Source organism: Protomyctophum bolini (assembly GCF_963924005.1).
Source record: "Protomyctophum bolini genome assembly, chromosome: 3".
Classification (NCBI taxonomy): Eukaryota; Metazoa; Chordata; class Actinopteri; order Myctophiformes; family Myctophidae; genus Protomyctophum; species Protomyctophum bolini.
In genome coordinates, this window is record NC_137864.1 from 9459794 (window position 1) to 9523220 (window position 63427).

The 63427-nt window shown below is 41.0% G+C and overlaps 4 protein-coding genes across 10 annotated transcripts; all 4 read right to left on the bottom strand.

Moving 5' to 3' along the window:
* Positions 1-10733: 10733 nt before the first annotated feature.
* Positions 10734-26043, bottom strand: aftpha (aftiphilin a). 3 transcript variants are annotated; one of them, XM_080760170.1, is made up of 9 exons: positions 25900-26043; positions 22085-23901; positions 20734-20897; positions 19059-19188; positions 17839-17895; positions 17405-17527; positions 16536-16599; positions 14140-14263; positions 10734-12644 (listed from the first exon to the last, which is right to left on the bottom strand). In XM_080760170.1, the coding sequence occupies exons 2-9, from the start codon at positions 23861-23863 to the stop codon at positions 12497-12499; spliced, it is 2589 nt and encodes an 862-aa protein (XP_080616296.1). In that variant the 5' UTR covers positions 23864-23901; positions 25900-26043; the 3' UTR covers positions 10734-12496. The 3 variants fall into 3 exon arrangements, with proteins under 3 accessions (XP_080616296.1, XP_080616295.1, XP_080616294.1); XM_080760169.1 differs by having other exon boundaries at positions 16536-16596; positions 20731-20897; XM_080760168.1 differs by having other exon boundaries at positions 20731-20897.
* A 1610-nt stretch (positions 26044-27653) lies between these two features.
* Positions 27654-31307, bottom strand: LOC308313205 (galectin-related protein-like). Its single transcript, XM_080760188.1, has 6 exons — positions 31205-31307; positions 30732-30770; positions 30185-30316; positions 29907-29995; positions 28850-29033; positions 27654-28256 (listed from the first exon to the last, which is right to left on the bottom strand). Exons 2-6 carry the CDS (start codon positions 30762-30764, stop codon positions 28113-28115), a joined length of 582 nt encoding a protein of 193 aa, XP_080616314.1. The 5' UTR covers positions 30765-30770; positions 31205-31307; the 3' UTR covers positions 27654-28112.
* Positions 31308-34340: 3033 nt separating this feature from the next.
* On the bottom strand, positions 34341-48811 carry LOC308313198 (UTP--glucose-1-phosphate uridylyltransferase-like). Of its 4 annotated transcripts, XM_080760179.1 has the most exons (11): positions 48743-48793; positions 47558-47619; positions 45672-45787; positions 44465-44572; positions 38542-38727; positions 37964-38097; positions 37091-37388; positions 36794-36991; positions 36181-36423; positions 35549-35653; positions 34341-35169 (listed from the first exon to the last, which is right to left on the bottom strand). In XM_080760179.1, the coding sequence occupies exons 3-11, from the start codon at positions 45768-45770 to the stop codon at positions 35062-35064; spliced, it is 1479 nt and encodes a 492-aa protein (XP_080616305.1). In that variant the 5' UTR covers positions 45771-45787; positions 47558-47619; positions 48743-48793; the 3' UTR covers positions 34341-35061. The 4 variants fall into 4 exon arrangements, with proteins under 4 accessions (XP_080616305.1, XP_080616306.1, XP_080616304.1 ...); XM_080760180.1 differs by lacking the exon at positions 47558-47619 and having other exon boundaries at positions 48743-48811; XM_080760178.1 differs by lacking the exon at positions 48743-48793 and having other exon boundaries at positions 47558-47730.
* A 655-nt stretch (positions 48812-49466) lies between these two features.
* Positions 49467-60531, bottom strand: LOC308313203 (malate dehydrogenase, cytoplasmic-like). 2 transcript variants are annotated; one of them, XM_080760185.1, is made up of 9 exons: positions 60460-60531; positions 56922-57020; positions 56420-56516; positions 54857-55032; positions 53315-53437; positions 52430-52606; positions 51847-51960; positions 51083-51172; positions 49467-49934 (listed from the first exon to the last, which is right to left on the bottom strand). In XM_080760185.1, exons 1-9 carry the CDS (start codon positions 60514-60516, stop codon positions 49812-49814), a joined length of 1056 nt encoding a protein of 351 aa, XP_080616311.1. In that variant the 5' UTR covers positions 60517-60531; the 3' UTR covers positions 49467-49811. The 2 variants fall into 2 exon arrangements, with proteins under 2 accessions (XP_080616311.1, XP_080616312.1); XM_080760186.1 differs by lacking the exon at positions 60460-60531 and adding an exon at positions 57505-57627.
* Positions 60532-63427: the final 2896 nt, after the last annotated feature.

Genomic DNA, 63427 nt, shown 5'->3' on the forward strand with positions numbered 1-63427 from the left:
CGTGCCGTCTGGGACTGCCCCCCCCTCTCTCGCTCTCTCACTATACTACGCACGCAGCCACGCACTGTTCTTTTGGGCATGGAGGCACAGCGCTGAGCGCACTGATATAACAGAAAGCAGCGCAAAATGTTTACAAGTTTATCGAGATGAAAGTTCCTACTCCCCACTAGTCCCCACACAGTGACAGCACTCCATGTTTACGGCACGCACAGACAGACAGAATATTCTGTAGGCTATAATACTATTACACTGCACTGCAGTGTTTGTGTTTTCTTAAGCAATTGATTAATGTACTCGTCCTCATTTCGATCAGGGCTTCAGTCTCCACTCTCCTCATTCGACCACGTCTATCCACGGTAACGGGACATCTTTGCGCTGCGTAAAATATGCCTTCTCCGTCTCCAACTGTGTTCAGCTCCTCACCCGCCACATATGTTTGCTTCATTTCCTGTATTTGCTGCGGATTGCATTCACACCTGCACCGAATCGTAGTCAAGCGCGATTGGAAGCGAAGCGAAACCCCCGTTTTTGCTCGGAGTAAAATGCGGTTCTTTGTTGCGTATTAGGATTCGAAAGAGCCTTCACACCTGCCAAACGAAGCGCACTTTCTGAAAATGCGCAGCAGGATTCGTTTTAATCGCAGCAAAGCTCTCTGGTGAGAATGCGACCTAAGGCCCACGACACCTTGACTTTAAATATCAAAGACAGGCCTCTGCAGACACAGTGACTGCAGATAGTGACAGTTGACTTATTTAGCATGCCCTTAGCACAGTGACCAAATGTATAAGTCGGACATTTTAACATGGCTTATATATGAATATGATGAAATATAGATACCACACCTGCATGCTTTTGGGCGGCCAATAAGGGCAGGGGTAAAACAGAGAGAATTGTTCCGGATCCTTAACATCAACTAGCACAGAAAAGCTGTGTTGTAGTAACCAGCACTTAGCTCAGTGTGATGAGTGTCTGTGTTTGTGATCCACAGGTCCAGGGTTCAAATCCCACATTATTCATGTGTCTCTGTGATGCTTTGCTTTGCACACTGACTTTCAGAAGGACAACTTTAAAGCAGCACAGAAATTCCCAATGATTGTGTGCCTCAGTGGACCAACGGATAAGTCAAATGATATCCGTAGTATACCTAGTAGAAGTGTGCCGGTTCGAACCCCGACATACTCAAATCTTTACTGACACTTTGCATTCCACACTAACATCAACTAGCACAGAAAAGCTGTGTTGTAGTAACCAGCAGTTAGCTCAGTGTGATGAGTGGCTGTACTTAGTTGTGATCCACAGGTCCACGGTTCAAATCCCACATTATTCATGTGTCTCTGTGATGCTTTGCTTTGCACACTGACTTTCTTGAATAAAAAATAAAAACTCAAAAGCACCAGGAGACATCTGCTGAATGCCCCAAGGTGCCTTGGCTCAATGGTGTGGAGCGCTTGACCCAGTTGCCAGCTTCAGACAGTTGGCCGGTTCAAGTCCCATGTCATGACATCAAGGTGCTGGGAAGGACCATCGGGAGACGGTGCTCTCTCCCCCTGTTTCCTGAAGAGTAACGGTTGGGGGTTATGCCGTACGATATAGGCTATAGCCCACGGTCCAAAATGATGAGAAACGAGGATAATTTTTTTTTCAAAATTTCAAAAAACATGGGCTATAACCCATCGTTTTTTTTTCTTTTATTCCGCAATTTCCGCAAATTGCGCAAATTGCGGAAATGGAAATTGCGGAAATTGAAAAATTAAGGAAATTGCGGAAATGGTAATTGCGGAAATTGCGGAAATGGTAATTGCGGAAATTGCGAAATTGCGGAAATGGAAATTGCGGAAATGGAAATTGCAGAAATTGCGGAAATTGCGGAAATTTTAATTGCGGGAATTGCGGCTATAGCCTATATCGTACGGCATAACCCCCAACCGTTACTTTTCAGGAAACAGGGGGAGAGAGCACCGTCTCCCGATGGTCCTTCCCAGCACCTTGATGTCATGACATGGGACTTGAACCGGCCAACTGTCTGAAGCTGGCAACTGGGTCAAGCGCTCCACACCATTGAGCCAAGGCACCTTGGGGCATTCAGCAGATGTCTCCTGGTGCTTTTGAGTTTTTATTTTTTATTCAAGAAAGTCAGTGTGCAAAGCAAAGCATCACAGAGACACATGAATAATGTGGGATTTGAACCGTGGACCTGTGGATCACAACTAAGTACAGCCACTCATCACACTGAGCTAACTGCTGGTTACTACAACACAGCTTTTCTGTGCTAGTTGATGTTAGTGTGGAATGCAAAGTGTCAGTAAAGATTTGAGTATGTCGGGGTTCGAACCGGCACACTTCTACTAGGTATACTACGGATATCATTTGACTTATCCGTTGGTCCACTGAGGCACACAATCATTGGGAATTTCTGTGCTGCTTTAAAGTTGTCCTTCTGAAAGTCAGTGTGCAAAGCAAAGAATCACAGAGACACATGAATAATGTGGGATTTGAACCCTGGACCTGTGGATCACAAACACAGACACTCATCACACTGAGCTAAGTGCTGGTTACTACAACTTAGCTTTTCTGTGCTAGTTGATGTTAAGGATCCGGAACAATTCTCTCTGTTTTACCCCTGCCCTTATTGGCCGCCCAAAAGCATGCAGGTGTGGTATCTATATTTCATGATATTCATATATAAGCCATGTTAAAATGTCCCACTTATACATTTGGTCACTGTGCTAAGGGCATGCTAAATAAGTCAACTGTCACTATCTGCAGTCACTGTGTCTGCAGAGGCCTGTCTTTGATATTTAAAGTCAAGGTGTCGTGGGCCTTAGTCAAGTAGCTTGGCCTGGCCAGGTGTGATAGGGAACTTAGCATTCTATTGTATCCAGGAGAGACCTTTGCTTACCAAGTGGCAATATGTTGATGAATACCGGTATGTAAAGTTTCAGTCTCCACCTCCGTATATCTGTGTCTATGCAAAAACACTGTATATATGTCCTGTAAAATGCAAGGTTTAGGGAGTCTTAAACTGGCCGCGGCAGCGGTTCAGTACGAGGGAGTCCCTGAGCTCCAGGCTCAGGGACAATGGCGAAGCTCTCTGTCTTGGTCTCGGTTGCAATAAAATGATCGACTCTACACTACACTACACACTTCGTCCGGTGCTTTTGACTACAGCCTACAGCCTGCCGTATTGCTTAGCCGTTTCTGTCTCAAATAGATAGAATTATAGTCAGTGTAAAGGGAGAAATTACACGACACAGGCTCCCATTGGCCCGTGAGTTCCAACCTCTCGGCCAACGGGAGATTGCCCCTGTGTTTCGATCGCGTTGCCACGTCTGCTCGTATCAAGCCTGGCTTCGTCCACTGAAAACGTTTTTATTTCGGGAACATTTTTCAGATTTTATTTGACTTGATTATGTTGTTCTTATTTGCTTGTTGTACTGTCCTGTTTTAATTATGATTGATTTTATTGTGTCACTGTACAGCACTTTGTAACATTGTTAAGAAAGGTGCTTTATAAATAAAATTTACTTACTTACTTACACAAGGCAGGTCGCTGGTTTCCGTGGCAAAACATGGCAACGACCCAGTGCGTCTCACAATGTTGTGATTTCTCTGCATGCATGCAATTAAAATGAATGACCACTAGGTGTCGTCAATGCACAGCGTCTGATCAATAGTTGAAATGTCAATTTTGATTGATTGATTGATTGAAATATTTATTAACAGTTTGCAGAATTACAGTAGGCCTACATTTCAAGCACAAACTCAATACAAAGACTGTTAACTGTGAGTGGACGACCCAATTAAGCCTTACACTTACAAATGCCGTACGGTAGGGGCTATAGCCCATGTTCAAAAATGATGAAAAATGAGGATAACATTTTTTTCAAAAATTCAAAAAACGATGGGCTATAACCCATGTTTTTTTAAATTTTGAATTTTCTTCAAATCCTCAAAAATGATGAAAAACGGCGTGCTATAGTATGCCGTACGGTAGGAGCTATAGCCCATGTTCAAAAATGATGAAAAATGAGGATAACATTTTTTTCAAAAATTCAAAAAACGATGGGCTATAACCCATGTTTTTTGAAATTTTGAATTTTCTTCAAATCCTCAAAAATGATGAAAAACGGCGTGCTATAGTATGCCGTACGGTAGGGGCTATACCCCATGTTCAAAAATGATGAAAAATGAGGATAACATTTTTTTCAAAAATTTAAAAAACAATGGGCTATAACCCATGTTTTTTGAAATTTTGAATTTTCTTCAAATCCTCAAAAATGATGAAGAACGGCGTGCTATAGTATGCCGTACGGTAGGGGCTATAGCCCATGTTCAAAAATGATGAAAAATGAGGATAACATTTTTTTCAAAAATTCAAAAAACGATGGGCTATAAGCCATGTTTTTTGAAATTTTGAATTTTCTTCAAATCCTCAAAAATGATGAAAAACGGCGTGCTATAGTATGCCGTACGGTAGGGGCTATAGCCCATGTTAAAAAATGATGAAAAATGAGGATAACATTTTTTTCAAAAATTAAAAAACAATGGGCTATAACCCATGTTTTTTGAAATTTTGAATTTTCTTCAAATCCTCAAAATTGATGAAAAACGGCGTGCTATAGTATGCCGTACGGTAGGGGCTATAGCCCATGTTCAAAAATGATGAAAAATGAGGATAACATTTTTTTCAAAAATTCAAAAAACGATGGGCTATAGCCCATGTTTTTTGAAATTTAGAATTTTCTTCAAATCCTCAAAAATGATGAAAAACGGCGTGCTATAGTATGCCGTACGGTAGGGGCTATAGCCCATGTTCAAAAATGATGAAAAATGAGGATAACATTTTTTTCAAAAAATCAAAAAACGATGGGCTATAACCCATGTTTTTTGAAATTTTGAATTTTCTTCAAATCCTCAAAAATGATGAAAAACGGCGTGCTATAGTATGCCGTACGGTAGGAGCTATAGCCCATGTTCAGAAATGATGAAAAATGAGGATAACATTTTTTTCAAAAATTCAAAAAACGATGGGCTATAACCCATGTTTTTTGAAATTTTGAAATTTCTTCAAATCCTCAAAAATGATGAAAAACGGCGTGCTATAGTATGCCGTACGGTAGGGGCTATAGCCCATGTTCAAAAATGATGAAAAATGAGGATAACATTTTTTTCAAAAATTCAAAAAACGATGGGCTATAACCCATGTTTTTTGAAATTTTGAATTTTCTTCAAATCCTCAAAAATGATGAAAAACGGCGTGCTATAGTATGCCGTACGGTAGGGGCTATAGCCCATGTTCAAAAATGATGAAAAATGAGGATAACATTTTTTTCAAAAATTCAAAAAACAATGGGCTATAACCCATGTTTTTTGAAATTTTGAATTTTCTTCAAATCCTCAAAAATGATGAAAAACGGCGTGCTATAGTATGCCGTACGGTAGGGGCTATAGCCCATGTTCAAAAATGATGAAAAATGAGGATAACATTTTTTTCAAAAATTCAAAAAACGATGGGCTATAACCCATGTTTTTTGAAATTTTGAATTTTCTTCAAATCCTCAAAAATGATGAAAAACGGCGTGCTATAGTATGCCGTACGGTAGGGGCTATAGCCCATGTTCAAAAATGATGAAAAATGAGGATAACATTTTTTTCAAAAATTCAAAAAACGATGGGCTATAACCCATGTTTTTTGAAATTTTGAATTTTCTTCAAATCCTCAAAAATGATGAAAAACGGCGTGCTATAGTATGCCGTACAGTAGGGGCTATAGCCCATGTTCAAAAATGATGAAAAATGAGGATAACATGTTTTTCAAAAATTCAAAAAACGATGGGCTATAACCCATGTTTTTTGAAATTTTGAATTTTCTTCAAATCCTCAAAAATGATGAAAAACGGCGTGCTACAGTATGCCGTACGGTAGGGGCTATAGCCCATGTTCAAAAATGATGAAAAATGAGGATAACATTTTTTTCAAAAATTCAAAAAACGATGGGCTATAACCCATGTTTTTTGAAATTTTGAATTTTCTTCAAATCCTCAAAAATGATGAAAAACGGCGTGCTATAGTATGCCGTACAGTAGGAGCTATAGCCCATGTTCAGAAATGATGAAAAATGAGGATAACATTTTTTTCAAAAATTCAAAAAACGATGGGCTATAACCCATGTTTTTTGAAATTTTGAAATTTCTTCAAATCCTCAAAAATGATGAAAAACGGCGTGCTATAGTATGCCGTACGGTAGGGGCTATAGCCCATGTTCAAAAATGATGAAAAATGAGGATAACATTTTTTTCAAAAATTCAAAAAACGATGGGCTATAACCCATGTTTTTTGAAATTTTGAATTTTCTTCAAATCCTCAAAAATGATGAAAAACGGCGTGCTATAGTATGCCGTACGGTAGGGGCTATAGCCCATGTTCAAAAATGATGAAAAATGAGGATAACATTTTTTTCAAAAATTCAAAAAACGATGGGCTATAACCCATGTTTTTTGAAATTTTGAATTTTCTTCAAATCCTCAAAAATGATGAAAAACGGCGTGCTATAGTATGCCGTACGGTAGGGGCTATAGCCCATGTTCAAAAATGATGAAAAATGAGGATAACATTTTTTTCAAAAATTCAAAAAACGATGGGCTATAACCCATGTTTTTTGAAATTTTGAATTTTCTTCAAATCCTCAAAAATGATGAAAAACGGCGTGCTATAGTATGCCGTACGGTAGGGGCTATAGCCCATGTTCAAAAATGATGAAAAATGAGGATAACATTTTTTTCAAAAATTCAAAAAACGATGGGCTATAACCCATGTTTTTTGAAATTTTGAATTTTCTTCAAATCCTCAAAAATGATGAAAAACGGCGTGCTATAGTATGCCGTACGGTAGGGGCTATTGCCCATGTTCAAAAATGATGAAAAATGAGGATAACATTTTTTTCAAAAATTCAAAAAACGATGGGCTATAACCCATGTTTTTTGAAATTTTGAATTTTCTTCAAATCCTCAAAAATGATGAAAAACGGCGTGCTATAGTATGCCGTACGGTAGGGGCTATAGCCCATGTTCAAAAATGATGAAAAATGAGGATAACATTTTTTTCAAAAATTCAAAAAACGATGGGCTATAACCCATGTTTTTTGAAATTTTGAATTTTCTTCAAATCCTCAAAAATGATGAAAAACGGCGTGCTATAGTATGCCGTACGGTAGGGGCTATAGCCCATGTTCAAAAATGATGAAAAATGAGGATAACATTTTTTTCAAAAATTCAAAAAACGATGGGCTATAACCCATGTTTTTTGAAATTTTGAATTTTCTTCAAATCCTCAAAAATGATGAAAAACGGCGTGCTATAGTATGCCGTACGGTAGGGGCTATAGCCCATGTTCAAAAATGATGAAAAATGAGGATAACATTTTTTTCAAAAATTCAAAAAACGATGGGCTATAACCCATGTTTTTTGAAATTTTGAATTCTTCAAATCCTCAAAAATGATGAAAAACGGCGTGCTATAGTATGCCGTACGGTAGGGGCTATAGCCCATGTTCAAAAATGATGAAAAATGAGGATAACATTTTTTTCAAAAAAAAATTGAAATTTGAATTTTCTTCAAATCCTCAAAAATGATGAAAAACGGCGTGCTATAGTATGCCGTACGGTAGGGGCTATAGCCCATGTTCAAAAATGATGAAAAATGAGGATAACATTTTTTTCAAAAAATCAAAAAACGATGGGCTATAACCCATGTTTTTTGAAATTTTGAATTTTCTTCAAATCCTCAAAAATGATGATAAACGGCGTGCTATAGTATGCCGTACGGTAGGGGCTATAGCCCATGCTCAAAAATGATGAAAAATGAGGATAACATTTTTTTCAAAAAATCAAAAAACGATGGGCTATAACCCATGTTTTTTGAAATTTTGAATTTTCTTCAAATCCTCAAAAATGATGAAAAACGGCGTGCTATAGTATGCCGTACGGTAGGGGCTATAGCCCATGTTCAAAGACGATGAAAAATGAGGATAACATTTTTTTCAAAAATTCAAAAAACGATGGGCTATAACCCATGTTTTTTGAAATTTTGAATTTTCTTCAAATCCTCAAAAATGATGAAAAACGGCGTGCTATAGTATGCCGTACGGTAGGGGCTATAGCCCATGTTTAAAAATGATGAAAAATGAGGATAACATTTTTTTCAAAAATTCAAAAAAACGATGGGCTATAACCCATGTTTTTTGAAATTTTGAATTTTCTTCAAATCCTCAAAAATGATGAAAAACGGCGTGCTATAGTATGCCGTACGGTAGGGGCTATAGCCCATGTTCAAAAATGATGAAAAATGAGGATAACATTTTTTTCAAAAAATCAAAAAAAAACGATGGGCTATAACCCATGTTTTTTGAAATTTTGAATTTTCTTCAAATCCTCAAAAATGATGAAAAACGGCGTGCTATAGTATGCCGTACGGTAGGAGCTATAGCCCATGTTCAAAAATGATGAAAAATGAGGATATTTGTTTTTTCAAAAATTCAAAAAACGATGGGCTATAACCCATGTTTTTTGAAATTTTGAATTTTCTTCAAATCCTCAAAAATGATGAAAAACGGCGTGCTATAGTATGCCGTACGGTAGGGGCTATAGCCCATGTTCAAAAATGATGAAAAATGAGGATAACATTTTTTTCAAAAATTCAAAAAACAATGGGCTATAACCCATGTTTTTTGAAATTTTGAATTTTCTTCAAATCCTCAAAAATGATGAAAAACGGCGTGCTATAGTATGCCGTACGGTAGGGGCTATAGCCCATGTTCAAAAATGATGAAAAATGAGGATAACATTTTTTTCAAAAATTCAAAAAACGATGGGCTATAACCCATGTTTTTTGAAATTTTGAATTTTCTTCAAATCCTCAAAAATGATGAAAAACGGCGTGCTATAGTATGCCGTACGGTAGGGGCTATAGCCCATGTTCAAAAATGATGAAAAATGAGGATAACATTTTTTTCAAAAATTCAAAAAACGATGGGCTATAACCCATGTTTTTTGAAATTTTGAATTTTCTTCAAATCCTCAAAAATGATGAAAAACGGCGTGCTATAGTATGCCGTACGGTAGGAGCTATAGCCCATGTTCAAAAATGATGAAAAATGAGGATAACATTTTTTCAAAAATTCAAAAAACGATGGGCTATAACCCATGTTTTTTGAAATTTTGAATTTTCTTCAAATACTCAAAATTGATGAAAAACGGCGTGCTATAGTATGCCGTACGGTAGGGGCTATAGCCCATGTTCAAAAATGATGAAAAATGAGGATAACATTTTTTTCAAAAATTCAAAAAACGATGGGCTATAACCCATGTTTTTTGAAATTTTGAATTTTCTTCAAATCCTCAAAAATGATGAAAAACGGCGTGCTATAGTATGGCATGAATTGAACAAAGGTCATTGTTCAATTCATCAAAACATTTAGAGACAAACAAATAGACACTTATATGTAGTTAAAGCAACAGAGTTAAGCAACAGAAACAAACAACAATGGATTCTACAGTGTAAAGACACCAATTTAATTATAAATGTCAATAAAGTTGAATATCTAATAATATCAATTTAAAATGTATTATCCAATACAAATTTCCTTACCATTTTTAATGTTTTAGTTTTGTATTGCTATTTTTATTTGCTAATTGTAGATTGACCTACTTTTTGTTTCTGGCATTCCGCTGCTTGTTATTTTTTATTTTATTTTCATGTGAAGTACTTTGAGTTGCATTTTATGTATGACATGTGCTATATAAATAAAGTTTAATATGTGAAGTACTTTAGTTGTCAAGGATGCAGACAGAGTTGAACCCAGGAGCAAAGTCACAACAAACTAGAGTATAATAATAAAGTATTTAATAAAGAATTACGAGATATCTTACACAGGGGAATGCAGGTAGGAATCAGGCATGAATCAGAATGACATCAAAGTCAACACATGAACAGGCAGGACATCTGTGACACAGGTTATGAACTGACAATGAGTGTTTGTACTGAGTCCAGTTTTATAGTGAGCAGGTTGATTGGAGAAGTGTTCACTGCTGGGCTGATTAGGTAGTTGACAGGTGTGTAAATGGAACTGGGTGTGCTGGAATGGGATATGGGAGGCCAGTGTGGAGACTGAGGGAGAGACAGAATGTGACAGAGTTGCATTTTATGTATGAAATGTGCTATATAAATAAAGTTTACACCACTGACTGTCCCTCCATATAAAATAAAGGCGAAAGTCATAAAAGAAAATTGATCAGTTACAATTCCAGACTATGAAGAATCATTTAATAAAGGAATACTTCCAGATTCAGTTAAAGATTAGCTACAATAATTGTGATATTAAAAGTTAAATGCTCGTCATATGACATAACAGAGAGGAATGGGCCGGACCCTGCGCGCTGGAGGACCATCGGGAGTTCTTCCTACAGCTCAATGCTGCAGTAATTTGAACTTTTCAAGGCTAGAATAAAAAATAAAAACTCAAAAGCACCCGGAGACATCTGCTGAATGCCCAAAGGTGCCGTGGCGTAATGGTGTGGAGCGCTTGGCCCGTTGCCTCTGCTACAGTTATTTGGCCGGTTCAAGTCCCATGTCATGACATCAAGGTGCTGATGTCAGATTCAGGTTACTGTGGAGACACCTGCTGTAATGCTTGTAATTTGGCACAGACACAAAGAAGGCAGACTACAATCATTTCTCTTAAATTATTTTAATTTCTTGTGTACACTAAAAGTAAAATTTACACACTTAAATTCTCAAAAGAACCCGGGCATGCATGTTAACCTTTTTACAGGCTCTTCAAGTGATTCAGTTTTTTCCATAGGAATTTTCCCGTACATTTTACAGTCCATAGTTTTACTGTACACAGTCTAAAGCCACAGTGAACTATGATTACATCCATTTCATCTTTACAATGTGCAAAATCCTCCTGGGGACACAGGGCTGACAGTGGTACAACAAAAACAAATAGAAAATGAGAGCCAAAGAACAAAAAAGCACTTCGTATCAGAACAGTGTAACATTATGTAACCAAATGCATCAAAGCAGAAATTGGTCCCTTACTTTCCTTTGACGTGATTCAACCTTCAATTCTAAATCATCTTTACATGTCTCAGTGGTTTCAAACAATACATGAATCATTCTTAAACTCACTCCCACCCAAAAGAACAGTGAAGAAAAACATAATTATATATTAAACATAAACTAACCTATCAGTGTCATGGTACGTCTCCAAAAAAAATCAACCAAAACTTGATTGATCCCTGTGGGAAATTAGGTAACGGTGATATTTTATCAGCATACTGGATTTTTAGATCTGACATCTGAATGATGGATGGCTACCTGTCAAAGTGGCTAGTAGTAGTGTAGACAAACTTCACGGCCCCTAGCCCAAATTCTGCTGCATTTGGCCAGGGTTAGCCTAGTTTTCTACCCTTCTACAAAAGTACAGTTATATTCCATTCTTATGGAAACGGCTGGACTGCACTGAAGGGTGGTTTGAGATAAAAAAACAAAAGCAAACTTTAATTACGAGACAGTTAACAACAGCGCATTGTAGCCATGGGTTAAGAAATTAAGTTCAGGATAAAAATCTATGTTCTACGTAGATTAAACAAAGACAAAACAAAAACAAACTAAGGCCTTTAACACAATAGGAAAAACATTCAGCTGGATTTAGCAGGCAGTGTGGTTTCAAGTTAATATATATATATATAAATGTATATTTTTATGCTTATATATATACAGTATATATATTTATATATACACCATCCTGATTCACTTTTATTTGTCCCTCACTTATAGCATTTACCAGTGTTTCATTTCCTTCACAAAGACATGAGTACACACACTCCCACCACACAGAGAACCATAAAATAATCTTTCAAAAATTATAATAAAAACAAAAAAATCTAAATAAACAATTTGTCCCTGATTATATACACGTCATTTCTCCCAAATATAAACGGGACACTTCTTCGAGAAACCTTAAATTAAACGACTCTATAAATAATGATCTCTTCCGCTAGCTATTCTGCTTTAGGAGGTCGCCGGCTAACACTTTCCCCACATACTATATATCAAGACCATTTCCATCTTAGATGGACTATGTTTAAATGCTTCAGTTGATTAAAAAAGAAAAAATACATTTAAAATCAGAGGGGGAGGAACACACCTTAAGCCACAACACGTAAGCAAAACACAAACAAACAAACAAACAAACAAAATGAAGCCTCATTTATACTTTATACTTGCAGTCCGGTGGTTGCATGCAGTAATTAGCAGATATACAAGCTGACCACCTGCAACATTCGTGGCCCGTGGTGAGGTTGCAGATCTGCCATTTACCAAGCATGACACCGGCACGCAACTCAGTATAAATGAGGCTTGAGTTTGAGAAAGTAAGAGATGGACTACATGAGTTGAAGTACACGAGGGGTGGGGTGGGGGATAGGGAGCTATCATCAGTCTGGTGTGGGCTCTGCTGTGCAGCCCAGGGGTGTCAGCGTTGTGGGAAACATCAGAACCTTGGCCTGCATGAAGGACAGGTCCGGAAGACCCGCGATCACTTTAGACGCCTCCTCGCTCAGGTTCTCCTCTTTCCTTGGCTTCCTGGCAGTCAACGAGAGGACAAGGAGATGATGATTATCGATTGTCTTTTTCCAGCACACACCCGAAGATTGAAAAGTCATCTCTTATTGTACATATACCAAAACAATGATGCAGAGAAGCCTCGATCAAAATGCAAAACTAAAAACAAAAAAAGGTAGAAGACACGTTAAGCAAATATCAATGGATTGGTATTTAAGATAGTCAAAGGGAAAGTGCCCTGTCTAGTAACTTCTCCTCCAAAGTGAGTGACACCCAGAGCCACAACACTAGAGCGGGAGACCATGATCTGGTACCACCAAAATTTAGAACAAACTTGGGACAATTCTCATTCTCCTACTCTGCCACCAACATGTGGAATGCTCTGACACCATCCATTAAATTATGTGTAACACTGGTTTCTTTTAAAATGGGCCTAAAACATCTATATCAGGATACCAAAAAGGTATCCTGATATAAATGTAAATTCACTGCCACAGTTTTCCCCTTTATACATTTTTCATTTTTTTAAATTAATAAATCAATGCTATTGAACACTGTGTCTGTGTGTTGGTTAAAAGCATTTAAAAGTGCTTCTGACAAAACTCCATTGGACCCTCAAACTGTCCCTCTTTCATGCAAGTGATTGACAATATATAAAGTCACAATACCAAATTGAATGAGGAAGTATTGCTTTTATTTTCTGCCCGACAACAGATATATACATTGTTTTATTTGTTGATGTGTAAATATTATTTTATGCTATGTTGATGAATTGAATACATACAATGGAAACAAGTCCCACTCCCCAGTACCTTTTTGTGTTATCCTTTTAGCCTTAATGTCTTACTGTACCATGTGCTGTTCACATTCCTGACTAATAAAGCATTCAATGAATGACACGACATGGGACCAGACCTGCTGAAAGACAGTCGTGACACGCTTTGATCTCACGGTGACGCAATCACGTGGTTCATGCATCATGAAACCTCTAATATGAGGATTCAATGTTTGGAACTATGGCCAAAATGTGAGCCGTCTTGTTAATATTTCTGGAGCAAGGGATTGCTGTGTTGCAAATCTCCTGTCCTTTGATAATGGAAGGTCCAGTTTACTGTATTCTAACTAAGGGAAATAAGAACGGAAGCAATGAAATACCTTTCCTCTTGCTGCTATCTTCCTACTGCTTAGATAGTTCCAGGTCCTTTAACTCTACTAGGAACCTTCCTAAGTAAAAAGGACTATTCAAATCCACCCAAAGTCATCAGTATAGTGGGGTTTGAAAGCAGCTCCCCCTAGTGTTCAAAAGGACATTTGCTCACTGACTTTCTGAGGTTCTTCTAACCATCAGTTGGTATGTTACAATTATAAGCCAGGCGATCATTCAATTTGGAGGCAAAGCATAATTTGATGTTCGGGGGAGTTATTGGATTCCATTTCAGTACTGTATGTAAGAGACTTGCTTGATAAAGGTAAGTGAACACTATATTTAGTTATAGCTTTCCGTCATTCCCCTGACCTGGTGGATGTGCTGGTCTTCTCCATAGTGGACATCAAGCGGGCGAAGGCATCTGCCACTCGACTGGAGGAGCCACTGGGGTCCAGCTTGGCGGTGGTCAACTCATATAGCTCTGGGTCCACACCTTGGGAGAAACCAAACAACATGATCACAAAGGAGGTACAGAGTTCGCTGCAACAGATTCTCGCAACAGATTCTCTCTCTCTCACACTCACACACACACACACACACACACACACACACACACACACACACACACACACACACACACACACTTAGTGAAATTGATTTAGGATCAGCAGCCATACACAATCACAGTCTTAACATTGCAAAGATATATTTCACATCTGATTGGGGTTTTGTATTTTCAGACCAGGAATTATTTTTTGTAGGGAGTCAGATTATGAGAGTATCTTTTAAATGAGTAGGAAAGTTTTGGGGGGAAAAAACAAGAATGAAGAGCTAGGAGGCACGGAGATGAACACAGTGCTGGTGCTTCCGTTCCTCCTGCTGACCTGGTATGGAGGGAGTGCTGGTAGAGCCAGAGTCCTCTACAGGGCCAAAGAAATCCAGGTTTAACAGAGAGGAGCCGCCACTTGCTGCACAGCCAACAGGAGTGAGCAGGTTAAGAGAACAGCAGAGAGACAAAGAGAAGAGCAGAGAAGAGACCAACGAGAGAGACATGCAGCTCAGTCAGAGAAGAGTTAACTAAACTAATGTGTTAATCAGGTACAGAAATTTAGACTAAACATCTATAGCTTGATGGAAATATGCTTGGATGGCACTTGAGATATCAGAAGGTATCAAACTTTTAAATGAAACAAGAATGAACTGATTTGACAATTATTATAATTGATTAAGGCTAATAATAATAATATAACTGGGGGTCCATGACAATTTTTGAGAACTACTGACATATGCTATGCTATTAATTTGTTGGATCAGACACAACTCCATTTCATAGATTAATGATGTAATTGAATACCGTCATGTCCTCCCTTGTCACAAGACTGGTATAAATTGCAGTCAACACCCTGAGCGGCATAAACAGAGTTCTCCGTCCTATCAAATAGTTCAGGACGGAGACTTATTGATATCAAAACCGATCGCATCGCTCCACAGGCTTGGAGCGTCTGTTGGGAAACATTCAATGTAATTTCCGGTTGGGATTTCATCCAAAATGTCCCCCCCCCCACACACTTTAGTGGATCAGATCGAAAATCTTAAAACGTGAATAACTCTTGATCAAAATCATTCCGTCCAATTCTAATCAAAGATTATGTTTTAGACGGGCCATCGCGGTCCCGTCGCTATAATCATACCTCCCGTTGTTGTCGATCGCCTCGGGGGTGTTTTTTTACATCTAGCTACTTCAGCTACATCCGGGATAGCACCTGGTGCGTCGCTAAATGTGCTCCGTTGCTGCAAATCGCTGATTGAATGGTCCTAAATACCCCCAGGCGTTCGTGGTGTTAAGAGCTGGCATTGCTACAGTAGCCGAACACCTTCTTAACGCATTAAGACCTGAGGCTGACTCTAAAACACAATCAAAAAACAATTCTGAACAAAGAAAAATAATTTTTTTGATAATAATTAAATTAATTTGAAAAATAAAGTGCCAAGTGAAAAAAACTGGCAAATGTATTATTATATAAAATGTGACAGAGATTCTGCCTAGAATGAAGGTATAATTATACGTCTTTGGTTTAACACTGAGCTGTTCATGTTAATTCTCTTAGGCTTAATTTTTTTATGTTCCCCTCACCTAATGTTTCGTGTAATTGTACATTTATTTTAAACTGAGGTTATGATTTAAGGCAAATAGTTTAGTTTCACTCTGTGTGGCACATTAACATCAATCAACAGCCAAACGTGCCTGTGGCTGGCAGCTGGCAGGTTTGGCAGTAATAACATCTAGTGCTGCTGCCTCGTAAAACACGGAGGAAAGCGTTACGGCTGTCAGGTTTGGCAGCAATCAGCATCTAAAACTCAGTGCCTTATCCACACTTTTCCTGGGCTGTGTGTGCTCCAGTTCCTGTTGATTTCATTGGATATCATTGGTCATCTGACCAGTTTCATTGGATCAAATCGACAGGAACTGGAGCACACACAGCCCAGGAAAAAGTGGATACAAAATGGAAAAGGCGGATGCCGAATTTCTGTAACTGACATTCTTTGGCAATGGGCCCCGATTAACCTCTCCAAGAGACAATAGCAAGTTCAACATGGTGACAGGCAAGGGTTGTTGGTACTTGGTGAGTGGCGGCGAAGCATGAAGCAGAAACAACAGGCCATGAACAGGAAGTGAGAAGGATTGTGTCAGTGGTGTCCAGAGGAAAGCAGACAGAAGTGGTTAGAGAGGTGGGGGCTGGGGAGGTAGGGAGGGTTCGACCTACCGTCCAGAGGGTTCGTAAGGCCACTGCTGCTCCAGTCAAACTGGACGGGTGGGAGAGTCTCCTGCTACAGCAGCCATGCGGTAACCAGCCACAGACATCCACCAGCATACAAGGTGGGGGGAGGAGGAAGAGCATGTCAACACACCAATTAGTCAGACCTATTATTACACATATAATAGAGCCCAGAGTCTTGAACCCAGGGTTCAACGCAGGCTCCAATAATAGGGCAGGTAAATGAACTGCTCACACTGGCTGGTGCCATCACAGAATCCAATAGCAACTTACACTATTTCAAATGGCAACTACATTCTTAGACTACTAGAGCACAGACAGCAAATGATGGGGGGGGGGGGGTGGTTACCTTTCTTAAAGTGAGACACAGTGAACTAATTAATCTGCCACAAACTCAATTGCTGGCCTGCCCTGAATTATATATATTGGCACATTATAGATTTGCAGTTTCGGTTTTGTATTCTCTAAAATGAACAAGCCCTGTCATTTGATATCATAACATATAAAATTTAGTAAAAGCCAGTGTTGCATTTTATTTATTTTGTTGACAAATATACAGATTATGACGGTAACAAGATTTGTTACATTCTATCATGTTGGCATTGTGGTTGCTTTTAATGTTAGTGAGATAAGAATGAAGTTGATTACCGGTATCTCTGCCAGAGCAAAGGCCCTGGGAGGGGAGTAGGTTTTAGCCCCAATCTGTGTGTTTGACAGTCCGGGCCTAATCTCGAAAACCCACTTGACTGATCAGCTCCAAGTACAATGTTTTATATATTGTCTTATATATTTTCGAAATATTTTACTGAACGCAGCAGATTGAGTTGTTTTGGGTGGACCATGAGTCGGTTACCCACCTGGGCTGTGTCGGGCGGACAAGAGCTTTTGGCTGGCCCCACTGGAGGCGTTTGTGCTATGGAGGCGATCATCTCCGCTGCAGAGATGGGCTTCACTGGCTCTTTGGTAGGTTCCAACATGCCCTTCCGTAAAATGACAAATAAATAATAAGGTACAGTACATAGACAATATACATGCATACGTTATGGTTTCCATGCCATATTCTTAATTTAATTAATATCTAATATTAATCATTGATATACCCAAGAAGTCAGTACACAATAAAATGCTCAGTGTTTATCCATTTGTACCTTTGAGGGCATAAAAATGTAACCAAATGATGGACCCTGTGTGTATACTCTCAGTAACACTCAAGATTGTTTTACACTACAGTGTTGTTCATTAATCAGTGTCTGGGTTGTCATGATTTAAAGTGAAGGAGAGCTGAACTCACCAGGCTGGCAGCATACATGGGGACGATCATTGCCTGCTTCTTCTGCCCTGTGAACAACTGTGTGTGTGTGTGTGTGTGTGTGTGTGTGTGTGTGTGTGTGTGTGTGTGTGTGGAGACAGGGGATAAACAGCAGGTTACAACCCTTTATGCCTGTTGAAATTCTTCCTACAGCCTTCATAAACATTTCATAACTTCATAAACATTTGTATACGTTATTGGCTCCTCCAATGCAGTATAATACAAAAAAGAGCACTGTGAATAATTTTCCAATGAGCTTGAGGCTCAGAATGGTCAGAATCATTCAAGCTGCTAAAGTTCTGAACACCTTTCATTCAAATCGGACCCCAAATGAAGGTGGTAGAGCATCGACGAGAAAACGCTGAGACGGACAGATGAAGGACAATACAATACGACCCGTTGTGCAATAAAGGATCAATGAAAACAGTTCCATTCATCCTCTTGCTTTTTTGTTTAGTTTTTACACAAAAATAACTGCAAATGCCAACTGCTCCAAAGTGTGGCTTCGTCTGTAGGTGTTTTAAAGTAACTTTAAAGGCAGATTTTGCCAGCTTAATCCTCCTCAGTCTCATATTGAACCATGTATAAACTGTTTGTACCGATTGTTTGGTAGATCATCAAATAGTTAATGTCAGCCTGAGGATGTCAAGCAGGCTGTGCAGGCATATTGTCGCTGGGCAGTGGGCACTATGTTTTTTTTATCTCCAGAATAGGTCATACCAATCTTGCATAATTGATGAGATGTGGACAGTTCTACTTCTGCATCAATACACTGTCTGCTCCACAAGGTCACTGGAAGAGCTATCATACTTCTACTCGCTTCCCTCCCCCCCTTTTTTGAGCGGTGCTAGCCGCTCCAACATGTGACTTTGTGTGTCTGGGAGGGTGTCTATTAGTTGGTAGGTAGCAGCACGGTTACTGTGCAGTGAAAGAAAAAACTAAAACAGAAATGAAAACTCTGCTGGCTTATGCCGTCTTTGGGAACGCCGTTTTAATCTCGGATGTTTGATTTGCGGCTCATTTCTCTAAACGATATGATCCTCACTTCCTGATTCTCGGTGAAACGGCTTTCAGAATAAGACGCTTTGCCTATTAAATGACTGGATGGCGGCGCTCTGAGCTACCACCAGATGGCGCTGTTGGCATGAGTTAAACAATGAAGGGTAGGATGGAGGTACACAGATGAAAACTAAATAACTTACAATGTTCCGGATGTCGATTCCCAGGGAGCAAAGTAATGTCTTGTTGCTATGGGAACCACCCCACTGATGTCGGAGCCCGAACGCCCCATGGATGTCCAGAAGTTGCTTCCAAACATCCCCCTGCAATGCCCTGGATAGGGATGGGAGGATAATCGTTAGAATCGTGATGAAAAAAGAAATACGCTCACAATAATCACATCGCAGATATTTTAATTTATACTGTAATTGTCCTCCCGTCTCACACACACACACACACACACACACACACTAGGATGAATTAGCTTTAGTTGAACTGCAAATTCAGTACCATTTCAACAGACTTGTAAAAAGTGCATTTTTGTTTTCTCATTCACTGCCAGAGTAAATACATAATTCAGCACCTTTTTCTCTGTGCTTTTATTTATAATTTTGACCCTCTGTTCTCTAGTTAGTCTAGTAGTTATTGTCCTTTGAAAATAGCATGTCTGGCCAAAAATGGAGTGCCAAAGAAAAGAAAATGCTAAATGAGAAAAAACTAAAAACACACAACAGAACTTTGGCGTTTTGGATGTTTTGGATTGACAGAGTGCATAATTAATTAGGGATGCTGGGATTTCAAGTACCGGTAGTAGACAAAGGTGTCATTTTAAGTTTGAACTTTTAAGCATATTTTGATTATTGCAACAATATCGTAAATTTCAATAACTTTTTGCACAATAAATTTCATATCGTCCCATCCCTAGCCCTGGGATACGTGTCAAGCTGCTCATTAGACTGTAAAAAATAAACTCATCTTATTTTTCACTATAACCAAAAAAATCATGCGCACACGCGCTTTAAAGTTTATTGCTTGCCAGACCGGACATCTGGTCACCACTATATACACAATGTATTTCTATGAGAAGACATTTTTGTAATGTTTTTTTGTTATCATCCCCACCCCAAATAGGAAAAAAAAACAAAGACAATACAAAGACAGCAAAATTGAGTAAGTAAACAAATAATGAAACTACAGTAATGTTTTTTTATAGTAATGTTATGTTATCAATGAGTGTTAATGCTTTCCCAATTATTTGGGGGCCCACTTGCAATATCCTCATGGCCCACAGGTTGAGAATGGTTTGGATAGAGCGTCCAGCCGACAGCCAAATGCTGGTGATGCAGGATGGTTGAATGGTGGCCCGTTTCCTGCCCAAATGGTTGTACTTAGAGAAGACAAACCATTAAATATAGCCGCATTTGGCAGCTCGTAATTTCCCCATTCCTCGTTCAACGAAGTGATTAATGTTTAATTGGGACAGGATTCTTGTTTTTCCCCGTGACCACACAGCTGCTGGACCACTGTTGGTCGGTCAATCTGTCTGTCTGAAATGTTTGAATGCCAACCGTAACCGAGAGCTTGTCAGAGTTTATCATGGATTATGTGTGTGTTTTTTTTTGCTTAGTTAGATCAGATAGTAGTCGAGACAGGAAACTGAGGACAGAGACGGGGTAATGGACATGCAACACAGCTCTCCCGCTGGATAATGCCATCATGTTGAAGACATACTATCATTGGTCAGCTACCAGTTATAGAGCAGTGGTTTTCAACCTATTCAGGCCGTGAACCCCCAAAATAATCATATCTGGACTGAACATATTTCTCCTGGAACAAGCAATGAGGTGGTGAAAAAGACCAGGTTGACTGACTCACCACCTGCTTGGGGAGCATCGCTCCTCCTCCTGTTGCCCTGGGTGTGAGCTCCCCTCTGAGGGCTCCAGCAGGGCCTTGAGGGGAGTCACGTCTTCCCCCACGTGGAGAACCGGAGTTTCTGGAAAGCTACTCTGAAACAACCTCTCCAGACGGCCCGACAGCAACGCCTAGCAACACAGAACGGTTCATTTATGTCTAGGAACATGGCCCAAGGTGTTATGTTATACAAATGGATATTTAGTATGTATTAGGTTTAGGTTAGGTTAGACTTCTAAAGCAGATCAGGATGTTTTGCATTTAGCATAATTTCCTGTTCCTCCCAAACGGAATCTATCCTCACAAGCTTATAACCCTATACACAAGCATTAAGCTGAAAAACATCCAAACAAAAGCGGTTGAAAAACGGTTTCCAAGTTGTAAACAGTTCTTTGTTAACACGACAGATTGCAATACAAGCTTCAATCATTTATGGCCTGAGGAAATCTCCCCGACAACTTATTTTTACGATAATCTTGACAATCGGATGCAACTGATCCCACACACTTATGTGTTGTCAAAATATGCTTCAAAACAGTAACCACTTCCCTAGTCTCTCTTCATTACAATACTGCTTTTCTTCTTGGCAATACTGCATTTCTTCTTGGCAATGCCTGCATTGACTGGCAGGCAACTAACGTAGGAATGAGGAACCTTGTCCCGACTATACAATGAATAAACTAATAATTAATAAAACGTAATAACTAATGTGCAGTCTCCATTGAAGTTGTTCAAACGGGTTGTACAGTGGCTGCACAACCCGTTTAAGTTTAATTCTGAGATTTGTCCGTTTTAAAAGAGGAATGTACTGTGTATTAGGGATCTATGTTACGAGTAGAATGCCTCTCTCCAGGTCACATTCCTGAGGGGAGGGCAGGTTATGAGGTCTCTGTGCTTAAGACTATTCATCACTTGTGTGGGTTAGAATAATGCTACCTCTATGTGCATTCATAGTGCAACAATAATGGCATGTAACTTAAGTTTTTCCCAGTAGATGTACTTTACATCCTTGTGACAAATAAACATCTTAAATCTTGAATCCATTTCAGGAATTTCTTGATGCCCGTCTTTAAATAATAGGTCTCCCTTGAAAAATAGGTTCTAAATCTCATTCTCAATGGGGTTTTCTTTCCTGCTTAAATTAAGGCTAAATAGATTGAAATGTCAATGTTCGCTTCCGAACAAAATTACCTCTCATTACAACAACAGATTAATACCACATGACATGACCACATGATGTTGTATATGTCCACATAGTTCCCTGGACTCAAAGAAAAGACTGTGGTTATGACATTGTGTATTACAGCAAAACACTTACTGAATGACTCTCTCTCCTGCTGGTTTGTTTGTTGAAGGCAGGAGTGGCTGTCACACTCTGTTGCCACTCCTCCTCTTTGTTTTCCAGGGGTGCAGCGGCACTCTGCTCCTCGTTGAACACCGCCCAGGACTCCTGCTCTCCTCCCTCACTCGGGTCAGGTTCATCAAAGGCGCTCCAACCTGCATCTGCCCCAGAGTCTCCTACGCCATCAGGAGCCGTGGTAAAATTCCCAAAACTGTCGCTGCATGGGAAATCCGCAAACGTGCTCCGGTCCTCTGCCTCCTCGGAATGAAATTTGGGGGTGTCAAAATCACCAAAGTCATCATCCACCTCTTCATCTGCCATTTCTTCCACAGGTTCATGGGTATTATTTATCCTGTCCTTTTCCTCCTGTGGCTCCAGCTGGTCAAAATCTGCAAACCCCTGGCTGCTGAAGGAGGCTGCATCTCCGAAGTCACCAAAGTCTTCGTCGTCGTCTTCTCCCAGCTGGCTGTGGTCGGCCGGTGTGGCGTTGTCCTCTGGTAGGGGAGGAGACGGCACAGAGCCCGTGGTACTCATGTCCCCATACTCCTCCAGGGCGTCCGTCGACAGCGGCCTGCCAAAAGATGTCTCTGTCTCAGTTTCCGTCTCGTTACCGGACCCCTTCCCGTCCAGCTGCCCCCCCTCACTATCCTCAGCAGGCTCAGTTTCCGTCTCGTTACCGGACCCCTTCCCGTCCAGCTGCCCCCCCTCACTATCCTCAGCAGGCTCAGTTTCCGTCTCGTTACCGGACCCCTTCCCGTCCAGCTGCCCCCCCTCACTATCCTCAGCAGGCTCAGGCAAGAGGCCGGTTTCACCACCGCATGCTGCTTCCTGGAAATCGTCCCCGTCAACCCCATTGAGAGCGACCGGTTCCTTAGTGCAAACTGCCTCCGAAGTGGCTTGCTCGTGTGCAAAGGCTATGTCCCTTTGTTTAGAGTCAGCATCTGCATGAGAGCCCCTATCCCCATTACTTGGGTCATCTGGGGCCACAGCAGAGAAAGATATGGAATCAGAGCCGGCCATATTAGATCCGGTTCCGTTTGTGTCCCTGACATTGTCCTCTAAAGTCATTCCCTGTTCTATATTTGAGTGCTCCTGGCAGACATCTTCCTCTAGCCTGGGATTGTTCACGTTCCCGCTTATGTCTGTTGCCTGAACGTGGTGTCTTTCAGCACCTGGGAAAGCGGCAAAGTCTGCAAAATTGTCCTCCGGGCTGCTGGGAGGGAGGGCATCAATATCCTCTGTGGAGTTTCCTTTTTTATGAGAGTGAACAAACTTCTGCAAGGGAGGGCTTCCCTGAACTTCAAGCGTTGCAAATCCATTCGTTAGAACCTCAGCGCCTGTGCCGTTGCAGTCGACAATCTCGACGCTGGCTTGGCCGCTCCCGCTTAAATCCGTGGTGTTGGAAAGGACTTTTTTTGTTTCGTTGCCGACAGTTCTATCTGAGGGACTGTGAGTCTGACACACTCCTCCTGGCACTAAGCCATTGAGCTTCGAGAGATCGCTCGTCCCATTTGCAGAGGCGAGGCTGGAACGTCCCACCACGCCTCTGTTGCCGAGGAGTTCAGGTGGAGAGGTGGCGGCCAGGCTTTGGGACTGGGTGAAGGAGGTGGGGGTATCAAACTCGGTGAAGCTGATGCTGTTGGGGACGCCGGTAGAGAAGCCGCCAAAGTCTCCAAACTCGTCTTCCTCTTCCTCCGCGCCATCCTCCATGGGCGGCGGAGAAGACGAGTACATGCGGATCACATCTGGCTCCATGGTTCTCAGGCACACACGACGAGTCCTTCAGCTTACACCTGGGAAGAAACATCGACATTGTTAATATTTCATTATGTTTCACTTGTATTTATCATGTACTCGTCTGGTATTAAGTGAATTATAATTCTTGCTCACTAACCAGAAGGGCAGTTCTCAATAGTGCTCCAGATTAGCTCGGTCTGATGTGTTGCTATGACACTATGACCTTGCCACAAATTAAGTTACCAAAGCACTCTCGAGCAAAACAGGACAAATTGTCTGGCATTCGAAGAGTAACTGTGAGATGTAGAAAAATAACTTCTACACATGAACACACAATTGATTTTACAAACTCAAAGTCAAAGACTAACCACATGGCTTGAGCTCTGCACTGTGCATTGATCATGGGAGGCACATTTATGACCCCCTATGTTGATAGCCATTTGGAGGTCAAGGTGATATATGTAGCCATAAATATTAAATACTGTATATTCACGGTGATAGAACTTATATTTACAGCCTCCCTGTGCCCTACATTATGTTAACTCAGTCACGAACCTTTCCTTAGAGCCCCATCCCCCTTCTTAAATATGACAAAAGCTGAGACCCCTGTGTGCGCAAACACTTTTCATATGACAAATAGCGAATCTACAAGCATTGTACGTGTTGTAGATAGGCTATTTACGCTATTTTAATAAACATAAAACATTTTGAATTTATTTTTGACAATACCATGAAAAACTACCATGTTGGACTACCAGTAATAGGTAGGTGCCTTCAAACCTAAGCCTCGCAAGTCCTCCATGATACTATTCCCGCTCCACTTTTACCTGTACGTTTCCAGGGTTGCATGCTGCAGTACAAACACATGAATTCCCCCATTGGGATAAATAAAGGTCTCTATAACATCTTGCCTGTCAATTTTCAGTCAATCTGTTTGCATTTGTTCCTGCTCAAAAACATTACAACACTGACAGAAAAATATTAAAAACAAGAGTTCCGACTTCTAAAAAAGCTGTATGTAAAATGTGTCACCTACACGTTTGTCACCTATAGGAGTATAGGTGACACATTTTCATGCTGTTTTACACTAGCCTTGTTTGTTCTTAACGGTAGCATACAGCTCATAGCGGTCTACCCTCCCACCTCTCCACAAAACCAACATCACTGATGACCTCAACCTTCAAAGCCCCGAAGTGTGAGTGTGTGTGTGTGTGTGTGTGTGTGTGTGTGTGTGTGTGTGTGTGTGTGTGTGTGTGTGTGTGTGTGTGTGTCAAAGGGGGTGACAGGTAGTGCCATGTTGTATTTAATGACTTAAATGCTGGCATGACATTTCAAAGAACAATAAACTAACGTGGTCAAGCCAGCAACATCAGTTGAGCTGTCAAACAGGTTCTCGTTAATTTAACTTGGCAAAAGAAACGTTCTACTGCAGCCACGTTCGATGACTTTAAGCCAACTATCAAGTTAGTCAACTTTCCCATGGTTTCTCTCTTACCAAACGTTACTGAATGAACCAAGCTGGAAAAGCTAACAAACCAACCAGCTATCAGCATTACGCGTCAGTCAGTACGAACATAGATAACTTAGATAAGCCATCAAAACCAGATAACATTAACTTGACGTGTAAATAATAAGGCAAGACGTCATCTCACTAGAACAAGAAAAATAACAATTTTGCTCTGGCTTGCTTCGCAGAGATAGGGGTGGCAACGTTAGCTTCATTATCCTAGCTTGTGCTAGCTGCATGACTTGTTGTCATAAATCCAAATGCGTTAGCCTAGTGTCACTTACTAAAGTTAATGGCAGTAAACGCCGACAGCAATGCACAGCCACCTCAAATACATCAGTCGCCACTGCGAAGACGGAGACGACCAGAAAGTGACATGAAAGCTGTCCTTGTTTGCTAACTACGCAGCTAGCTAGGCTATCACTGACAACAACAAGCATCATTCCCCTATGTGGATAACATGGAGCTAGCTGCTATGCTAGCTTATCCAACACATCCGGGTTGGTTGACAGTATAACCATTTACAAAACAAACGTTTGGTGCTAACCGTAGGGTCCTGGCCGCTGGTTTCCATGACTCAGATGACGTGAGAACGTCCCATGTTGTGTTGAAAAAAAAGCCAACAATATGGCTCGTAAAACACAAACAGCCGGTTGATGATCTTCTTACTTTGGCCCCTTCTCCCCTGCCAGTGAGTCCAGAATTCTACTACCCAGCATGCACTGCAAAGAGAGAGAGGACTGTGGTGTGGCTGCTTTGCACTGAAACTATGTACCGTAGGCCTAATGATGGAATGTGACTGTATTAATGAATAAGAATAATATATCCTACCAGATCCTACCAGGTCCAGATATAATGGGGAAATGGCAAAACAAGACAAGAGTAACCAGAGGTGTGCATATAGTTTGGGCTGTGTGTTGCTCATAATAACCAGTTGACCTCAGTGTCCTAAAAAGAAAATGCAACCAGTCTCCTCCTCATGAATAATTCAGAATGTATTAATATTATGAATACACTGGGCAATTTTAATATACCGGTACTATAGTTAAACTTATTGAAATGTGACCTCCAAATTGTACCTTACCTTGCACCTTCAGCAATGTAGTTTATAGAAAAGAGATTTATTATATAAAGTTGCGTCGCCTTATGTTGTGATTTGACAATGATTGTATTGTCTTTGTGGACAACAGCAATCAATCATAAATTGCTACGTATAGTTCAACCATTTACATATATCTTGCATAATATTTGATATCAAATGTAATTAATTTTCCTCGCCACCTGGATCAGAAAATATAAGATAACTTGGCTAAATAAAACTTTATTACACTTTTATTATGTTGAACCACCTGCCATGGCAGCCATAAGGTATTCCTGTACACTTAAATGCAAAAGATGAAAGAATATTTAAATAGGCTAGATAAAAACATTGGGGGGGGGGGGGGGGGGGGGGGGGGGGGCAGGTGATAGGTCATAATCACCCTAATATGGCTATGACATCCCAGTGAATCCAGGAAACAACACTGATGATTTGTCCAAGTTTGTGCATCAGTATGTTTTATTAACTGGAATACTCTGGGAGTGGAAGTACCAGTGACAACCAGGAACAGACAAAGAGTGTCTTGACATAATCTGGAAAGACAGATGACCGGAGATACGGCCACCCAGGGTGGACAGTGTTGGCAACTTGGCAGCCCAAACTATACACAATCCACAGAAGTCACTTCTGGTAAGACGCAGGAGGAACCACAGTGCCCAGAGCCTCCTAGTGATGCCAACAGTCACCCGCTGACCACTGCTAACTCACCTGCCACCCTAAACCCACAGTGGGGGCAGTAGCATGCCACTTGGACACAGGCGGGGGGCTTGTTCGGGTCGCCTGGAGGAGGATGGCTGTTGCAAGACCCAAACAACCAGTGACTCCATGCAGGAAACAACACTGATGATGTCTCCACGTTTGTGCATCGGATGTTTTATTAACTCAATACTGAAACTTAGAAATACTCTGTATTGTAAAGGTACAATATTTGCCTCTGAGATGTAGGAGTAGAAGTACTGGAAACTGGAAATACAGTACTCAATAAGTACTGTAAATAATGAAGTACACAATGCTGTATACTTAAGTAAAAGTACTTGAATAAATGTACTTTCTACCACTGGTACTGCATAACCAGAAGAGCATGCATTCCCAACAGGCATTGTTCCCAACATCTGCTTAATGTATCAAAATGACAATGACACAAATTATAATTCATGAAGAATTGGTCTTTTATTTTAAAGAAATCACACCCGTGTGAAGTGAGGGGCGCTCTTATCATCTTACAAAGATTAGGTGATGTAATGATGATGTAAAACAAACAATGTCAAAACAAACATTAAATTCTCTTTATTGTTAATAAAATGTTTGTGTTAGGGACAAATCAAACAAATTAATTTGTCTTCATTGTCAATGGCGTTTTTAAAACAGACATTGAACTAAAAACAAACATTCTATAATTATACTGTAGCTTGACATTCAGTGCACTCATCATGATCCTGGAGATTTGTTGTTTGCAACCTTCACATGTAATTCAAAATCTTGTCACACCACGCTTCAACTTGGAAGTCTTTTCCATTGTGCACAAGCACATTATCAGACACAAGTGTGGTCTGTGCACTCTCATCCATATGCAAAGTCACAACCTTTTTGTTGAAGTCTTGTGCTGAATACTGAATTGGCATCTTCTCAGAAGATTTGCTGAATCTATGGAGTCCTTTATTTTAACCCAGTTTTGTAATCCTCATACTGCCATTAATCCATAGTGTATCGATGTCTTTGAGCAACGGCACTCTGTGGTCAAAGTGGAAGAGCTGCTCTCCATCTACAAAAACTTTGAGGCGGCTTTGTTGACATTGAATCTCAATCTGGCAAAGAGACAAGAAATAACATTTTAGTCAAAAAATGTGGCGAGTTGAATCATCAATCTGTCAATAGAACAATGACCAACATAGTCTTAACAACTTTAACATTCTACCCTGTTTTTACATTAAGAATGACTGGGTTTTCATCAATATGGTGATCCATACAGTACTTACATACCATACCATACATATGGTATGGTATGTTAGGACTCAAAAAAACTCTGAGAAAGGTAACATTTATAGGCTATAGAAGAACAATATGTGAACTTGTATACTCACTCAAACCCATGGGCAATGTAAAAATTGGGTCCCAGTTAAAAACCAGATGGTATTTTCAACAAATTTATAACAAATTAATTCAAAACTAATTGCATTTATTAATTTTATAATTGACAAAATCTATCTTTTACTTAATTGTGCAAAAACAGTAAATCTATAAGTTCCTGTCATGCCGCGATGCAAAGCTGTGAACTTAATTTTGAGCTCCCCTTCCACCAAAAGTATTATTTTACTAATATATTCTTTATGTAATAAATTAAATCAATTAGTTTGATTAACTGTCGCACCCCTATCGTTTATAATCTGTTGTGTTTTACCCTGAAAGGCTGATCTCTGATGAAGGGAAAAAAAGGAATGTCTCTCTCTTTGTTGCCCCAGGTTCCAGACACACGGGCTCTGCGGAGGACCTGGCGGTCCTTGAATCTGACACAGAGCTCCAGTGCAACATCTGTGGGAGGTTCCGTTGAGGTTCCACGTCCACATGTAAGGCCAACGTAGAACCTAGGGAGGTGCAGAGCCAAGACCTGGTTGGTTAGCTTGTATACAATGCTTCTATTCAATCTGGTTTCCGGCTCTTGGAAACCAAGTTGAATGGAATCAACAGTTTTTTACTGTATTGTGTTTATCTAATGCATAAATAACACCTAACCTGGCTGCCATAGAATTTCAATGATACTGCAAAATGACCACTGTTTCCTTTAGAAGATTGATATGCCACTCTTCTGCACTGTGAAACCAAATCATGTTTTACCATTGGAACAAATTAGCTTCCCATGTGTGCACTGTGCTAATGTGTTTGCTCATAACAATGTTACTATCCCAAAGAAGTAGACCTACTAGTCAGCCGATCATTCAATGAATTCTATTAATCCAATTTTATGGAGGTTCTGCTCATTTGAAACCATAGTGTAATTGTTAAAGTGAGACACAGACTTAGACTACAGTATGTGTGCACCAATATTATATAGTGAATCTCATTGAACTGTTTTGAAAATTAACCTCAGTATTACATGATTTACTCAGACATGTTCAAGTTCAATGGCAGAGCACATGCATAAAAGACAGGATAGGGATAGGCTATAGATAGAGGGTATGCACATGCATAAAGTGAATGGCAAATCGATTGGCAAAGTGAGTTTAACGTCATTTAACATTGTTTAATAATACAATCAGATAGGACTTTTCAGTTTGGATGTATGGGCTGTCAAGTAGGGGTTCCCGTATAACTTATGATGTCATGTGCACCCTATATAGGTTTAGAACATTTAGTCACTTAAGTTCTCAGATATTTCACAATTGATATAGGCCACATAATATGTTAAGGATGAACTATTCTAACACATTATTCGGTTCAGACAAGGAGGTTTATTTTACCTGTCAGGCCGAGAGTCCACTATACCCATCACCATGATCCTCTTCCCTGGGCACATCCCACCTTGAATGTGGCCTCTGAAAGGAACCGCCTAAACACAGAGACACAGATTAGACAATCATTGATTGATTGATTGAATCAGCACGAGGTACAGTCAGACATTTGGGCTAAAAGGATAACACAAAAAGTCCATGCATGGTGACTTGTTGCCATTGTATTTCCTATATTATACAAAATAAATAATATGAATATAGAGTAGGCTATAAAAATATGATTTTACCAGTGCTGTTGTCTCTGATGCCTGATCATCAGGAAAGGGTGGGCGGTGTTTATTGTCTACTGTTTTGAGACGGGTATTGCTGCAGCCTGCAGCTTCAGTCTTGACTGTTTTGGATGGTGCACACTCTGCCCACTGTGGAAAGTCATTTTTATAAAGGGAAACATCAACATTTACATTTTGATGTCTCTACTTTGTCTCTATATCTACTGGCAATACGTGGAAGATATAGCCTACAGGACATACGCACCCAAACTCAGGTCGAATGTGGTTTAAATTAAAGTAAACAATCGTCAATGTATGTAGTATAAAGTACTACAGTTTATTTTACCCTAAATCACAGCGTGACGTCCCGTGACCATCACGTGACACGTTCACCGAGTTATTTATTACTTTTATAAGCACGTCCATTGAATTAATGGGGTAAAGGTGTTTATTTGTCATCTTTATTTATAAATAAGCATTGCCTGATCAGCGTAAAGGTTTGAAACTAAAATTGCCTATATTTCGCCAATGCTGTCAGTCAGTAAGTTGTAAATGCCAGTCTTACCTTTTTTCTTCTAACTGTAACAGTTTCCGCCATCTTGACCTGATGGGAATGAACAAAGTTGGTCTAAATCTCCTAAAAAGCCGCGGATGTTGTCCCGCACCGCAGGTGGGCGGTGATGTTCAGTTGATAGTGATAACTAACACACAGGACAGCAGGACCTGTTTGTCTGGCTTGGTTTCTTAAGTTGTCTTGATAAGTGATGACGTAGCCTGACCAAAGCAAGGTAACATTGCTTTCCTTTTTGCCTCTACTTAAATCTCCCAGAGAGAACTCAAGAAGTTAGCATTTACTCTGGACTTTAGACTGAGAGTCTAAAGTAAATAATCAATGAATGAGATCATAGTAGACATTTATAGAAGTTGTCAAATCTATTGTCAAATTTGTCAGGGTTAGCTAGGAAATGCAATTTTGAGTCCAACCAGTCGAGACAGCTCTTATTAACTGCAATTGTTTTCATAATCAAAATACTTAACCTTTATGTAAAATATGCACTAGGCTACTATATAGGGCCACTTTCTGGTTCCATTGACACAGAACCCATTCATTTTTCCCATTGAGATTTCCAGCCTGGAATCCAGCAGGATCCTGAATCATGACCATAAAACATTTGATTCTGTGGAGGATTTTTTTTAAATTATTTGTTTTGTGGTTTTCAATATATTTCTTTCTTCACATAATTAAATGTTTTATGGTCACGTTTCACCAGGATCCTGGATGAAATATCTTTGGAAATCTCTATGGAAATAATGAATGGGGTCTGGATCGAGAAAAATGGCTACCCCTGCTATGCCCTATATACAGTATGGAAACAGTATAGCCTATAGTATACTAATAGTCCTATTATAGTAATATAGTAACTATATTACTATACAGTATGTTATTAATTCATAAAATATTGTGTAAATTTAAACTTTGAGTGAAATTATATATAGTCAAAAATCAATTTCACTGTGGGAACCGGTGGACTGTGGTAGCTCTCTGTCATTATTAAATTATTTTCATATTCTTTAGCTGAAAGGGTAGAGATGCCGCCTGGTAAACAAAAGGTGCCATGCAGGTTCGATTCCTGGCCATGGCTTTGCATCATTGTGTCTATGAGATAAGACACTTATACTACAGTAAACCACTCCCCATCGAGTGCTTATCAGCAGCCATCAGCTGGGTGAAGCTTAAAACTGAATTTCCCAGCTGTGATCAACCAGGTCTCCCTCCTTTCTTTCACTGTAGGCTTACAATGTAGCAGTGATAGAAAATGTTTACTCTGTGGTAAATAATCTGTATTTAAAGTAATGAATCATAAAAATTAAAGCTTGCCATTATCAATTTGTTTTATGTTATTTTTGTTTTTGTACATGGTAGCTCCCAGGTCTCGCTAGTGTAAAGCTGGTAGAGTATGCACAGTCAGCAAACCAGTGGATAAATAAAAGCTATATAAAACATACAGTCCCTCTACAGAGGGTGGTGCTAAAGGATAGGTCTTGGGAAAGGCACAGAACATGTTTGAGGAGTGCGTGGAAGAAATGTGCTGTGGATTGTGGAAGAAGATTCAGGGCAGGCAGCCCACACCCACCATATCCGTATAACTGTAATAGTAGAAAGCGCACAACAAGACAAGCACCCATATAAAGATAGGAAAATGATATTGGAACCATCAGTGACACAGAATTCAGAAAGAATCAACAATGAAAGCTCAAAGACTTACCAAGTCTGCAGTTAGAACAGGATGAGATGAGATAGCTAGTTGTTATACATTATTCCCGAATCCCAAGTCGTTCCCATAAGAGTATAAGCTAAAAACCACAATTGTAAATATAAAACAACTTCAACCATGTATGGTTTTAACTTTTAACATGAATTACAGTACAACTCAATAACTGCACTGAGCCGACATGTCCTTTTACTACTCCAGGAGGAGGCTTGAACAAAGGGAGGAAGCAAATCTGCTGGCAGAGCACAGGTCAGAGGAAAAGGCTGGGCAAGTGCACAGTAAAATGGACATTATGGGTCCATTTGGTTTCGTGTTTTGTACACAAGATAAATGAAACTGAGGATTTTACTAATAATGAATTGCATTTTTATAGAGCTTTTCCAAGTGCTCGAAGCGCTTTACAATGGTTCATTCATTCATACATTGGGAGGTGAAGTGGCGAACAGTCGACACCAGCGTCCTCACTTCCCACATTCACACACCAATGGTGGCAAGCTCACACCGACCAACTCATTGGAGGCAATGTTCAGTGTCTTGCCCAAGGACACTTCGACATGTGGACAGGAGGAGCTGGTATTCGAACCGCCAACCCTTGGATCATTGGACGACCTGCTCTACCTTACTATGCAGAAAGAATGCAGCTCTGCCAGGAAACAAGACAACAGAATAGTACTTCAGACATGTTAAGGGTTAGAGCAGACTGTTAACCATCATGCTATAAGACATTAACCACTCTCAATCTGGCGTCCCTATTTTGGACATTTCATTATATTGTCAAAAATGGCACAAACAAAAATAATGAACATACATCTATCTACCAGCTTAAATCATTGTGCGCATTATGTAAAACACACACACACACACGCCACATACACAAATCAGCATTGTTAGGCAGCAGACAGTTTGTGCATGTTACGTTTGTGATGTCCGTCAACCCACCATCCACCCAGAGGGCAATTTGAACATAGGATAGATAAATATGTAAGTATTATGGTTGCAATGTTACACGTCCTGCTTCCACCATCTCAGATCATCTCCACCTCTCCTAGGCTAGTTACCTCAACATTGTACCATGCCATGTCCAAATACTGCAGTTCCATGTCAGCCTTGCCAATCGCACGTTTAGCTGCCTCTATAGAGTGCAACTCCAAAATGTGGTGGCATACCACAAATGTGAAAAGTTGACCTGTAAAAGCTTTTTTTACTTACAGTTGGTAAAATGGATGGATTAGTGTTGTCAATATTGAGCTGTCTCGCTATTTTTGAGTGGTGCAACCACGGCCGTCTCCAGCAAGGAACAGCAATGTCTGTGTTCACATACGTGGCCATGAGCACCAGTATATGACTATGAGTACCAGTAGGGGCGCTGTTGTGCCAGAAACAGAGAGAGAGATAGTATTAGTGCTGCACTGTTGCCTGCTAATGGGGGTTGCACCACTCAGTTCACACGGGTGTGATTTATTTTGTACATTTTCATGTAGTCATTGATGGTGGTCAATAAGTGCATTGCAGACGTGTAATAATAAGTGCATCCAGAGTATTCGACCCATATGGTCCTGCTACCTGCAGGCATAGGCTTTTTCTTTTTCCCCAGAGGTCTGTGGCATTATGCTGACCTCTGCTGGGACATGTGGAAAACATGTTGGAAGGAACATCAGATCTGGTTGAAACTTCATGAATAGATTATCCACAGGGAGCAAATTGAACTTCCCTTTCGCATTTAACACCCATACAAGTCAATGGTCAAGATAGATTTGAATTAGATTATACAGACAGACCATTTTTGTTAGACACCAGCACACAACTACTGTATATCAGCATGACTAATATAAATATAAATTAAAATACTCAAGAGATTCTGAATAAATAGCAGATAATAAAGAATAATAAAACACCAAGCATAGGGGAAAACCCATATTGCACTTTTATTGACAATACTGTAGTACAGCATGAGATCCTAGGCTGGCTCAGAGCTTGCAAGGACGATTGAAGTAACATCAAATGCTTCCAATGGGGCTTCTCAAGTGTATTTGAATATTGTCAGTCGAGCAAAAACTTTGCATTTCCATAGTTATTTTTATATATATCTAAATAATGCCCTATTTTATACTATGTTGTATGACAGTGTCGCGCAAAAGCAGCAAAAACAGCCAATCTACAACCTCACAACGCATTGCGATGCAACAAAATTCTGAGTGAAAATGTTCACATATAAGACATGCCTAAAATAAGGAAGGCATGTCAAAAATAGTTAAAATTGGTTAATATTTAACCAATTAGACGTAAGATTAATAACTACACTGGATCTTTTGGAACACAGGTTCTTTTGACTTTTCCTGAAAAGTAACAGTCTTTGACATACAAGGTTTCAGCAATGATATCCAGAGACCCCAGGGCCATTTTTAACACATCTTTTCTGGAGGTCCCTGGCACAAAACATTTTCAGATGGGGGTCGGCAACCAAATACTATATCAATTTGGGGGTCCTTGGCACAAAGTTGAAAACTACTGATTTATACTGTATGTGTTCTTTCCTCTGTAACAGTCCTGACATTCATTGGTGTAAAGACACACACTGCCCCTTGATTGTGAGTCTCTTGATAGTTCTGTCCACAGAAGGCCTCAGTGATCGAGGATGCGCAGGTTCCCTGACACAATCTTGTTTTCCAGCAACGCTCCGGCAGGAATATCAATCCTATCACCGTGATTGGCTATGATGATGACTGTTCCCTGATTTAAAAAATAATAATAATGAGTCAGACCAATGTAAATATTCAGCAGCAAATCATAATGAACCTACTGTTTAGTTTTTAACGGTTTACTTTGAAAACTGAAATGTCCAAAATAGTAGAAGGCAATAGTAGAATGGTGTGGTGGTTTTACACGCCTTTTACATCAATCCAAAGTTAATATGTAAATTTACATCAAGGTCATTGTTTGGGAACTGATGATGATGACTGAGGTGTAAACTGAACATGAAACTATTCGCTATGATTAATACAACCCTATTTAAAAAAGATAATTAAAAAAAATACAGTTTTAAGAGATATTCTGAAATTGAAAAAGTTCATAATGATAATGGTTGGATTGTTTTGGCCAGAAGGTGTACCTTTACGGAGACATTCTTTCCAAAGGTGACATCCCCAGATACAGTGAGGTGATCCAATTCCAACATGTCTGGTATGCTCTCGAACCTTGTCAGGTAGTCATGAACCTAAAGGAAAAATAACATCAAGACATTATTATATAATATTATTATTTAGGGAGACACCATATGGGCACAGTACTGACAGCTGCTGTATTAATGTAAGTCACTCTGGATCAAGAGCATCTGCTAAATGACTAAATTGTAAATTGTATCAACCATTACAAATAAAAGTCATGATCTGATCTTGGTTATTTTGTCAGAAGTGAGTGTGTCTGTGAAGACTCACACACACTTCCTCACTCTATGTTTCTTGTGTGCTCTCCCCCTCTCCGGTCATGTCTCTCTTATCAAAGGTGACATCCCCAGAAAGTGTTCCGGTCACAGACACTAATGGACGGCCCAACGTGGCTTGGTGTGTCACAGCCTTAACATGTGTATTTTTTGGGTCTGGGAGGAAGGGGAAGCATCCAGATGAAACCTACAGTACATGAACACAGGATGAACATGCAAACTCCACGCAGGAGTTTGAATCCAGGACCTTCCACCGTGGCACACCTAATACTGTGGAATGGCCTGTGATATGATCTCTCTACCTTGGTGAAGGAGCTCCCCAGTTTGACATGAGGCGTGGTTTTGAATTCTCTCTTCTTGCTCATAGTGAGTGAACCAGCATCCAGGCTGTACAGGTTGGACATGACCAGCAGCAAATCCGACGAGGTTTTGACGGGAAGGAAGCGGCTACGTGGAACGTTGACTCCAAGGGCATTTTTGAAGCTTTTGATGGCAGCGCCAACGGCCGTCTCCAGCTGGATGACGTTCAGCCCCCCATCTAGAGTCTGGAGGGAGGGTTTGAAAATGACTCTGTTACTGTAGGTCACATTCAGACCAAGTGTTTAAAATATATATATATCCTCACTTTTAGATCCTAAACAATGACCATTAGGTCACAATCCCACCTTTAAAGTAAAGTCTTTACTAGGAAATACATGTTTCGACAACTACTATGACGTAATGTAAAGTCCCTCTTCTCTAGCAATTTCATTGGTTGGTCAAAGGGTTACATTAACAGTGGCTGTAGTTAAAATTGCACACAGAACTCATCTCCTCCAAACAACACCTGCCACAAAGTGAGACAACGGCTCATTCAAATAAGCGACCTGTATCATATCATTTATGATCATTGCCGTAGCATATTGGTCCTGTCACCTTTGGGTTGACGATGATCTCAAGGTCCATTTCGTTCTGATCGTGCAGTCTCTTAATGGCCGGTAGGGAGATCCACAAGTTATTGGTGTTAAAGATCTTAAACTTGGTGACTGACTTAAACTCGTCCACGTGGGCCTTGGGCACCTGGGCAATCTCCAGCAGCCTCAGGTGGTCATCATAGTTGATGAGAGTGCCACCCTGTGGAAGGAAGAAACATACGCATTTTTAAAACATCCACTTTGATTTTATGAAATCAAAAAGTAAATAGTACGAGTTAATTCAGCGCGGTGAACACACCTTAACGTCAGCCCTGGTCTTGTCTGTGACCTCCATGATGAATTCACAGCGTTTGTCGGGCGGTTGGCTCATCAGGTGGTTGAGGATGAACAGGTCCACGGTGGCTCCCAGGTTGTCAATGTTGGAAACAAAGATGTACTCCTTGCCCTCGGCCAGCAGTGTGTCCAGCAGACCGGAGTTAGAGAAGCTGGCATAAATGTCTCCGTGGCCCGGTGGGTACCAGGCCTCTGCGTTCTCCCCACTCGTCCCCATGCCTTTGGCAATAGGCAGCAAGGATTCCTTGTTGATCCTCGGGTACCTAAAGAGTGGGAGGAGGGGTAGGGATGGGGGGGGGGGGCAAGATAGTTTAGATTAAACTGGAAACAGACTTCTTACATAGGACCACAATGGGAACAAGTCCCCAGTGCCGTTTATATTTATCTAATAAAGTATTAAATCAATCAAACGGCTCAAATCTAGCTCCGATTTTGTATGAATTTGCTCAGACACTATGATGTGGAATTCTCCATTAATTGTCAATGGGAATTGAATGTTTGTGTAGGACGGAAATATACACTAATAGCTGAATATAGGAGGGGCTAGCGCCCCTCAAAAATAAAAAGATGGGTTGGGGTTACAGGGTTGACGGTACATAAGAAAGGGTAGGAGTTACTTGCTTTGATTAAAAAAGGTACATATCGTTGCTGTCGGGCAGAAACCTCTTATCTCCATATTCTAACGTACTTGATCATACCACAGCGGCACACAAAAGAAGTTTTTTATATAGCTTGTAGATCTGCTACTATTTTTTACATTTTTAATCCTGAAAAGTAACTGTTTTGGTCATATCCCCACCGGACAGAGACGATAAGAAAGGGGCTGAGGTTACTGTACCTGCTTTGGTTGAAGGTGTGGATCTTGACGCGGTGGTGGGTGTATTTCTGTAGGATCTTCTTGGTGTCTTCGTCCGTGTTGAAGGAGTTCATCAAAACCAGAGGCACGTCCGTATTGAACGTTTTGTTGAGGTGCTGAGTCACAGACATTTTTTTTAAATTCCAATTCCAATTTATGTCTTTGGCTACGTTAAAAAGGCTTCATGCCACCAACTGATTTTGAGAATGTATCCTCGGAATGAATTTAGAGTCAAATAAGCTACCCAATGTATATAATGTACACAAAGCATAGGACATGTCACAATACAGACGGTATGTGCCCTTGTGATACAATTAGCATCTCTAATCCTCCTCTAATTAGTACAAATGTTTGTCTATAAGGGTCCATTCGGTAGCATTTCTACACAGGATTTTCACCATGGTAATCTACATCAGAGAGATGGATTTATAACTAAATAACTTAAAAGACACCACACTGTAAATTTAACTCTGAGATGACAGACACTCAGGATTCTACTGTGCGCAAATCGAAAGCTAACATCAGACATGTGCTCTCTATCCATTTCTGTAGGCTTCTACCTCAATCTGTTGGACGGTGAGGTCCAGGAAGGTGTTCTCGTTGCGGACACTGATGAGACTCTTGGGCCCCTTACAGCCCATGCTGGTTCCCAGGCCTCCGTTGAGTTTGACCACAACCAGTTTGTTAAGGCTGTCAGTGATGCTGTCTGGAAGACCTTTGGCTTTGATCTTCTCATAAGGCTGGATCTATTGGCAACACAGGAGAGGGGTGGGACAGATAGTTAGCATGGTGTTGTCCAGTTAAGGTTTTAGTTTTACTGTCAATGTTTGATATGTTGTGCTTTCTCTGAGGAGCCACGATGAAGACCACTTTACTCTGGGAAGAATTTCTTGCTCCAATATTATGAATTATGTTCTTTGGAGATTTGAACAGTGAATAGACTTAAAATTTTCATTTGAAAAGGTGTTCTGCTTGTGCTGTTTAATTATAGCTGTTGGCTGTCAGTAGAGTACTAGTGCGGTTTTTGGGAGCTATATGGTGGACCTGGGCCAGGTGTACTTGTACTGTCAGTAGCATGAAGCCTACTTTATGCTCTCTAATGCAATATGTCACTTGCCAATAAGATACTGAACTTGTCGGCAAGAGGTATAAATGCAGCTTCAGCATTTGCTCCAGACCCTCAGTGAGCCCTCAGTGACTCATCATAACAAGGACAGACATGGACGTCACTATAGAGGAAATTGGTAAAGACTCCTTTAACTAATTTATCCAAATGTGTAAAATAGTGCATGAGCAAAATAAAGCAAACACAGTTTAAAGGGCTTCAAAACATATGGAATCTGGCAAAAAAACATTTGATGAAATCATAGGAAATATGGTGTTCACTGATAGTAGTAAGGTAGATCATCTGAGAGGAAAAAGTCCAAGTTATACAAACACTGGTTCAGAAAACCAATATGGAGAGACAAATCGGCTTCAGGTAAACACAACTCAGTTTGTTCACAGAGGTGAAAGTAGTCCAACTCCAGAACATTAGACTTTAACATTGAATCAGTCTACCAGCAAAGAACAACATGTGCATATATGGCTTATTAGTGCCCTCCCAGGTGGGTTGTAAGGAGATGCTATTAAGTATTAAGTCCCAAGGCGCTTGAAAATTATAAATAAAATAACAGTAAGGGCGTAATGGTAAAATGTCTGCAAGGAGGCAAAGCCTGGGCTTATCCATGAAGCCGATGGGTGGGTTTGGCAAATCAGATACTTCACTAGTGGAGGGTCAAGGAAAATGTATTCCAAGGGTCACAGGTTTTGTGACATTAACTAACACAAAAATATATTTGAGTGACACCTCATCCTAAATATTGAGCTGTACCAATATCAAGCGGTCCATAGTTTAGATGCCATCAGTGGAGTCTTTGGAGTGCAGGACCAGAACAGAACTGACTCTTTGATCTTTGCTGTCTCCACATCAGCTGATCTAAGAAGAGACAAGCCCTTAGAGATGAAGTGTGTCATATTCATGGAGTTCTGTGTGGTTAACGGCGTGACACAGACAGTACAGGACAAAAAAAAGACAGCAGCCATGTATGTTCTATGTATGCAGTATGTACGGGTGCAGGCTTTAGTTAAGAACATACTATTGATCCGAAACCTCAATCCTAACCTAACCCTAACCGCAAGCACGGGAGCAGCGCATGTCGGACCATCGCTTTTTCGCATCGCATCGCATGTCCCCCCGCTTCGGATCTTCGGTGTGTCGGAAAAGCGTGCGCACCCCGTATGTACAGTATGCGCGCGCGCGTGCGTGCGTGTGTGTGTGTGTGTGTGTGTGTGTGTGTGTGTGTGTGTCATCTTCACTCTGACACACTTGTATCACGGTAAATGCTTTATATGTGGGAAGGATTATGTACTGTATACAATTACGAATATAATATACACAGATTACAATATGTATTTCTATACTACAAGTTAACAAATAGGGGAAACTGGCAGAAAAAGACTCTACAGAGAGAAGCATCAGCGCCACCCTCAGACTGACTAGAAATTTCGTTTTTCTGCTGTTCACAGTTGTAAAAATGACAAATAAAGCCTATCTCTAACATGCTCATAAAGTGCTCTGTGCTCAAAGTGATAGGTGCAAACACATAGCAACTGTATAGTGTATATAGCACTGACGAAGGTCCTATGACCGAGCACAGAGCACTTTATAAGCATGTTAAAATAAAAGGAGTGTTCCTTAAAAGTTCATGTAGAGAGCAAGACCTTTTCTGCCCGTTTTCCTTAATGTTTTTGAGACACCTGCAGTCATCCCTGAACAAAGGACAAAGAAACAGTTTACCCTACGATACTGTAACACATTACCTATATTATTGTATGTACTGTATTACATCTTTTGTATTATACATGCTGTTCAGTAAGAACTAAAATACATTTATGTATCCCAACCCCGGGACTGGGAGGTCTGGCGTGTGGAAGGACTAGGCTCTGTGGGTTGACTTCTGTCCGGACTCCGGGCCCTCCTACGGCTCACCAGGTCCACTCCTGCTCTCACCAGGTGCAGCGCAGGACCTGCGCGTTGCACCAGACTCCCAGCACCAGACACTTCATTCAGGAGTGGTGGATTATTGCGCCGCAATGTTTCCGCAGGCTTCACCGGCAAGGGAAACGGTGGTGCTGCAAGGCTCCGCTTGCGGCTTGAATGGCCCTCCTAAAGCTGTTGGGCCTCCTCCTCGCGGAAGACACCGTCTTGGGCACCAACCCATACTGCTCCTGGGTGCCTTCTACATTCTGGCTAGTGCCAATCATCTCTCGGGTGGTCACCAGACTATACCTGGTTGTCACATAGTCTATTCCTATGAGTCACTATAAATGAGGAACTAAGAACTAAAAAACATCGCATGGATGCACCTGGAACTTATCCTCAGTGATGTATCCCAAGGTCATCAGGGCTTCATAAACACACACATATACTACCATTACCAACCATAATATATTCCGTAGTATGCTATACAGTCAACATGCATAGAAGCTGAAACCCTGCCATGGGAAACGTACTGGCTAGATTTGTACGTTAGGTTCAATAGGTTGATAGGTTTATGAACCCAGTGTTCAGTGTTATCTTTGGAGTTTCATAATATTATTACAACCAACAGGACAATGACACAAGCCACTGATAACCCCTAACCCAGACCAAACATGTTAATCTAAAAATAAATCCTCTACCATTTGTAAAGAGCTACATCTACTCATTAAATTAATATTTAAGATATTCAAGTATAAAATAAGGTTTTAATGTACACATGGACACATATGCATATTATATAATTTCCTTTTAAATCCAGTGTGATGATTTCAAGTTGATACCAAGTAACAATATACTGTATTTCCTATGAATGAACAAAAGGAAAACATTTCTGGAGCACCATTTATCTTTTGTTTAGCCCCATGTACTGCATGCCTGTGTAACTTAACCCACAACAGTGGCTGTGGGTAATGGAGACATTCTAGAGATAAGGTTTCATTATTCTCTCTGAGCAGCCTTTCGGACTAGTACGCACATCAGTGGTCTGTGCAGCGGTGGGACGGAGCGGAAATAACTGGGTGTCTGTCTGTCCAAATGTGTCTGGGGTTCCAGCAGTCTAGACTATAGAGCAGGGGCTTTTTAGCTCAATACCCAAAAGAGACATTAGACATTTCCCCCCCAGGCAAATGTCTAATGTCTCTAACCTAACCTAACCTAACCCTAACCGAACTAGTGAAAATAGTAGATCTACAAGCTCACAAAACTAAACAAGTGTCCCGAGTCTAATGTCAATTCAATTCAAAGGAGTTTTAGTGGCATGAGAAAACATAAGTTTACATTGCCACAGCAAGTGTCAAAATACAATGTCACCCTCGTCCAGCCTCACCTTCATCCACCAAGGCGGACTTTCGAATGCTGGAGAGGTCAAGCTATTTTTAGGCCTAACCTTCTGTCCGCCTGTGTATTTTGGGAGGTTTGGGGCTGTGGGCAATGGGGACTGGGGTCTGGGACATAGTAAAATGTCACCACCATGGTGTTCTCAGATCCGATTACTTAAGCTTGTAAATAATTTCTATCTGATGGCTCGTTTCCTTTCCATAGTAATACAAACCAAAGAGTTTGCCTACATTCAGAGAGAAGCGACATCGACACCACACAGAGGAACTCTGCACGATATACCATGAAAGATATGTAGCTAGTAGAGGTTTTATGATTTAAGAGATCTGTAGCCTCTATAAACCCAAATAAACCGCCGTTTAGACGCAAATTCAATGAAGTTAGCCTCTTATCAATATTCCAGCAGGGAGTATCTGCTCAAAGAGCCATAATAGACTCAGAGAGAAGCTGAACAGAGGGAGGCTGATTTCATCACCTTGCACCGATCTCAAGCTTCCTTCTGACTCTGTGCATCAGCCTGCGTTCTTTGGCTTCTCTCACTAGCTGCTTCTAATCCTAATAATAATGTTTGAGTCAGCTGGGGTTGGGGGGGGGGGGGGGGGAGTTAACCCCAACCCTGGAGTGAATGAGTGCAGTGGCTGCTGGCCCATGAAGAAGAAATTCAACACTAGTCTTACTGTCCAGCCTGGTCCCAACATATCATTGCCCTAATCACGCATAGATCGGCAAGTGACATGACTATACTCAAGGACAAACTAATCTCGCTGATCAAAGAGACCACCATGTCGAAGTCCATTATGTTTACATCAGACCAAACTTTAACCTAATTCTTTACACCAGACCAAAGGCCATTCTGTTGCGCTTTCCAGACGTTTATAGCAGCCCTGGGGCTGCACTGCCAGACAAAACAATGTGCATAAGCCGCCCTCCACAATTCCCCAGACCATGGCTGCACAGTAGATAAGAATACATTTCAGACATGTCAGTAAGGATAAAGGAAAGTTAGGCAATGTGATGTGGTGTGATGAGGTAGAAGGTTAGGCTACACTGGTTGGAAAGGTGTACCCAGCTGGCATCTGTGTCTTGGGCAACAATTCTCCAAATAAATCTCAGAAATTGCCAAAATAGCAGATCTACAAGGTCATGTAGATCTCACATTGCGAGGTTGTAGATCAGCTATTATTCCAAAGCACGACACCGGCATACGTCCAAGTATAAATAGGACCTAATAATTATTATTAAGCACTCTTTACATAAAATAAAACAAACTAGAAATGCACTCTCGAGATGCCAACTTGCACCTTGCACACAAGTAGGCCATGTATGGTCTGGCCTACTTGTGCGCAAGCAGAGCGCCCCATGAAGTGCGCTCACCACTGCTAGTACGACTGCTGCTCTACCTAAAGCTCTCTCTGCTGTCTGTGTACGACTGCTGCTCTGAGTCCTAGAGCTCTCTGCTGTTCTAAATCCTTGAGACCCGTTATTGACCTTATACCAACCATGAAACGTACCTTAGTTACGTCACCAAGAATGATGGTCCCTTATTGGCTTTTGGAGGACATCGACATACATACATACCCCCTATTGACCTTATACCTCTACCTTGAAACGTACTTTAGTTACATCATCAAGAACAGTAGTCCCTTATTGGCTGGTGGAGTACACCGACATTCATACATACATACACGGACATACATACATACCCAGCCGTTTGCAGTACTTGCGCACTCTGCTTGCGCAGGTAATAACTTAATTAAAACATAGAACAAGTAACACCACAGTGTGAAGTGAGCGGTGCCTTTGATCTCAGTGCTGCTGCACCCACTAATATGTTTGATGATGACGTATGATGATAATGTCTGATGTATTGGCAGAAAAATAAACCCCCAAACACTCACGGTCAAAAATGAAATATGGGCTAAAAATAACTCAAATAGATCAAATTAGAATGATGAATGAATTAGATTAGGTGGGGAAGGCAAGTCTGAGGGCGGTTTTAAAATGGGAGAGGGTGAGGGCAGCTTATCATTCATGAGTCATCAGCGTAACCAGCCTGTACTCACCGAGTCCTCTGGAGGTCTGTGGATCTTGGCCCAGTCAATGGCAGGTCCCTTGACTTGAAGGAATCTGTGGAAGATGTTCTTGAAACCGTCAAAGTCCTTTCTGGAGATCTGCAACCAATCAAATGTCAACAATCACTTTCTGCTTTGAGGCGAATAAAACACTGAACCAAAATGTTTTTTTTATAATCGACTAAATCGATTAGTCTGTCATATTGCCCAGTCCTATTGTAAACTAGCAGCTCCCGCTTACTGTGTAGCAACCAAAGGTATGGCACCCCCATATGTTCAAAGTCTGATCCAACCCTACAACTGGCAGAACCTTCACTAAAACATCTGGGACAGCGCTCCACATGTCTCAGACTCTTCCCCCTTCTGACTAAAGCCTCTGACTAAAGCCAAGCCTCTACGACTTTGCAGGCTTATGCAAAGGCTAAAATATGTAATTAAGATGATACTCTACTGTTAGACGGATGATAGGTTCTTAGTTTACTTATGACCTTAGATGACTATCCCAATGCATTTGATGTATTACCTTGTGTTGTTCTTGCTTATTGCGTCTGCTAAATGCCTAAATTGTAAACAGCGCGGAAATTGGATGCTTCATTGGTGCGTTTAATCGTTTTAGCGATCCTTCCGTTTGGTGCACCCCCCCCCCCCCCCCCCCGTCTTTCTTTTCTTAGGTATTAAAAATGTCCTTAAATTGTCACTTCACTGTTATCTGGGAGGCCCCGAAAATCATGTGGGGAGTCTGGGGACCCCCCTGAGTGTCCCAACCCAAAGGTTGAGGTAGTCTCACTGATTCACAGGACCAGTTGCAAGCATTTCCTGTTAGTTCCTACCTAGGGTTGGGATTTTAACGATTACGGTTCCTTAAGGATCGCCCTCTTAACGGTCCGATTTCTTAATGGTCCCCTTTAACGATTCTTACCGGTCTGTAATTCTGAGGGTGTACACCAAATGGAACCAAATGGACTTACTGTTCCATTTGGTTCCATTTGTACACTCTCAGAGTTATGATGGTCCTTGTCCTTAAAACGTTGTGAACGACGTGAAGTCCACATAGAGCTCTGACAAGTGTGACAAAACCCGGTTCCAAATATGATAGAACCGATTCCTCAATGTTGGATCCGGTTCCTACCGATTCCAGATCCCAACCCTAGGGCCTAGAACCAATACCTAATACAACAATAGTAGCAGGACTTCCTACCTCAACCTCTGGTCCCTTGGCCGTGGCCAGCAGCATCTCCAGCTCATTGTGCATGGAGATCTCATGCTGCTGAACGAGCTTCTCCTTGAACTCTGTCATCTCTCCTTTAGTCAAGTCTGAGCGGTAGAGAGAGAGACAGGGAGAGAGAGAGAGAGAGACAGACAGACAGACAGACAGACAGACAGACAGACAGACAGACAGACAGACAGACAGACAGACAGACAGACAGACAGACAGACAGACAGACAGACAGACAGACAGACAGAGTTAAAGTGAGACAGGGAGAGATAAAGTGAGACAGAGGGAAAGTGAGACAGAGGCAAAGAGAGAGATATCGTGTTATTACAAAATAATAATAAATTAATTTGAAATCAATTTTCAAATCTTAAGTCATCAAGTAAAAAAATAAAGAAAAAAATAATAATAATAATAAAATAGACTAAACAAATGTGAGCATATGCCTCAAGATTTTGTTTTAATAACTAGGCGGCTAGGCCTACATTAAATCCGTGATTGTTGCCAGGACACGCTTCTCAGGCAGCGACAGGGGGTTCCAAATTCTAGAGATTGGGAGTCGGGACTGTGAAGACCCAATTTCATCTGGTCCTTTGTCCATAAATATGATTGTGTTAGGGGCTCTGCTGATCCCATTAAGAGTAAGACCTGAGGCTGACTACACAAATGCCTTCTAAATCAGTAGGCTAATTCTCACACTTTCAAAATGTTCAAAAATAGAATACGTACAAGAGCTTGTAGATCTGCTATTTTTTGAATAGCCAACGCAAAAATCTAAAATGACATGCTTTCCTAGTTTTCTTTTAATGGGTTAGAATCTGGAGTGTTCACTCAACTGAGTGTGAAAAAGTTACCCATAAGGATCCACTTACTTTTCAAGACAGCATGTGTAGGACTACACAGATTTTAATCAAAACTAAATAGACATAGAGTAGGCCTATTACCTTTACATTATTGTGGGTTATTATTAGTGCACTGTAATTACACTGGATCTGTTTAAATAAAAAATATGCGACTACACAAGTAAAACCATTAATAGTTGTCTCCATAGCAACTATTAAAACCATAGCATCTCTCGGAGTTCAATTAACTATCTGGACACTTACCAGCCACGGTCAGTGACATTTTAAAACGCTATGACAAAAAAAAAGAAAAAAGATAAGAAATCAAACGTGTCCGTTTAAAAGCCTGTCACTTGGCAGTACGCAAAGATCAAAGGCAGCCCTGTCCTCTCCGACACAATGTAGAGGTTTTTGTCGGTGTTAAAACGGCATCCTCTCCTCTGCTTTACAGGACGGATAGGAATGTAAGGCACATCTCTGGACCAACGCGCCTTAGGCTAGCTGATGACAGCTAAACGACAAAAAGATTTGTCACTTTGTCCACGGATTCGGATCTGTTATTTGGGATCGGGTTCTTCAAAGTAGTACGGGGGAAAGGGAGAATAAGGACTGTATTCATGAGGCGGATGGACAGCACGCCCCCATGGATGGAGCCAAACGTCACTTAACTCGTGGTCGTCGTGACACTCGTTACTTTTTGGCCATTTCATCAGTGACTACAGTCAACACATGAGCCAATGATGTGACACGCGCGCGCGCGCACACACACACACACACACACTTGTGAGTCTGACACACACACACACACACACACACACACTCAAAGTGCAAGTGGCATCATGTCAGCCATGAGCCATGCCACGGCCACCATCATGCATGCCAATTGCCAGCAGGGAACCACGGACCGTGCTTTATCACACGTAGACTTATTATTTATTTATTTTAAAAAAAGCCACACATTTTTGCAAACGTCACAACGGCCACCACAGGACAGGACTGTTTATAACATGTAGCTATAATGCTACCCACCTGCAGATTTCCTCCCGTGGACACAGTGCTTTGATTAGACAGGCCAATGAACCGGTTTAAATCTGAAAGACGACCATTTAAATAGTTAAAAGTTGTGTCATCGTCCCTCCTCCTGTTTTTTTAGACAGTCCTTGGAACACATTCAACACAACAGTCCAAATGACCAGCCGCATGCAGCCTGAGCCAAGGCAGCTAAGCAGCAAAGGACTTCCCAGTCCCTGGGGACATGCGGAAGTGAGGAAATAAAACTATTGGTCAATAGCATCAGCCAATCAGGTCATGAGAAAAGCTGTCCTGTGTCCGATAGCACGTGGTCCTGCCCTGTCTGGTCCGAAGTCTGAACACAACTACTTTATTCATCATAACGGGGGAAGTTCTTCTCAACGACTCCACCTCCATACGTCTGAGAGTGTAAACACATGTACACTCTCAGTTGCAGTCAGTCAGTAAGACCTCTAAGTAAGGGTCCATTTGGAATTCCCGACTCAAGGTCAAGGTCAAGGAGCCAAAGCTCCCTGGACCCCACGGCCAACCTTTGAGAATCTGATCTAGAGCTAAGCCTGCGTGGGCTGAGCGGTGGGCGTGATTTTCTGGCACCACTGAACAATCGGATATTCATTTTTCCATTGATATAAAATATTTATATTCAATTATTTTAAGCATAGAATCAAGCCATCCAGGATCCTGGTGATTTTTTTCTTTTTTATATTTAAAAACATTAATATATAATTGTTGTACCTTTTTCTTCTCACAATATCAAAGGTTTTATGGTCATGATTCACCAGGATCAGGTAAGGATTTGTTTGCAAGAAAACCATGCCCACTGCTATGCCCTATATCTAGTGAATGTAATAATACACCAACATCTTTATGTTGTTGGTGTATTATACACCAACAATACTGTATGTAATCATGTAATGTAAAACTACAATACATTTGATTTGTTTGAAATGTCAAACAAATCAAATTTATTGTAGTTTTACACCTAGCATTACTGCAGTCAATTGTATAGTACATAATTTGTGTGTTATTCTACTCTTCAGATTGCATGCACAAAATGCTCTTCAAGTGCACTTGCAAGTCTACTGTACATGCACACAAAATGCTCTTCAGGTTGCAAATCTACTGTACATGCACACATGTAATTTACATTGTTTCAACTTAAAATGTACAGGCAGATCTTACTTAAATGTCCAGGCAGGAAGCTTACTTAATGCCTGCTCCTCAGAGGTAGGGTAACAGCCACAATACTGCTTTTCCGTTTGCATCACGAGTTAGTGACACTTTGAAACTTGATAAGTGAAATAGAACCTTTTCAAATTGCCTTGCAAGTACTACCCCCGTGTGGAAGGATTGATAATTGCACACCGGTAAAACTGACAGTAGCAGCTAAACAGATTGAACACAGATCCTGCAGTGCCAGAATGATTGGGTTTAGATTTATGTGACGATACTGTAGTCATTAATTTGTTAATGTATCGTTTAAATAATTTGCAAGATGGTCAGTCATAAAACAAGTAAATTGTTAATCATTTGCTAGATTTGATTATTGCACTTGACTTGCCACATCAACATTTTAACATCAGCAAGGTCTTTTCTACATGGTAAAATAATGGACAAGACTTGTAAATAATTGAATTAAAGAATAACCTGGAAGAAAGACAAACTGCCTAAAGGCATCATTCACAAGTGAATGAATTAGGATATTAACTTTGGATTTCAAATGACAAACGTTTGATTAACGTGGAAACAATGGCTTCCATTATATAATGCTAACTTTCCAGGCTAGTTTCTATTGGCTTCGATTTAGCATTGATGAGGCAGGTTTCTGAGCAGTCCACAGCCCATTATATGAAGAAAGTTTGGAAGTAGTCCTTTAATGAGACCCTTAATAACCAGTAAACATTAGTTGGGTTCATCAGACATCTTGTTTTATTATTGTTGAATGACATGTTCCCATACAGTTTCTGGACAGATATTGTGCATTATAAACTACCAACACGGACATCCTCTCAGTGGCTTCCCAGACAAAAGGCCAGATTGTGTTCATTATGCAGGTTCTTAAAACCTGAAGAGGTGGCCGACTGAAACAGACACATTTACACACAGAGAGAGGTGACTCGCAGACACCAGTGGAACGTTAAGATCGGAGGGCTAAATGCACCATTTACCAATGCACCATTTCTAACTGTCACAGCCGCGAGCTGGGAGCATGTGAGGGATCTAACTGCTGTGGGTCAGAGGGAGATGAGAGTCACTGGGACAGGAAGGCCATTGCGGTGTCTCTCTCATCCACCAGTTCGGCTGCTGTGGCGTCCATCTTGCCCCGAGAGAAGTCGTTGATGGCCAGTCCATCGACCACTTTCCAGGTCTTGTTCTGCAGATGAGAAGAATTATTAGATCTATGCAACTCTCTACTAAGAGACGTTTTGCAATGTTATCCAATTTATAAAGCGGTGAGCTTCTTGCTGCAATGTTGGGGGATCAAAACCTAAGCATTATATTGGATCAAATCTGGAATCTTCTGAACACTCTGAGCACTATATACAGCTTTTGGTGTGTCCACAAACTTTGTCCTACACAAACATTAAATTCCCATGGACAATGAATGGAGAATTTTACATCAGTGTCTGAGCAAATAGTCAATTTTACATCATGACGACAAGAGCACCCCTCACCCCACACAGTGATTTTCTTCTGACGCTTGAGAAAGGCACCAACTTATCAATGGACTTAATGGGATGAGCTTAATAACACTGCACTAGATGTCTCCCTTTGGCAGTGGTTTGATTCCCATTGATGCCACTGATACCAAAGACACAAGGGTGTCATCAATGACTGGTGCTGGGAGGTTCTCTGGATAAAAGCTTCCACCCAGTTATACAGAATATGCTTCTTACTCGGAGGTTGAATGGATTTACAACAAAATGGGTTTTCTACTGATTGTGAATGAGGGACCACCACCCTGACTTAGAATCAACCTGGGGACCACTGTTGTGTTGGGTGGGGATATGGGCTAAGATTAGTGTTTTTGTAACACTTGCTATGCATCCCATGTGTATAGATCCCACTGTTTCTCAACCAATGGTCCATTGACTACTAATTATTTCCTGATAATGACTCAGACAATCGAGTGCACTTCGCCATCTTGAGATTCTAACCCCCTTTTTCTGTTGAATTTCTTGACCTCCAACTTGTCAGTAAATGACTACATGGATGGTCAATAGGTCACCAGGTCATTCAGTTCACTGCTTCTCAACTAGTGGAAATATATATATTTCTTAAATCAACAAATCCTACATTACTAAATGAATGGTCAGGGACCACATGCAATACTTCCACGGACCACCAGTGGTCCACGGACCACCTGTTGAAAACACCTGCTCTACACCCATAATTCATGAGCAGCTTAATTCCAACAGTTAAGCGTAGAGAACATTTAAAAATGGTGGATATAGTATTTGTAAACAAAACGAGAGAAACATTTGTTGTGAAGTCGCTTGGCATTCTGAACATAAAACTCACTTTGATCTCGATAGGGAATGAGTAGATGAGGTCCTCTGGGATTCCATAAGAGTTTCCACCAGCGTACACACCCATGGAGATGAACTCGCTCTGTTGAGAGACAACCATGTACATTGTACATGTCACTATGCAACCAGGCTTCCAACATAAACAACTGCAGTAACAACTCTGCAAGAACAGGTATCTTGCATGGCTGCCCCCAGTGTGAATGGGATTCGTTTCCTGCAGAAATTCTGTAATATTTCTTGTTTCTGTGACAAAACTTATCCATGTAAAAAAAAAAGAACCTTAACAGTTTTAAATAAAAAGGCATTGTATCGGATTGCTTTACTTGGATGTTTTGTAATCATAAAACATGTTCTGGATTATTGTACAGATGATCATCATGATAAACTGAGCAGGCATTTAGAGACTTGGGCCCAACTTTTTAAACCTTTCCTACCATGCACTTTATTAAAAAAAAAAAAAAAAAGGTTAAAAGATTTAATAGCACTTAATTCATATTGTATTGTTGCATCTTTCAGCGCTGGGGAGACGCCAAATGTCTCTTCCGAGTCTCTTGGTGAAGAAGTTTGTGAAACACTGATCTATATCCATCACTGGCTGTCTCAAGTCCTGATCTATATCCATCACTGGCTGTCTCAAATTGAAAACATGCTGCGTAAGGTTAGTAAGACATAATGGTCAATACCATTTAGTGTGGGAAAAGGAGATTCAGAAATCCAAAGTCATATCCTACACTCTCTCTCTCTGAGTAGACTGACCTCTTTGGTCCCAAACCAGATATCTCTCATGTGATCGCAGATGGCCTTGGCGGCAGACATGGCGCTGGACAGCTTCCTGGCCTTGATGACAGCTGCTCCACGTAGCTGAACAGTCTGGACAGCGAGAGGACAAAACAGGGAATGTTTAGAAAAAGAACAAGGGGTTGCTTTGTAGTTTAAAATGTCAAAGCTACGCTAAGCCAGGAGATATCAATTTTTAAATATATATCATTTTTAAATAAGCCCAAATATTTTTTTATCCCCGTTTAAAGAGTCCCCCCCCCCCCCCCATCTGAATATTCTAATCTTATTCCTTTTGCCATAATTGTGTTTTCCTCTTGCCAGACTACCCTTGCAAATTTAGATTTATTTTTAAGCCACCTGCCAGGCAGGCAATAATAAATACATTTTATCAAATCGGGGCAAACCTCCAAAGTCATAATGTATTCAAGGCAACATCCCAGAAACTAAACTACTGTAGTACTTGCACTACTGGACGGCACTTTAGATCCAAAGGCACTCTTGTGAGAACATAAACCAGTCTTGTAATGCTACATGTAAAATGAAAATGGATTCCACTGACTGAGATGAAGTCCCCTTTGAGCCAGGCATCATCATTGACGGCATCGAAGGCTGACTTTTCGCTGCCCTTCACGTTGACCTTTGCATGGTGGACGTCGGGATACTGGGTGGAGGAGTGGTTGCCCCAGATGATGACGTTCTTCACATTGTTGGCAGGCACACCACAGCGTATCGCCACCTACAAATAAATGTCAAGAAATGCACTGGAGTTACACACTCGTCATGAGTGTGCAGTCTGTGCACGGTGAAATCCACAGCGTTAATTTAAGTCTGAAAGTGTAAAGATCACACTCGTGTGAAGCGAGGGCCACTCTTATCATACATCATCACATTCCGGCCAATCACTTTTGCCGTCCTCAAAATTTAAGCCCTCAGCCGATCAAATCATCACTATGGGGTACATACTACAGACATACAAATCTTAGAAATACTGATATGGCAGCCAAGTCTATGGGATTTTTAGTGTTTGTTTAGAGCACTTTACACAAATCTTTTTCAGCCACGTTGAGGATATTAGTTTGTTGAGGGGCTTATACACAGGTTTAATGTTTGTCTTGTCTAGACAAACATTAAATGCCATTAACAATGAACAGAGTTTAATGTTTGTTTTGTCTGTCACTGAGCAAAATCAGCATAAGCATGTCAGAGGAAAACCTCGGCCAATAAGGGACCACGATTCTTATAAACTGCTATTTTGTGATGCTAAATTGATGTCATATGCGATGTTCCAGCCAAGTCTATTGACTTTAATGTTTGTTTAGGGCATTAAATGACTACTTAAGACGTCATGTGGACGATATACAGTGGCAACCCCTCACTTCACCAAAGTGTGATTTTTCACATGAGCGTTAAATCTGGATTTTACTGTGTGTGTTGGTGCTCTAACCTGGGATGAAGCCCGGTTGTGGTCCAGACGAGTGAGGCAGGAGAAGTTCTCCTTGGGGATTGAGGGAGCGGACTTCGAGGCAATCAAGCAGTTTGTGTTGGCAGGGTTTCCCACCACCAAGACCTGATAAAAGCAGATGGAAGGTAGTAATAAGGACAAGCTTTTCTAAAATTTTCTGGGCTGAACTGAAAGAACATCTCCATCACAAAACTACAGTGTCTGTTGTATCCAAAAACCAAACAGCATCTGTTCAAGCATTTAATCCATGATAAGCTGCAACCAGCCCTCAGTTTGTGACAGACCCACTAACCAAGTAGCTTATACTACCGTGTGGTTGCAGCTAAACATGGTTAAGAAAATGTCATGCTCTACATTTAGCTTTTACATAACTGGATCACATTGAACACATCATCTTACTTTTCTTGTATAATAGTGTATGTTATTGTTGAGGAACACGAAACTACAGCAATTTCTGCACAATAACTGAATGTTCTGAAAGCCAATGGGGGTTGGACGGTGGACATGCTTAAGGATTTTCCTGATGCCTTCCAGTTTGACATTATTTAACAGGATGTATGCTACCTCCCCACGTTCATTGGAAGGTGCTGTAGCATATATGGGGCATTTTGCTTCATTGTCAGCCACCTGAATCAATTAAGTGGCTATTTGTGAGAACTGAGAACAGTAGATTTTTTTTATTTTGATCAGTAATGCACATCCCTAGTTACAATTACATATTGGGATTTAAAGGAGAACTTTGAGGACTAGCCCAGTCCATATAATCCACACATTCCTGGCCTGTGAACGGTATGACCTTGGTCACTAGGGAGGTGAGGGTTATATCATCATACTGAAGCTGGGTTGCAACAAGGACATTCTGTAGGACAGGGGCCCTCATGACGCAGCAGACTTCTGTGTTGTGTACTCATTGCGTACAAAATTACGCACAAACTTTGATCCTTTAGCTTACTACATACAACATTACACACAGGGAAACTTTGATCCCTTAGCTTTGGTGTCCTGCCATTCCTCTCAGGTTTTTAGCTGTGGAAATAAGTGGAGCTGTTCCAACTCAACATCCACTCAACCCAACATGAACTAAGTTAAATAGGGTTTCCTTGTCAAATGTAAGAGCTTTGTCTCTGGAGACAGAATAAGTTGTGAAAGCAGTTTCATTTCCTACATCTTCAGGCTAGCTTAGGTCTGATTTGGACAAAAATAAAATGTTTTTGTCTCAACTTTGTCTAAATCAGATTTATTTTAAGGTCATTTTCTGTGTTTAATTCATCTTGGTTGATATTTATTCACAGCATAAACATAACTGTAGCACTTTGAGATAAAATTCCAATGAAAAGATTTATTCAATTATTAAATTGAATATTAATAGTATTACATTTTCCAACCTACGACCTGCGTGTTCCATATAGAGGTTTCCCTTTTGCTATCGTCTCCTACCTCCATCATCTTTATTATTCGCAGGCTCCTATTTGGAGCTCTGCCCAGGCAGTGCGACAGTGGACCTCGAATAAACACTCAAGTCACCTTGACAGTCTTCTTGGCGTATTTATCCAGGGCTGCTCCCTGGGTTTTGAAAATGGACACATTGGCTTTCAGCAGGTCTGCCCTCTCCATTCCCTCCTTCCTGGGCATGGAGCCCACCAAGATGGCTGCATCCAGGTCCTTGAAGCCCACCTCTACATCAGAAGTGGGGATCACCTCTGTAGGGCATTAGGGAGGGAATCATTAACTTGGATTACTTAAAGAGGAATGGTTTATTTCTGTTACTCTGCATCGGATGTTAATTAACTACTAGCAATCTATTATCATCATATATGTTAGAATTCAATTGCTTTATTATATGCTTTTGATAGACAGACAGCAAGCCTGTAACCCATTAAAACTGGGAAAGCATCCTTTCAAGCCGGTTTTCTCAACTCGCTGTTTTCTGCAAGACATTACTCTATAAGCCATATCTCCAAAACTGGTGAGTCAAACTGAACAGCAAAGTCAATTTGAAGCTATGATTCCCTGCTTTCATATGACATGAGAAAACGAAAATTCCCCAGGGGACTGCTTGTGTTGATAAGTAGAGTTGGGTCTCTACTAGTCATTTGTGATGAACCGTGATGTTATCTGATCGGACTCCAGCCCGGGTTCACTGGTGCAGGAGACGGCCCGAATACCCACTCCCTTATTGTTGTCCCAGCACTAACACCATTGGCTGGAGTTTCCCCCCCATGAGGCTTTAAGAACCGACCAATAGCAGGCCTTGTAGCTGACACTCCTTTCTACTGGCTGCATCTTTAACATGCTGGAACAGAAAGCCTACATATTTGCACTAATGTTCATGCGTGCACGCACACACACATAGCCCCTATGCACTTTATTATTTCCAAGCATCCACCCTCCACCTGTGTGTGTGTGTGTGTGTGTGTGTGTGTGTGTGTGTGTGTGTGTGTGTGTGTGTGTGTGTGTGTGTGTGTGTGTGTGTCAATACGCAATTACGCATCCACCCTCCAACTCTGTGCGTGTGTACCTAGACAAAAATGGGTACACACTACACACAGAGCTTAGGCTACACTGTGCCCAAAGCATCCAAAACGTTTACCAGATGGGGAGGGAGGAGGATGGGGGATGGTGGTGCATTGCAGATAGACATGCTAGAGTACATACCAGATCCATGCAGAATATGATGGTAGTATTATCTTTAGGGCTGCAACTGCCGCTAAGTTTCTTAGTGATATTATTGTATTGATTACTTGTTTGAGTAATCAACAAGCATGCTTTTTTATCCAATTAAATAATTGTTATATCAACAAATCGATTAACACTTTACAGTGTCGCTCAGCAATAGTGTAAATAGTGTAAATACCTGATATACAATCTCAGAGATTGTAAAATCAGCTATTTTCCACTTGTGATTTTTTTTTTAAACCGTACGCCTATAATGACGTCCAAAATAGGGATCGAACAATATATTATTTTATTAAATGATCTGTTATTTCTTATAACCAATAACTGCTACACCCCTACACATGTTCACCATGTGTTGCCACTTGCCAGCCAATGACTAAGCAGAATATTAGTGTGCAGCATATAGCTTGCCTCTCAGGAGTGGGAGAGCACAGTCCTGCAGTTCCATAACAACCCCATCCAGCACCGGCACCATGGGAGGGATGTCCAGCAGGACCAGGATGATAGGCTGTGGACCACACCAGACAGATGCAAACATAATTTCCGTATGACTTTATAAGCCCATGCGATGTGAAGGTAATGATCACAATGGTGTCATTTCAAGGCATCATCTATCTAATCATACATTCATATACACTTGCACATGGTCCAACATTCATTGCAAGGTTGATGAACAGTGGGAAAAATATATACACACACACACACACACACACACACACACACACACACACACACACACAGCTGTAGCCATGTAACAAAACCCATTTATTATTCACACAATGTTATGTAACATAGTTACTACCCCGCTGTTTAAACTATGGGTCAAAAAGGATGGTTTAAAAGGAATGAGAATGCCGCTGCTTGATGTGTACAGTAGAACAGTAGTCTATAAAATGTACTTTTTAATTCTTACTTGATCGAGTCCGAACACATCTCCCTTGGCGATGCTGTACAGAAGGGAGTATGCGATCTGCCCAGCAGCACCGGTCACCACAACACGGATAGGTTCGGCCTAGAACAGAAAAGAATGCCATGATGAGTTGACCTACATAGATGGAGGGAACAAAGCATCCGCAGGCCGCAGAAATCAAATGGTACTGTGCCGCTTGTACAACGTGCCCTACCACTTTGTTTTATTCATCACCTTCATTCACCCTCTTTTTTAACTGCGCCAACAAATGCGGTTTAAGTATACTAATGTCACCTCTGGCAAATGACGCATGATGCAATGGAGAAAAGTCTCAGCTTGCAAAATGCTTTCAGCGAACTTTAAATCGTCATTAAAATGGGATTAACATACAATGATATGGATGCCCGTCGTCGTCCTCCAGTTCAATGTCAACTACTGGCCGCTTCCTATAACATCCATGCTTCATTCAGTTTCATCGTCAAGAACATTCGTCATTCGTGCTCTGAATCTCCCCAAGGCATCATTTTCATTCAACACACACATTATTCAATGTGTCAGCCATTAAACAAATTAGCTTCCATCTTACCATTTTGTTAGAGGATGATGTACTGTCCGTTATTATGACTGCAAGGACTGCTCTGCTCTCCCTCTCTCTGCACTAGACAGAACACTGGGGTCACCTCTATGGACGTATTGAATTGTCATACGGTGGGTGACCGGCTTCCAGTCTCATGCTGGGATTTGTAGTCCTTTTTTTAAAGAATACGCTGTGTTTTAGCTCCGACTCACGCAAAAAACTCAATCCCCCATGGTAGACTGCTTCCTTGTTCATATCAAACCACGCCCACCTCACCCATATATGGCAGATACTTATGAAAAGGAACAGTAGCGAAAGCTCCGATTTCAAAGAGTTGAGAAATGTAACCTAACCTTTCCTGGCACCTAGTGGTTGACACCAGAACTGCACTGTCTTGTCTGGAAGTTGCAGCCAGACTGTATGCAGCAGGTAATAAATACAAATGACTCTGAGTCATGACATGACTACAATGATTATGCACTATACTAAAAATCAGGACAAATCCAATGTAAGTACATTTAGTCAAGTAGCCTACTGTTTTAATACTTTTACTTATATTATACTTTTTACTCCACTACTGAAAACTTCGATTATAGGCTACTAAACTTTGTAGATTTGTATCATTTCAAAACATACATTAACCACTATGTAGTAGTGATCGACCGGCTTCGATATTCATCGATCACTACTATGTATAGCCCTATATGTAATGTATACTTCGGCTATTTGAAAATAGCCGATCTACAAGCTCACAACACATTTTTATACATTTGGTAACATGTGAAATGGGACATTCTGCATAATGATGAATTGAGTAGCCCACAAAAGGACCCCAATGGAAACAAGCCATAGAGACTTTCTTGGAAAAATCCTTTTAGCAGACCTGTGTTGTCCATGCAAACAGGGGAAGATTATCCAACCGGCCTGTTGGGCCCAAGCCCAGGGGCCTCTGAGCTAGGGGGGCCCCTGAGCTTCTGCCTCCGGCTCAAGCTTAGGTGCCCCCAAAAAGTGCAAAGTTAATAACAGTTATTAACTTCGAACATTTTGCCAGTAATGGGCTTATCATGTCAATAAAATAACCCCAAATGTCCTAAACCAGTGGTTTTCAACTGATTGTGAATGAGGGACCGCCACCCTGACTTAGAATCAACCTGGGGACCACTGTTGTGTTGGGTGATATGGGCTAAGATTATAGTGCTCTTTATGTGCACTTGCTATATGCATCCCGTGTGTATACAACATCCCACTGTGTCTGAACTCTCAACCAATGGTCCATTGACTAATAATTTCATAATAATAATGACTCATCCAGACATTCCGGTGAACTTCCCCCTCTTGAGATTTTAACTCCCTTTTTATGTTGAATTTCTTGACCTCCCACTTGTGAGTAAATGACTGCATGGAAGGTCATCAATGTCACCAGGTCATTCAGTTCACTGTTTCTCAAAGTATAGAAAGAAAATGTAAAAGAAATCTACAAATCCTACATTACTAAATGCATGGTCAGGGACCACATGCAATACCTCCACGGACGACCTGTTGAAAACCCCTGTCCTAAACCATCATATGATACATGTTACTGTGTTTAAACGCTCAGTTTATCCATAAGGCTTCCAGAGGGAGGTCTCTAAAAACAAGGGGAGGGGGCTTTGCATGTTGGTGGCCCAGGGGCCCTTTATCTCTAGACCCGCCTGTGCATGCAAACTGTTCAAATCAATCAATCAATCAATTAACCAATTAGTACTTTTACTTTCAGTACTACATTTTGAATACTACACTTTTATTATTATGTATTTCTACATTGTTGAAATATGATACTTTTACTTTTTTACAAACGTTACAGTTTGCCTTCTTAGATATGGGCATAATATATTACAACAGATGACATCAATGCAGGAGGCTCTTCCAAACACTGCAGAGTAGCCTATAGTCTATAGCAGCAGCCCTACAACACTGTTCTCAACCTTTTTAATTAAAATATGCATATAGGCCTGGTCTGGCCTTTGGCCATGGTCTAACAGCCTGTTGTTTTTAGTTTGTTTTTATCTGAACTCCTGAGTGTTAATGGTTTGCTTCCATTTGTGCACTCTCTGAATTTTAGAAACATAGTCCATTTTGGTTCCCATATAGGTCTACCAATCATTTAGCTGGTAGTCCCTGCCTGCATGGAACTTTTAGCCATGTACTTGAACTCCAGGATCCATCCATATCATGTGCAAAAATAGCAGATCTAAAAGCTTTGCATTGTTGTGTGAGCTTGTAGATCGACTATCATTGGCAAAGGGATTTGCTGTAGGAAAAACTCAGTCATTTAATAACATAGCGTGTTATATTAGCTATGCTCCATAACATCCAACGACCATAATAACATATGATCATCATATTTATACCTACGACTCGGCTGCTTGGGAACTGGTGCGGTGGTGCACATTAGCACATATGTAATGTATAGACAGTGAGGGCTTAATTAATCTGAATTAATAGATTCAGATTCAAGCAAACGCTCGCTTGTAGGCTGTAGCTGTCTTTCTTCTGTGCTATCTGTTATTTTTGGCAAGCGACACTGACGTCGTAGCTGCTTTGCCGTTACGGAGCTGTCCTTAGTAGCCTACTCTGTGCAATGAAACACCCGCGCCGCGGCCACGGTCAAAGATACTCAATGAATTAATGATGACGGTGGTCACGGTCACCCACAGTGACTTTTATTTTCTCAGGTGGACGGCTGGACGCATGCAGGGTTCGTAGTCGTAGGCCTACATTATGAATGAGGGGGCCCGTAACATAGTTTTATGCTTACTTATCAGGCGTAGCCTACACTGGCACCCACTGGTCGTCACAATTAAGTACACCAGCCTCATCACCATAACATTACGCAGCATTATTTCTGATTCAGTATAGTTTGCAATTTGCATGCCTTGATCAGTTCCGTCGCCTATAGGCTAGTTAAGCAGAAGTATATCTTACCTCCGAGGACACCACACGCTCCACCACCAAATACATTAATGTAAGCAACGTCAGCATATTGTCCACTCCGATTGTCCTCAACTCCAATAAATAACCTGCTGTAGCCTATCTGTATGCCTGGCGTCTATTTGAAAATGTCCAACTGGCGGCGGCAGGAGTTGGTGAGATGATGGGAGACAGTCAGACAGACGGGGGTGCTATTGAGGGTGACGGGATAGCAGAGTGGAAAGCCTGGTGACGCGAGGTTTAGTGCAGACAGAAAGAGAGCTGCGTCAGTGGCAGAGAGAGCCACAGGACGGAAAGCGAGCTACCGCTTTGCAGTTACATCCTCTACTGTCCTACAGTATCTCTCTCTCACCAATCACGCAGTCAGTCACACTGACTCACACCCACTCTCTCTCTGCAGTCTGCCTGCAGTCTAGTCTGTTAATAAGCTTTAGAGGACACAAATAGATTAGGCTGCTGTAATCTTTTGTTGCATGTAGGCTATGATGACAGGCAGGTAGGCTACACATATTAATAGTAGAGAGTTATTGAGGGAAAGGTAGATTCTTGATAACATCACCACACCAGCTGCAGTCAGTGCAGTGTAGCATGTGGGACTAGGGGTGACATAAGGACATACTGGCTGTAGCCCAGGATGTTGCACTTCTGGCATAAATTCAAGTAGCACCAATGTAAAGGACTGCATTTGTATTACATTGGTGCAGAAATATATCAGCAACAACATAGAGCACAGGGAGGGACAATACAAAAAAAAAAACAGTATAGCTATGCATTCAGGCAGCAGTCTGTCACTATGCATTGAAGCAGCATATGGTTCTAGCCAGGGATAGTGAATTGTGCCGTTTTGGAACAGTGCATGATTAAATAGAACATAATTGGAGCTATAAGCTTAATGTTTGATTGCAATAACCCAAAATTCAAGTGTTGAATCTCAGTTTGAAGCCCAAAAGCCAGGCCACTGGAGGATTCGTTCCCTCTTGAGTGATACCAGATGTTTGGCTTTATAAGCCTCACACACCACGCAGGGACTCCGGGTTCGAATCTTAGATGTATAGCATAAGGGTTGTAGCGGCCGTTTGGGAACTGAAAGGTCCCTATAGTTCGATTCCCGGCTCCTCCTGCTTGCAAGACACTGAACCCTATAGCTGCTCCTTATGAACATCATTGGAGCCTTCCTCTGCCGTCAGTGTATGAATGGGTGAATAATTTTTAAGTGCTTTGGATTAAGGCGCTATATATAGGAATTAATACTGCCCCCACCCATATAGGAATTGCAGTCAATTTGATATAAAACAAATATAGTAAAACTAAGTTTATATACCGTATAGGCATAAACTTGTTTGTTGTTTAAGTGTCCTGTCATCTGTCTTGTAAATTGTTATCATCCATGTTTCATGTGACACCAGAACAAGTCCAGAACCAATTATTTGATCTCCTACTGGCCCTCCTACTGCCCCCCCCCCCCCCCCACACACACACACACACGCACGCACGCACGCACGCACGCACGCACGCACGCACACACACACACACACACACACACACACACACACACACACACACACACACACACACACACACACACACACACACACACACACACACACACACACACACACACACACACAAACACTTGTATACATAATTGCTTACTCTGCGATTTTGGATGAGTGTCTGCTACATGCATACATTGAAAACTATAAACACTGTCTGCCTGTTATATTTTCTATCAATTACACACACCATGAAGCCTTGAATTCATGGAGGTTTTTGTTTTTTGTCACATTCCTAAACGAATAATTTGATGACCGCTCTGAGTCTCTGGTAGGAGACTCAAAAAGTCTCCTATAGGCTATTCTAGTCTCCTATACTCTAGTTAGGTAAAGTTAGCGAAAGTTGCTGCAAATCTGGAAAATAAAATGCTTACCACTAGCTTTCTTCACAAATGTGTTCATAAAGGTGTCTACTATCACATATTAATTTGTTCCAAGCCAACTCCCTTGGCAAACTTTGTGGGAGCCAATCAAAGTTGGGGCAGGACATTTAAAAATGGTCCAATATGAGCTTGTGAGGTGTTTTTTTTTTTTGGGGTGCTGAATCCGGGGGTCGTATATTAAAATATAAAGAGCATAACATGGCTTATTAGTTATTACACGTCTGGGACATACAAAATCAGGCATGGCCGATTTTATGGCCAGGGAGTCATTTTTACTGAAAAGTAATGGTTGGAATGGATTCAGCACCCGAAAAAAACCTTATTCACACACCTCACAAGCTGATATTGGTCAATTTAAAAATGCCCTGCTTTTATCTAGGCCCTCCGGGTACCCCAACTTTGATTGACTCCCATGGTTTCCCATGGGTGTTGGCTTGGAACAAATTGTGATAGTAGACACCTTTATGAACACATCTGAAGAAAGCTAGTGGTAAGCTTTTTTCCCCCTTCAGATCATTTGCCACAACGTTCGCTAGCTTTATCTAACTATATAGACTCCTACTGAATTTCCTATTGACCTGCATCAAATGATTGGCTTAGGAATGTGACAAAAACAAAAAAATCTTATGAATTCAAGGCTTCATAGGTTGTGTAAACAAGTCATGTTTTGGGTGAACTACTCCTTTAAAGTAGTTACACAAATATGATTGCCTGTTTGTGTACGTTTGTATTTGTATTTGTATTTTTTGTACGTTAATCTCTTAACCGTCATTTGTGTACACTGTACAGTATTTACTTGTTTTATCGCACGTTAAGACAAATGCCATTAAGCATGCTCTTACAATGACTCACTTTGTTTAAAGACGGCGCTTACCTTGGCTGACCCATGGTGTGTGTTTAACTGTTTATTGTGTCATTATTGGCCAGCATATTAAGGCCCAGGAGCTCAAAGACATACAAATACTGGCTGGATGTGAGGGACAGGGAGGTGGATGAGCAGCATGGCGGGGTAATAACCTATCCTGG

Bases quoted from the DNA above. Each gene is read 5' to 3' on its own strand.
- aftpha (XM_080760168.1), bottom strand. From the start codon at position 23,863: ATGGAGCCAGATGTGATCCGCATGTACTCGTCTTCTCCGCCGCCCATG. The intron at 16,600-17,404 runs GTGGGTAACCGA...TGGCTGCTGTAG, and splicing joins GTCCGCCCGACACAGCCCAG to CAGGAGACTCTCCCACCCGT. The intron at 12,645-14,139 runs GTCAGGGGAATG...GTTGACTGCCAG, and splicing joins AAGACCAGCACATCCACCAG to GAAGCCAAGGAAAGAGGAGA.
- LOC308313205 (XM_080760188.1), bottom strand. From the start codon at position 30,764: ATGGCGGAAACTGTTACAGTTAGAAGAAAAAAG. The intron at 29,996-30,184 runs GTAAAATCATAT...CTCTGTGTTTAG, and splicing joins CATCAGAGACAACAGCACTG to GCGGTTCCTTTCAGAGGCCA. The intron at 28,257-28,849 runs GTAAAACACAAC...TCTCTTTGCCAG, and splicing joins TCAGAGATCAGCCTTTCAGG to ATTGAGATTCAATGTCAACA.
- LOC308313198 (XM_080760177.1), bottom strand. The intron at 38,098-38,541 runs GTAGAAGCCTAC...TCTGTGACTCAG, and splicing joins TCACCGTCCAACAGATTGAG to CACCTCAACAAAACGTTCAA. The intron at 36,992-37,090 runs GTGTGTTCACCG...TTCCTTCCACAG, and splicing joins AGACCAGGGCTGACGTTAAG to GGTGGCACTCTCATCAACTA.
- LOC308313203 (XM_080760185.1), bottom strand. From the start codon at position 60,516: ATGCTGACGTTGCTTACATTAATGTATTTGGTGGTGGAGCGTGTGGTG. The intron at 57,021-60,459 runs GTAAGATATACT...TTTCTGTTCTAG, and splicing joins AGCGTGTGGTGTCCTCGGAG to GCCGAACCTATCCGTGTTGT. The intron at 49,935-51,082 runs GTGAGTTTTATG...TCTCATCTGCAG, and splicing joins CATTCCCTATCGAGATCAAA to AACAAGACCTGGAAAGTGGT.